The 71,688-nt window shown below is 47.4% G+C and overlaps 1 protein-coding gene and 2 pseudogenes across 1 annotated transcript; 2 read left to right on the top strand and 1 right to left on the bottom strand.

The window, feature by feature from the left end:
• The first annotated feature begins 2,179 nt into the window (after window positions 1-2,179).
• On the top strand, window positions 2,180-2,983 carry LOC132087239 (cytochrome b-like; annotated as a pseudogene).
• Window positions 2,984-17,021: 14,038 nt separating this feature from the next.
• On the bottom strand, window positions 17,022-47,600 carry LOC132087217 (serine/threonine-protein kinase PAK 3-like). Its single transcript, XM_059493229.1, has 14 exons — window positions 47,502-47,600; window positions 33,156-33,281; window positions 31,392-31,517; window positions 29,808-29,890; window positions 29,360-29,409; window positions 25,579-25,686; window positions 23,712-23,775; window positions 22,970-23,018; window positions 22,090-22,202; window positions 21,318-21,435; window positions 20,536-20,635; window positions 19,939-20,135; window positions 18,464-18,601; window positions 17,022-17,105 (listed from the first exon to the last, which is right to left on the bottom strand). Exons 1-14 carry the CDS (start codon window positions 47,598-47,600, stop codon window positions 17,022-17,024), a joined length of 1,455 nt encoding a protein of 484 aa, XP_059349212.1.
• A 10,274-nt stretch (window positions 47,601-57,874) lies between these two features.
• On the top strand, window positions 57,875-66,833 carry LOC132087216 (cytochrome b-like; annotated as a pseudogene).
• Window positions 66,834-71,688: the final 4,855 nt, after the last annotated feature.

Here is a 71,688-nt window from a genome sequence, read left to right as displayed (position 1 = left end):
TTGCTGCATTGAAAAGTTGCAAAAATTGAGTTTGCAAGTGGCAGGACCAGTAAAATTAGGAGCAGCAAGATTGAAGATAGATAAGAAAAGGAAGGCAAAAAAGGGAACGATTTCATCTGAGTAAGGATATCAGTGAGCCTTCAAACTTAGCTCATGCTATACCTGTAAGCAAGGATGCTGATTTAGAGTTAGATCAGTATATTCAAAAACTGACTCAGCCTTACAATAGACAATCTAGCAAACCAGGGAAAAGACAACGAAGAAAGGAAAAACAAAGCAAGCAGAAAGAAAAATGAGGTTTGTTCTTGTTATACTGCTCAATGCTGTAGCAAGTGAAGCAGTAGGAATAACACACTTTAGTCAAACAAGAGAAAATTTATGGGTGACACTTGCTAATCAAACTAACCAATCATCGCTTTGTCTTAGTCTTGGAGGAGTCACTAACCCATTTCGAACATGCCTGGTGGGACTTCCGCTGTGGTCTCCTGGAGAATTTTGCAGTTTGATAAACAATCAAACCTTATGTATGTCTAACATGTCAAACATCACACTGCCAGTACAACAAGGGTATACTGCAAGTCAGAGTGATGGTTATCGCCAATGCTTACTAATCCAATCACTTAACACTTCTTTGCATTCTCCTCCTGAGGAATTGGATCTTTTTGGAAGTACAAACGCCAGTATGTCTAACACGACAGCTGGCGGATGGTTTAGCTTCAAATTTTCGGATGCTCAGAATTTAAACCAACCTAAAGAAACATGGGCCACCCTAGATTGATCCCTGAATGTGAGTAAATTCTCTCCGCAGCATTACAGTCAATGTAACGGCACAAATATCACCGCACCAATGAAATTACCCATAGGAATATTTTTGATTTGTGGAGACAGGGCGTGGAATGGTATACCAGCCAAACCACAGGGTGGATCCTGTCATTTGGGGAAATTGTCATTGTTTCACCCTAACGTATCCTTGCTAATGCAGCTGAGTCTAAATTCAAACAGGAAGAGACGTAGCATACATGACTTAGACTGCAGCCAGATAGGAGATCCACAGTTTTGGGGTACATTCAAACAAGTGGTAGTTTCAACTATCTTGCCAGGAGGATCTGCCAATAAAGCTATGAATTTAGCAAAGCAATTAGGGTGCTGGGCAAAGGATGAGCTAAACAAGACATCACAAATTCTAGACATGCTAACCGCAGATGTGCAGAGTGTTAACCATGCTGTTTTGCAGAATAGAGCTGCTGTAGATTTTTTGCTCTTAGCACAAGGGCATGGATGTGAAGAGTTTGAGGGAATGTGTTGCATGAATTTGTCTGATCATTCGGTGTCCATTCCCACTAAGATAAAAGAACTGCAACAGGGACTTCACAGTCTCAAGGAAGAAGAAGGATTAGGAATTGGTGAATGGCTTAAAAGCTTAGGACTTGGGCCATGGCTGAGGAACATTGTGATCTATGCCATAGGACTTCGGGGTGTAATTTTACTGTTTTTGCTTATTTTGCCTTGTATCTTTAACTGTATTCAAAACATGGTCAGCCGTACAATAGCAAAAACCTGGCACACTAGTCTTCTTGCTCAAGAAGAAAACGGGGGAAATGTGGAGGATATTATTAATAACCAATCTAGCCTTCTCCTCTGTCGCTCACATATGCCGAGACGTACAATTCGGCTTACTCATCCGCAACCTCCACACAAACGGAGCCTCCTTCTTCTTCATCTGCATCTACCTACGCATCGGCCGAGGACTCTACTACGGCTTATACCTGTGGAGGATATTATTAATAGTTGGTTAGCTGAGAAAGGCCATGCTGACATAATGCCGCTGGTTAAGCTGAGAGAGGGAAGTCAGCAGTCAGTAAGCTGAAAGGAGAAGTCAGCAGTCGGTGACCAATGACAGGCACGGACAGGCTGCCCTTGCCGCAACATGAGGATAGGGAAGAGAGATTCTTCCTGAGAATATGTAGAAAGTATCAAAAGTATGACCATAAGAATGCAGAAGTAGGCGTAGTTGCTGATATGTAACTAACCAATCCTGAGCTCAACTTTTGCAATATGTATGAAGCTCATTATGAACTGTATTTACCCTGCTGTACTAATCAATAAAATCGGGCCTGTGATGATCTAATTGATGTCCTGGTCTCCTTCCGTCGACACATACCTAAACAAAGAAACCTGAAACATTGGAGTCATCCTCCTCCTAACCCTCATAGCAACTGCTTTTGTAGGATATGTCCTACCGTGAGGCCAAATATCATTCTTAGGAGCTGCAGTAATCACAAACCTATTCTCTGCCATCCCTTACATCGGGCAAACACTAGTCAAGTGAGCCTGAGGCGGGTTCTCTGTTGACAACCCTGCACTGACCCGATTCTTTCTCTCCACTTCCTCCTTGCCTTCGTCATCGTAGGCCTTACTCTTGTCCATCTCACCTTCCTCCACAAAACAGGCTCAAACAACCTGCTAGGCATTCCCTCAGACTGTGACAAGATCCCCTTCCACCCATACTACACCATCAAAGACATCCTAGGATTCGTACTAATGCTCTCCCTACTTGTCTCACTAGCCCTATTCTCCCTCAGCCTCCTAGGTGACCCAGAAAACTTCACCCCAGCCAACCCACTAGTCACCCCTCCTCACATCAAACCCGAGTGATCTTTCCTATTTGCTTACGCCATCCTCCGATCCATCCCAAACAAACTAGGAGGTGTAGTAGCTCTAGCTGCCTCAATCCTCATCCTGTTCCTCACCCCACTACTACATACATCAAAACTATGATCAATACCCTTCCGTCCCCTATCACAAACCCTATTCTGAACCCTAGTCGCCAATGTCCTCATCCTAACCTGAGTAGGCAGCCAGCCAGTAGAACACCCCTTCATCATCAACGGCCAACTAGCCTCATTCACATACTTCACAATCATTCTAGTTCTGTTCCCCCTTGCGGCCGCCCTAGAAAACAAGCTACTTAAACTTTAATTAACTCTAATAGTTTATAAAAACATTGGTCTTGTAAGCCAAAGATTGAAGACTAAACCCCTTCTTTAGAGTTACCCCACCACACACCTCAGGAAGAAAGGACTCAAACCCTCTGCTCCAATTCCCAAACCTGGCATTTTTCACTAAACTACTTCCTGACCCTACTGCTAAAGAGCTCGAATCGCCCCCCGAGACAACCCCTGCACAAGCTCCAACATCCTAAACAAAGTCAACAACAACCTTCACCCCCCAATCAAAAGCAATCCCACCCCCTCTGAATACAACACAGCTACCCCACTGAAATCCAACCGGACCGACAACAAATCCCCACTATTCACCATCCCCTCGTCCATCAACAACCCCAACACACCCCCTATAACAAGCTCCACCATGACAACCAACCCCATCCCAAAACCATAACCAACAACACCCCAGCTACCCCAAGCCTCCGGATAAGGATCCGCTGCCAGCGACACTGAATACACAAACACTACCAACATTCCCCCTAAATAAACCATAACAAGTACCAAAGAAACAAAAGGGACCCCCAAACTCACTAGTCATCTGCACCTTGCAACCGCTGCTACGACCAGCCCCAACACCCCATAGTAAGGAGACAGGTTAATGCAACCGCCAACCCCCCTAGAACAAAACTCAGCCCGAAAAACAGAACAGATTCTATCATAAATTCCCACTTGGCCTCTCTCTGAGATTTACGGCCTGAAAAGCAGTCGTTACAAAATTTAACTATAAGAACACCTAAATACGTCCTTCATTCCCTCCCCCATCCCCTTACCCCCCCCCCCCCCTTCCCCCCCTACCCAGCACGTTTTCTTCTTGCTTTCAGGGTATGTATAATAATGCATCGCACTCTCTGCCCCATCAGACAGTTCATGAAATGTAGGATAATCCACATTACACGTCAAGCTCTTCCACCAAAAACCCAAACGGATGGTATTCGTCCAGCCTACCTACCAGGCACATTCTTGCTTCAGGTACCATACAACCCAAGTATTTCTACCCAAGTCCAAGCCGCAAGTGTCACCCAAAGACCCAGGATCTTACCTAATGTACGCAACACCCAACCTAGAGAACGAGGAATGTCCCAGTACACCTTTGAATTCCCCTAGTCTACAGGATTCGCCCACCTCCTAGGTAATATTCTCAGCCAAAAGCCTTCAAGCACTCCCAAGCCAGACATGGTTATCTTTTGATCGCATTTCTCACGAGAACTGAGCTATCAACATCATATGTGCTTTAGTTTATTGCCGTCAAGCACATACCTCTCCTATACTTGCTCTTTTGCGCTATTGGTTGTAACTTCAGGATCATAACTTGCTTCATTCCTTCCTCCTTGCCCTTCACAGATACAAGTGGTCGGTTGAATACTCCTCCCTAACTTCATTACCTCGGCATCCCGACCTCTTGCACTTGTTTTCTTTTAGCGTCTCTTCAATAAGCCCCTCAAGTGCAGAGCAGGTGTTATCTTCCTCTTGACATGTCCATGACATGACCGCCAAGCATATGAATCCCCTAACACCCAGAATGTCATGATCTAACGGATAAGGTTGTCGCAAACTTGGCACTGATGCACTTTGACCCCATTCATGGAGGGCGCGCTACCTACCTCTAGACAACAGATAGTGTAATGGTTGCCAGACATAGTAATTATTTTATCATTCACTAGGAATTAACATTTAAATTCCGTTTTATGCATCTGTTTTTTTATCTAGACTTTTTTTTTTCAAATAACTAAGCCACATATCCCTACATTGTCCAAACTACTTACCATCAATACACTTTCAATTAACTTTCCTCTATATTCCCTACTGTCAAAAATAATAACCAGCCACCATCAACACTCCCCTAACCACCCCCAAACAAACATAATATTAATCCCAAAGCTAGCCCCTCTCCAAAAACCGAAACAAACCACAAGTCATGATGACAAACCATCAACCAGCTACCCACCAAATTTCACGTCCTTGTAGCTTATAGAAAGCATGACACTGAAGATGTCAAGATGGCTGCCACACGCACCCAAGGACAAAAGACTTAGTCCTAACCTTACTGTTAGTTTTTGCTAGGTATATACATGCAAGTATCCGCGCTCCAGTGTAGATGCCCTGAACACCTCAATCAGGGAGATAGGAGCGGGCATCAGGCTCACCACAACCGTAGCCCAAGATACCTTGCAATTGCCTCACCCCCACGGGTAATCAGCAGTAGTTAATATTATGCAATGAGTGTAAACTTGACTTAGCCATAGCATATCCAGGGTTGGTAAATCCTGGGCCAGCCACCGCAGTCATACAGGAGACCCAAATTAACTTTATAACGGCATAAAGAGTGGTCACATGCTATCCAAGTAGCAAAGGTTAAAAAGCAACTGAGTTGTCACAAGCCCAAGATGCCAAAAAGGCCTCCCCATCAAAGAAGATCTTAGAACAACGATTAATTGAACTCCACGAAAGCCAGGGCCCAAACTGGGATTAGATACCCCACTATGCCTGGCCCTAAATCTTGATGCTTACACCTACTAAAGCATCCTCCTGATGCTTTAAGCACCAACGCGTAAAACTCTAAGGACTTGGCGGTGCCCCAAAGCCACCTAGAGGAGCCTGTTCTGTAATCAATGATCCACGATATGTCTGACCATTCCTTGCCAAAACAGCCTACATACTGCTGTCACCAGCCCACCTCCCCTGAAAGCTCAACAGTGAGTTCAATAGCCCCACCACGCTAACAAGACAGGTCAAGGTATAGCCTATGGAAAGGTAGCAATGTGTTACATTTTCTATGTTAGAACATAGCGGCAAAGGGGTATGAAATAACCCCTGGAAGGTGGATTTAGCAGTAGAGTGGGACAATGGAGCCCTCTTTAAGCTGGCCCTGGGGCACCTACATACTGCCCGTCACCCTCCTCGCAGGCGCCCCCCCAATGAACTAATAAGCTACTTAGCCAAAGATGATGTAAGTTGTAACAAGGTCAGTGTACCAGAAGGTGCACTTAGGCTACCAAGACGTAGCTTCAGCAAAAGCATTGAACTTACACCTGAAAAATGTCTGCTAACACCAGATTGTCTTGATGCCAAACTCTAGCCCAATCGACATGATCTGGAATAACAAAGCTACTCCCCCGCACCCAACTAAAGCATTCACTATTCCCAGTATAGGTGATAGAAAAGACACCATTGGCGCGATAGAGACCACGTACCGTAAGGGAAAGATGAAATAATAATGAAAACTAAGCTATAAACAGCAAAGATCAACCCTTGTACCTTTTGCATCATGGTCTAGCAAGAAAAATAATACAAAATGAATTTAAGTTTGCTACCCCGAAACCCAAGTGAGCTACTTACGAGCAGCTATTATTGAGCGAACCCGTCTCTGTGGCAAAAGAGTGGGATGACTTGTCAGTAGAGGTGAAAAGCCAATTGAGCTGGGTGATAGCTAGTTGCCTGTGAAACGAATCTAAGTTGACTCTTAATTCTTCTCCAAGGAAAACCTACAAACCCTAATGAAGCGAATTAAGGGCCATTTAAAGGAGGTACAGCTCCTTTAAAAAAGAATACAATCTCTCTGAGCAGATAAATACTGGGTTTTCCAACTGCATTGTGGGCCCTCAAGCAGCCATCAACAAAGAGTGCGTTAAAGCTCTACATTACAAAAATATAAGAACCTTATGACTCCCTCCCCATTAACAGGCTAACCTATATTCAAATAGGAGAAATAATGCTAGAATGAGTAACCAGGGTCCTCCCTCTATGACACAAGCTTACATCTGTACATTATGAACAAACCACCAATATACGTCAAATCAAACAAGCACAGTATTAAGTATCTTGTTAACCTGACAGAGGAGCGTCCATTAAGAAAGATTAAAACCTGTAAAAGGAACTAGGCAAACCCATCAAGGCCCGACTGTTTACCAAAAGCATAGCCTTCAGCAAATGCAAAACAAGTTTTGAAGGTGATGCCTGTCCGGTGACTCACGTTCAACGGCCGTGGTATCCTTACCGTGCAAAGGTAGTGGAATCAATTGTCCCACAAATCGAGACTAGTATGAATGGCTAAACGAGGTCTTAACTGTCTCTTACCAGTAATCAGTGAAATTGATCTCCCTTTACAAAAGCAGGGATAAACCTGTAAGACAAGAAGACCCTGTGGAATTTCAAAACCAGCAACCACCTTAAAACACATACTCACCTACTGGCTTCACTGACACATAAGCTTCTGGTCTGCGTTTTTCGGTTGAGGCGACCTTGGAGCAAAACAAAACCTCCAAAAATTAGATCACACCTCTAGACTAAGAGCAACCCCTCAACATGCTAATAGCATCCAGACCCAATACAATTGATCGATGGACCAAGCTACCCCGGGGATAACAGCACAATGTCCTCCGAGAGTCTGTATCGACGAGGAGGTTTACGACCTCGATGTTGGATCAGGACATCGTAGTGGTGCAGCTGCTACTAAGGGTTTGTTTGTTCAACGATTAACAGTCCTACGTGATCTGAGTTCTGGCGCAATCCAGGTCGGTTTCTATCTATGATGAACTCTTCCCAGTACGAAAGGATAGGAAAAGTGAGGCCAATACCACAAGCAAGCCTTCGCCTTAAGTAATGAAAACAACTAAATTACAAAAGGCTATTACACCCCACCACGTCCAAGAAAAGGACCAGCTAGCGTGGCAGAGCTTGGAAAATGCAAAAGACTTCAGTCCTTTAACTCAGAGGTTCCGATCCTCTTCCTAGCTTAACCCAAACCACCCTCATTATTAACCTCATCATAGCCCACTCCTATGCCCTCCCAAACTTAATCGCAGTAGCCTTCCTTACACTAGCAGAGCGCAAAATCCTAAGCTACATTACAACAGTAGTCCTAGTCCAACTATTCAGCCTTTCCTGAAGGTCTGCCAGTCTGCATTTTCAAAGATGTCTTGCTTGTCCCAGCAAACTGAGGAAATGACAGACTCTGCTGCCACAGACTCTCCCATGGAGCCATCGGAAGCCCTGCAGGTTCCCCTGCAAATGCTGCCCCTGTGGCTGCAGACACCCATTTTTAAGATGAACGCCTTGACAGGAGCTTTACCAAAACAGTGGTATCCTAATGCTCTTTCTGTTTCAAAACCAGAAACTCAGTCACTAAGAAAGAGAAGGAAGACATACAAAAGCCAGGTTAGGATACACCCTAACCTAAGCAGAGGGGAAACATCTACTTACGTGTGAAATATGCTACAAAATAGGCACCATAGGTAATTCCATAGGCAGTGAAAAGCAAAGGAGCAATTCCCTCAATCATTTTAACACTGTCCTGCAAGTTTGCAGGCTGTGCTCACACACTGGAAAAAGCGAGGCTCCTGTCGGTGTGCAACAGCCCACTGACAATTTCCTCAATCAGGAGGATTCTCCTGAACTGAGCAAGTGCTAGGACTGCTCTGACACTCAGGCCTTCCATGCACCAGGGTAACCTTCTGATGTTGCTACGACAAGGTGGCAAACATGCCCTGACATCACAAAGCAAACGCTCCATGTTGGTCTGTAAATTTATGCCAAGCAATAACCAACCTTCCCTACAGGAAACACAAAATAGCCTGGGAAGTTCTCCTCTGTCACAAAGCAGCACAAATTCCCCTTGCGGGCCAAACCCTGTCTTTCAAGGGATCCAACAGGAACTCCAGGAGTGCACAAAGCACCTACAGCCTGTACCCCAACTGAGCACTCAGATGGCACCCAAGCAAAGGAAACGAGCCCAAGAAAATGGCCCAAAGCATTGCCCATCTGAGAAATTATCCTCCTTTTAACTTTTTAAAGGTTTATTAAACCTTAAGAAAAGGCTGTATAAGGAAAGATTGGAGCACTGGAAAGTCTCCATGATTAGCAGCCACATGCTCATCTACTGTGGGATCTCAGCACCTCAGGATGGAGGTGCAGAGAGGCCGAGACCACCCTTGGGGGGCTCGGGAATCCTGGAATGTTGCCAGAAGTGTCTGGTGGCAGGATTTTGACCCTACACAGGAGATGAGATCTGTATGAGGACTGGGAGAATTCACTGGGTGAATGGTGAAGGGATAAGTTAGTTAAAGTGTAGAACACAGGGTTTAGGATTTTGGTACAGGGGGGTCTAAAGAAGTAAGATGGAGGAATTGGGGCGTGTCCTGTCCTTCTTCTTCTTCTTCTTGGCCTCCATCTTCTGTGGTGGTGGTGGCACTTTGGGATTGGTCATTACTAAAAGTGCACCGGTTAATAAGAGTAGAAGGTATTGGAGTAAAATGATAAATATTGTACACGTAACTTAGGGTATAAAGATAAGTGACCGCCCGGGGGCTTGGGGAGTGTGCCCATGGCTGACTTGCTGTGCAGACCTCTGTCGGGCTGAAAGAAAATCTTTTAGATAAACAATTAATAAACACCGAGACCGAGACAAGATCAGAAGTCTCTCCTCGTTCTTTGAAGCGTCGGCTCTCCAAGGCCATCCCTGGGCCTTTCCAGGCCACCTAAACAGCAACGGCCAGAAAACCTTACAAGCGGCGTCCCTGAAATAGCTGTGGACATAAATCAGCCCAGCAAAGAGAAAAGAAGAACGCCAGGAAATTTACAAGTGGCGTTCGCTGCGTGGGCACCCCCCACCAACCCTTTCGGGGGGGGATCAGCCCTGAAGAGCTGAAGAGCTGAAGAGCCGAGAGAGCAGTTCCTGAGGAGAGAAGCTTGAGAAAAAAAAAAAAAGGAAAAGAAGAAAGAAGAAAAGAAAAGAAAAAAAAAACAGCCAGAAGAGTCTGCAAAAAAAACAGCAGTCACTGAGAATTCCATCTCTCAGCTTCTGCCGAAGGCAGTTCGTAGAGCAGCCCGGATCGGAACCAGAAGGCGCCTCTGGATTCCTTCTCCTGTGACCTGCTGGACAGAGACAGGAGCCTTCGGACAGCTCTGACGACAGATTCGGTGAGAAGGTCAAAAAATAAGAACATAATTGCACACTCTCCCAAAAAACAACGGGAAATTTTGTCCGCCTTACAAGGCGTGGCTCAAACATATACAGAAAGGATCTCAAAAGAAAGAATTAAAACAGCTGTTGTTGTGGGCAAGGCTTAATTACCCACTGGCCGAAACATGCCTGCTATTCGAAGTGGGGTTTTGGCAGGAAATTAATAGGCACTTATATTTTTTAGCAACAAAGAAGGACGAGACAGCGTTAAAGCTGCTCCCGTCGGCAAGATTGATGCCAGAAAGGCATCATCTCGGCACAGTCGAAAAGACTGGGAGAGCAACGAAAAGTTGCCGGCACCCTCAGAAGGAGGGTGGGGAGCAAAGCTCCAGGAGAAAAAAAAAAAGAAAAAATTTTAATTAGTTCTGGCCTCAAGAAGCCAGGGGAAAGGGCTCTCGAGAAAAGAGAGCAGGAAATAATATTAAAGCCCCCGGTCCCAAAACCCAGAAACCCCAAGAAGCTCCTAAAGTGTCCTAAAACTCCGGAGAATACAAGGGAGTCAGGATCGGAGGGGGGGTGCAGGGGGAAGAGAAGGGATCGGGGGGGGAGGCGTTTCCCATGGGGGGCACGGCGCGGCAGCGGCGGAGCTGGCGGGGAGCGCGGGTGAAGAGACAGAAAAGGGAGACATGAGCGCAGACGCGGCTTTTATCAGCGCGGCGCCGGGGGGTGGCGGCCGCTCCGGCCGGCCGGCAGAGTAGCGGAGACGCGCGCGGCGGGCAAAACTCGCAAAAACCCGGGAGCGAAGTCGGGTCGAATTGCGGGGCGGGCCCGGGTGCCGGCGGGGGGCGGGCTGTACACACCGGCGGGAGGAGCCAGGGACACAACGTCAGAGGGAGAGGAGACAGAGTCGGGACAGACCGAGGGGAGGAGATTCGGAGGTGGAACGAGGGGGAGAGAGTGACGTCTCGGGCGAGGAGGGGCCGTGCTCGGGATCCTATGTCCCAGCGGCTCCACACCCTCCTCAGACTTGATGCATCTGGTATAACCCTCGGAGTCCCAGTCCCTTCCCTTCAAGGGAGACGTTCTGGTGTTCAAGCTCCATTTTCAGCTGAATTAAAAGCCAAGCAGACACGGTCTCAAATGAGATCACGAACACGGCAGTCGACAGGACAGGGGCGGTAGAGCTCATGCTGTCATCCGAGCTGGGGAGGCCGGTGACAGCGCCACCTAGTGGGGGGCAAGGGTTTCGCTTGCATCTCCACAGATCGAGACGTGGGTGTCGGCACGACACGTGAAACCATTTCGAGTGCGAGAACATGAAAATGCGGATCCCAGAACAAAGATCCAAGAAAAAAAAAACAAAGAGACGAGTACTCAAACAGGGGTCGAGACTCAGATTGCCAAGACGACTCGGAAGAGAAATAAGAAGAAACTAAGGACTTTGGGGGGATTCTCTGTTAAGGTCCTGAATGAAAAGCAAAGCAATGATGTCACACAGAAGTGAAGCCATGAGTTTCATGATGCTTATACGCATCATTCTTTCATTCATTGAAATAAGCAATGGGGGTAATTTACCTATCTGTCAGCCAAAGCAAAATGTATGGTAGAATTCTTTGACATCTCTCCCATTTGGAGAGGAATTTTAAGGGTAGACTTCTTTGACATCTCTCCCATATGGAGAGGAATTTTAAGAGTAGGATTCTATGTTTTAATAATTCTCCTATTCCTCATACTTGTCATCCCATGCATATTTGCATGTTTAAAACACACTATGAATCGGATAACAAAGGAAGTCTTCCTGGTGCAAACAGAAGGGGGAGATGTGGGATCTCAGCACCTCAGGATGGAGGTGCAGAGAGGCCGAGACCACCCTTGGGGGGCTCGGGAATCCTGGAATGTTGCCAGAAGTGTCTGGTGGCAGGATTTTGACCCTACACAGGAGATGAGATCTGTATGAGGACTGGGAGAATTCACTGGGTGAATGGTGAAGGGATAAGTTAGTTAAAGTGTAGAACACAGGGTTTAGGATTTTGGTACAGGGGGGTCTAAAGAAGTAAGATGGAGGAATTGGGGCGTGTCCTGTCCTTCTTCTTCTTCTTCTTGGCCTCCATCTTCTGTGGTGGTGGTGGCACTTTGGGATTGGTCATTACTAAGAGTGCACCGGTTAATAAGAGTAGAAGGTATTGGAGTAAAATGATAAATATTGTACACGTAACTTAGGGTATAAAGATAAGTGACCGCCCGGGGGCTTGGGGAGTGTGCCCATGGCTGACTTGCTGTGCAGACCTCTGTCGGGCTGAAAGAAAATCTTTTAGATAAACAATTAATAAACACCGAGACCGAGACAAGATCAGAAGTCTCTCCTCGTTCTTTGAAGCGTCGGCTCTCCAAGGCCATCCCTGGGCCTTTCCAGGCCACCTAAACAGCAACAGCCTGAAAACCCGACAATCTACAAAAGGGATGCTCTGCTTTTCATACCCTTAACCCCTCCCAATGTTTTTTCAGTCAACTCTTTCTCTGCCGTTCAGTGGTGGAGATTACTTTCTTGCATCTTGATTGGAGGTCAGGTGTTGTTACACCCCGCCTGCTGGTCACAAACCAGCCCTCCCCAACTGCCCTGACTACCAAGGCTATTACAAGGGGGAAAAGAAAGAGGACTATGAGAGGACATATTACAATAGCAGCACTTTACATTTGAACAGAATATTTATCCACATAATATCTATCTCTTAATTGTGAGAGCCAACTATTACATTACTCACCTATAATGCACAGAAGCAAGAAAGAAGGCACTGGGTTGGCATAACAGCTGAAATCATTGCTAACAAATCTCCCCACATATTTGCACCTTTATTGGACATGGCCAGGACTCCTGTGGATGTACATCTCTGCCTTTCTTGCCCTTTGGAAGCAGTCAACCTGGCAACTTGTGGGGAAACCAAGGGCTTTGTGGGGGCTGCATTGCTCTGCACACACCCAGGCCCCCCGTGGCACAGAGCTTTGGTGCCTAAAAAGATCAACCAGAGGAAAACAGCTGGAGAAGGTTTCATTTGGACCTTTCTTCCCTGCTAACAGAAGTTGTCAAAATGAAAGTGACCAAGCAGGGCCTGATCCCTGCTGCCAGCTCAGGGTTAGAAAGGAGGCATTACTTGATTTCATTGCTGGGTGCACAGGGAGTAACTTCCCTAAGTCAAGCACACCCAGCAATCTCACCTAGTAGTTTGTATCCATGGAACTAAGACATATTCAATACTTTGCTGAAACTCACAGGCTAAACATTACCTCCAATTTATCGACATATTTCAATCACTTCTCAGAATTTATTGACATCAGAGTAGGAGTGCCCTGTAGATCCCTGCTGGTCATTGTCACAGGTTCAGGTGACCCATGCACAAAATAACCCAGGACAAAACTGGGCTTGCAAAGCCAATTCATTCCATTACTTGCAATAGCATATAATACATACTGACCTCTGGATTCCCAAAAATCAACTGGAGAAGGAGTTGGAGCTTGGTGCTCAGCAGCAGGGGCAGGTAGGCAGTGCACTTGCAGGACATCCCCTTGATCAAAACGCTATGCATCTCGTCCTTCTCAAATCTCCAGCCCAGAACTAGGTCTTGTATCTCCTGCTCAGGAGCGGAATTTCCCCAGTTACAGCATCAGCTCACACATGCCTGGCGTGTGAGATGATGGCTCAGGATGACTCCATGACTCCCTGCCACCAAGGGCTCTATTGTGCATTGCTCTCCTTTCAAAGCTTGACTGCCCACCCATTGACCAATCCATTGTTTCTCTTTCAAGGCTCAAGGTCCCAGCTCTTAAACAAGACACTTTTCTTCATTGTCTTGTCAACCTGCTCAAACATGGATCAAATATGGCAGGGCCTGGGACACAACTCCAGTTCCTGACACAGTCCTTTGGGAAATATTCCCATTCCTCAAATTCTCCTTTGGTGGTCAAGAGCCTCCTAAAAACACTTTCTTCCCCCTGAATGCATTCCAGCTACCTTCTTAGCAGGACCACTCTCCTTATTCTCAAGGCCAAGATAGCCACTTGCACACAGTAAGCACTGCAGTGGGGGAATACGTGGTTCAGCACTCCTGTTAAAGCTAAAGGAATTGAAAAGACTATGCCCTGTTTGTTGGACTTAATGCCTCTCCATCCTATTCTGGGAATCAAACACAAGTGTTTCATCAATACACCCTGCAAGTGCTCTTGCTGAGTGAAGCCACATTGCTGTGTCAATAAAGCAGCCAGGACTCAGTTTCTTCATGCAGGGAAAGCCAATTCTTTAGTCAAATAACTCATTTTTATACTGTTTTCACAGACCTCGTGTTCAACTCCAACTGGCTGGTAGTTTCCTTGCCACACAATTTATTGCTTAGAAGGTGTATTAGTGTGTACATGCTAAGACTCACACTTTCTAAGACTCACTCTTACTCAGGTGATTACATTTTTTTTCGGACAGGTTTCTTGTTTATTACAGATGCAAACAGTTTTGTCAGCACAATAGCTTGTTGTGCTAACTGCACTCATGACTATTCCCATGGGAAGTTAGCTGGCTGCATGTAGAAGATGCAACAGGACAGTTGGGAATTTACCATAGTGTGGTAAATAGGTATGATTCATGCTGATAAAAATTGAAACAAGAATCAATATTGATACAGTAATTAATATTTAGAAATATTAAAACAGTAAAAAGTTGTAATGCCAAAGAAAAAGGGAGAGGCGGGGCTCTACCTTCCCCCCCCTCCCCGCAGATGTTCAGGAACAGGAGGAAAGCAAGAGATAATGGTTGCTAAAAACTAACAAAGAAGGGACACTCTGGTTGTGTCCCAGGAAAATGCTAATTATAAGGGTTTTGGCTTACATTGTATTGGCTTGGTGGGCATGTGTAACGCAAAGCTGAATTAAAGGACAAAGAGGAAGACTACAAAATCTTCCTCAGATGACCCCCAAAGACTTGTGCGACCACCAAACCGAGTGGTGGCACATGCGTGGTAAAGATGATAATGAGGACGGAGGTAGAAGTGTGCTGAATCGAAAATGGGAGGAGATGGCATTGACAGATGGCATATAAGGAAGAATCTTCACTTGGCAAGCTCGTACGTGATTTGGCAAGGGTCCCAGAGCCCTGCACTCCACACTCCGTGGTTATCTTTTGCTTATGTGCTATTATTGGAACCAAATTCTCCCTTATTTTAATCAAATATAATATAACCAATTTTTAATTTTTTTTATTTTAAATAATAAATTAAAATTGCTACTACTTTTAATATTGTTTGGGGTTTTTTTATGATGGGATAACTGAGCAAACATAGCAATAGGAAGGCCTGATTTTATAAGGCCTTTCTTTTCTAATAACCCTACCTGTGTGCAGCACATTATGACTTTCTTTCAGAAATTAATGAAGAAAACACAAATTGCCTACTGAAACCCTTCTGCCCCCTGCCAAATCAGTTCACTCCTCAAGCACAAGCCTCAGGCAAATCCCTGATGTGCCTCTCTCCCAGGAGCTCAGAGCTGCATTGCACAGCCCTTGCTGTGCGCCAGAGAGCACAAAGCAGGCTGGCCTGGTGGGCCTGCATATTTCTGCCAAACACTCTGCATGTCACACCTTTGCTCTGGCTCAGTGCAGAACTGCAGGGTTGCAGGCGCTTCCTCCCAGAGCTGCGTGAGGCGCTGGCTCCTGCAGATGGGCCCTGCCAAGCTGTCCCTGCCTCATGCTGGTCTCGCTTCCCCTGGCACAAGTGCCGGGCCTGAAGGAGGCTGCCCTGTGCTCCAGCCTGCCGAGCAGCCCGGCTCCCTGCCCTGGTGCCCAGAGTGCTGCACACACTGCTGGCCTTTGCCAGGAGTTGCAGGGCAGCCAGCAGAAGAGGAGGAATCCTCCGCCAGCCCAGCGGCCCCTGGCTGCCCTTGGCCTTTCTCTGCTCCTGGGCACACTGCAGATGGCCAATGCCTCCAGGCTGGGCTGTGCCCAGCACGGCTGCGCTTCCCCTTGGCAGCAGCCAGCTGCCACCTGGGCTCTGAGGGCAGAGGATTCGCCTGCTCCCAGGAAGAGGCACCCAGGGCCCGGCTGCTGCCTCTTGCAGCTCCAAGGGCCTCTTTCCACCCTGTCTCGGCCGCGGCTCAGCTGGCGCTCCAGCCCGGGCAAGGCCGGGCCCGCTCTCACCTCACAGGTGCTGACAGCTCTGCACCACAGGAGACCTTCCCGAGCACCCTCTCTGATCTTTCTGCTTTCTCACTTGATCAAGGCTTTCCTCCAGCCAAAGAGATTATTGCATTTAGGGATCCAAGTCCAAGTGGCAGGAGCTCCAATGCTCTCCAGTCACAGCTGAAGGCCTGCATCTGCATAAGATGTTTGGGCTGCCCCATTCTTCCTTTGCTTTTGCCTGCAAATGCCATTGTCCTTTCTGCCTCAAATAGAAGTACCAAAGATGGCCAAAAACTGACCAGTGGGCCATATTCCAAAGGCAGTCTGGTCTGGAGAGGATGACTGAAGAAGATCCTTCCCCACTTTGACACCATACCAAAGACACCGTTTCACTTTCCTCCTTTAAGAAACAACAGACAATTCAGATGGAATTCTGGAGTTCATTCGCAGAGTGAGAAGGAAGGGGATCTTCAAGGTGAGTTGTGGTTTCAGAAACTTTATTGATTTTCAATCCTATTCTGCAGTCCTATTAGACAATCCTACTCTAACCCTAACCCTTACCTTAACCCTAATCCTTATCCTTATCCTTATCCTTATCCTTATCCTTATCCTTATCCTTATCCTTATCCTTATCCTTATCTATATGTTTATCCATATGTTTATCCTTATGTTTATCCTTATGCCTATGCTTATCCTTATGCCTATGCTTATCCTTATCCTTATCCTTATCCATATGTTTATCCTTATGTTTATCCTTATGCCTATGCTTATCCTTATCCTTATGCTTATCCTTATGCTTATCCTTATCCTTATCCTTATCCTTATCCTTATCCTTATCCTTATCCTTATCCTTATCCTTATCCTTATTCTTATCCTAATCCTTAATCTAATCCTAATCCTAGTCCTAACCTACAATCCTACTCTAAACCTGTTAAGGAATAAATAAATGGTCCTGATGTGATTGTCACATTTTTGTCTCCTTCCTCTTCACTGCAACAATCAGTGGCACCAGGCTGGACGCAGGCTCAGCATATCTTACAAATGGATGCTGCCCAAAGGGAAAAAAACCAAATCAACAAAATACAATGAACCATGACTTTCCAAGCTCAGTGCTTCACAGGATTGCTCCTGCCCCTAGAAGGATGCAGGAAGAGGAACAATGGGACCGTCTACACCTCCATCTTTATGTGCAGGATTTTGCCATCACAGGCAAACCTGGCCCAGAATCTCACTCACCCATTTATACAGGTGTCTTCATCTTGCTGAGATTTTAGCCCTGCCAGTGCTCTAGAAATGGTGCTTTCTGTCCTTGGAGTTTCTTCTTTTCAGGAAACTCCAAAGCCTCTCATTGGTCCCTCTCTTTGTAAGACAGGCACTGTGCTGATTTCCGCAGGGAGACAGAGCAGTGTCTACCTTTCCATGCCCTGCTCCTTGTGTGCTGGTCGGCACCTTCCTTCCCAGCAGGGCCAGCCCAGGGGCACTGGGCCCTGCAGTTCCCACTCTGCCACACAACCTGGCAGCAACCCTGGCACAGTTCCCGTCTGCTTGAGGGTGCCAGGCAGCAGATGGGGCTGGGACAAGTCCCTCCTGGCTGTCTCTGTTTGTGGCAGAAATCTCTAAGGGTGGGCTGGGGGGCACAAACCAGGGCCCCTCAGAGGCTCAGAGTGAACCCCCACAGCCCCTCCTGCCCACAGCCAAATCTCTGACTGCTCAGCTGGGACTGGCTTCCTTGGGTTCCTGCACCTCCATTTCATGTCTCTGTACCCTGCATTGCTCTACTTCAATTCTTTTGACATTAGGTAAAACTGAACACAGCACCAAATTAAAAAACTAAGAGCGTGACAGAAACAGAAAACAGAGCACCTCTCCTCTCAGGAAATGTAGAGAGAGGTGGAGTTATTCAGCTTTGTGAAGAACAGGCCCCAGGGAGACTTTATTGCCACTTTCCAAGACTTCAGAGTGGCTTTGAAGAACGTGGGGGACATCTTTTTTAACTAGGCCAATTACAATAGGATGTGGGTGAATATTTTTAAACAAAATGGGGATCAAGTCAGAGTAGGTCTAAGGAAGAACTTGTTTACTCGGAGCATGGTGCCACCCTGGCACAGGTTGCCCCAAGAGCTTGTAGGTGCCCCGTCCCTGCAACCATTTCAAGTCAGGTGGGAAAGGGCTCTGAGCTACCTGCTCTCTTTCAAGATGTCCCTGCTCATTGCAGGACACTTGCACCAGAAGACCTTTAGAGGGCCCTGCCAGCCCAGCCCAGTCTAGGATTCCTCACCATTTTCATTTGAAGAGCCCCAAGAGTGGAAGTGAGGAAGAAGAGGGCTCATCTGATGTCTTGGACTTGAGTGGAGGAGGAGCCCATCCCTCAGAGCCTGTTTCACCTGCAGCCCCTTCACATTTTACCTGCAGGAGCTCCTTGGCAGACCAGCGCTGCTCCTCATCTCTCTGCAGGCAGCAGCTCAGGAAGTCACGCAGCAAAGCTGAGAGGAGCTTGGGATGCTGCAGTTTTGGGGTCCCTACTTTGGCTATCAGGCGTCGAGCCTGGAGAAAAAAACCCATGAGGCTCCACCTGCTGCTTTCACATCTCTAAGGCTCTCCCAGATCCCTTTGTTTAGCCTCTGTTCCTCAGTGGCAGTTACTGCCCTGACAGAGACCCAGAGATGACTTTCCTTTCCCAACCAAAAATCCAAACCCTGATGCGGCCACAGCTTTTCCACCATCCCACAGATCTTGCCTTGGCAGCTGATTTCATTGACTGACCTAGTTAGTGGGAACTACATCAGCAAAAGCATGTTTACTTCTCTGAGGATTCATACCAGTTTTAGAGGCTTTATGGAAGAGGGACTGTGCTATACTAACTAATTTCAAGGGTTAGTTCATGAAAGGCATCTCTGCACTGCTTGTTGGTCCTTTAAGCACACGTGCCTTAGAACAAAACTCATCAAGCTTTTTGTGCTGTTCTTGAAAACAATGGGAATTGGAAGAAAAGAAAGAAAATCCATCAGGTAATCCCCAGGTAAGGAAATAAAGATTTACAAACTCATCTTCAACACAGCCACATTAAGATGCCTGCTGCGGTGTATTGGGATGGAAATGCTTGCTTGGGCACACAGGTGCCACCTGCAGCTCTGTCTCTCAGCAGTCTGAAAATTGCAGCTTCCCATTTTGCAGCAAAAGACAAAATTGTCATGGTCAGAAGAAGGAGAGGTGCCATCCCTATGGTCACCCTCTGCTCATTTGGCTACTCAAGTCAATGCATTAGTGGTAGGCCCATCTCAGAAAGTGCCAGGAAACAAACGGGAGGTTTTGGCAGGCTCTCCACATCACCAGGCTCTGGCTTGGTGACACAGAGAACGTGCCTTGGGCTGTGAAAAAACATGGTCACTAAATGCAGTACAGCAGCACTGCACAAGAAGCAGAAGAGACTCAGTGGCCTTTACACACTCATGCCCAGGTTGCAGGCATGTTTCCCAGTGAGAAGAAACTGCACACTGGGTTAGGTTCCCCTCTAAAGACTACAGTTTTAGAAACTTTGTTGGGTTTGGGTTTCCTTCCTTCATTTATGGAAAGATAACAGAAGTTCTAAGATGCTTGTTTCCTTTTTCTGGGGCCATCTCCACAGACAAAAGAACTGGAACCACTTATAAGCCAAAGGAAAGTGTTTCCTGAGAATGGAGTTTGTTTGCATGTGGTAAGGCTTGAGTTCGACCACTGATGTATCCAAATCTACAGCAGATGCTGATGTGTTGCAGGGACATTTTTAGAGGGGACCTTGGTGGAAGTAGTTCCAGCAGATGGCAATGGGATTTTGTCCAATGGCAGGCAGGGAATGGGACAGGTGAGAAAGACAGTGGGATCGGTGAGTATTTGCTGCTTACCGAGGCATGACTTTGGTCCCAGTAAGGAGGTTCTTTTTCTAACATTTCAATCCCCACAATTCCAAAAGACCATATGTCCACTTTGGGGCCATATGGTTGACCTGTCGCCACTTCAGGCGCCATCCACCAAGGAGTCCCGGCTACCAAGCACGGTCTGCTCTGCTCAGAGTTGAGCTGAGTAGAGAGGCCAAAATCAGCTGAGGAGAAAGAAAAATACTGGTTTTATTTTAATTCTGTGCAATTGGGAAAGCAAGCAAAAGAATTCCCCAGTAGAGGTTTGAAAATGTGCTGTTGAATCTCCTGACAATGGCAACTTAAAAAATCCCCTGATTTTTTACACTGCCTCCAGCAGTGGCTTTTGTTCTTTGGAAACTTTAGACTTGTAGCTCCCTCCCTCTTCCTGGACACACACAGGATAACACTACTCTTGACTTCTTGTTCCTTGTCCTATCTCTGTGCACGTGGCAACTGCGCCCTCAGCTCACAGTGGGTGTCCCTGCGCTGCCACCAGCACCATTTTTGGGGAGCTGGCTGTCACTCCAAGCAGCCCCACACCCACATCCCTGGAACGCTGCACCTGACCAAGAATCTACTGACTCAGCTTGACAGAGCCATCGGTTCTGAGAAGGATGTTGTCACTCTTCACATCTCGATGGATCACATTGTTTGAATGAAGAAAATCCAGTCCTTGCAGGCACTGAGAGAGGAAAGAGAAAGAGGAGGGCAAAAATGAGTGATGTGATTTCATCACACGAGAAAGAAACAAAGAATCTAAAAGATTCCCGCTCCAGGGGAATGGGGAGTAATGGCAGAACACAGTGCCATTGAGAGGAAGAGCTTGCTGCTCCAACACTTGCCGAGCAGGACCTTTCTGAGGAAAGGCATGTCAGCTTTGGAAAGAGCAACAGCACCTGCTCTTTTAGACTTTCCCCTGCAAACCAGCCAGGATGACTCCTGCTGCAGTGGATGTGCTCAGAAGCAAAGAGCATTTTGGCTGCACTTCTATCCTTCTTAGCTAAGGACTGAGAGAATCGAGTCTAACTTTTTTCTTTGCTGTTTGTTTCAAATCCTGCCACCAGCACCTTTGCTTTAACAGGCAAGGAATGCAGTGAGGACAGAAAAAAGTTTAGCGAGGCAAGATGGGGAACAGCAAATACAAGAGGCGGAGCGAGAGTACAACAGTAGGAGATAAGAGTACTGGCACTGAGTACAGTGAGTGCAGGGCCACTGGCAGGCCTTTCACTTGAGATGCTTTTACTTGCCCATAGCATACCAGCCACACAGAAACAAAGCTTGGCACATGAAATCACTCCTGTTCTGAGCCCCTGTTCCCAGACAATCCTGCCCAAGGCCTCAGAAGCACAGATGGGATTGCTGACCTCCCGACTGATGGCTGCAATGTGGTCTTCAGACAGGAAGGTCTTGCGGATGACATCACTCAGGGTGCCTCCATCCATGTACTCCATTACCAGCCAGAGTTCCTCACCCAGAAGGTAGCTGAAAGAAGGAAACAAGGCCGGGGAGATAAACATGCATGACTACCTTGATGTTTTGCTTCCGAGTTTCTTGTTTCCAGGTGCCTTTGTGACTAGGACAGAATCAAAGGAATAGACAATCTGCAGTCTGTGCAGTCTGGAGGAGAAAGGCACAGCAGTGAAAAAGGAGATGTCTTAGAGATGTCTTAGATGGCCAGCAGGTGAAAAATGCAGTTTAGTAACAGCCCAGGTAAAAACCTGTCAGGCATGGTGGTTCTGGAAATAAGCACCAAGTCTTCCTGGCATGCCCAGCAATGACAAAGAGGGGCAACGATCTAAGAGAAATCCACTTTAGGATGGTTCATCAGCATTTAAGAAACTTTAAAAAATCAATCCCGAAAAAATGTGGAGGCAATGTACTCTGAGGGTGTTGACTTAGTAAGATACAGCTGACCCAGGTTTCAGTAATTTTGGAATAATTTTCAAACGACAAGTGGCAGGGAAAACTCATGCAGACAAGATGCACTCTCCTCACATCCATTGGAGATGAGTAAAGAAATATGAATAAATAAAAATTAACAGGTCTACTTTCTGCCACTGACCAAAGTGGATTTTTAACCTCTCATGTTTGCTGTATGTAAATGCCCCTTGATGGGATAAGACCATGACCTCTCACCTGTCTAAATAATTCACAACACTGGGACTCCTACACTTCTTCATGATCATGATTTCATTAACAGTTAGTTCCTTCGTTCTCAGTCCTTGAAGATGTATTTTCTTTATGGCCACCTAAAATGACATTAAAAATCAGTAACTCGAGAAGTTGGTGGCACGAGACGACAACGCACATGGAGCAAGTGATTTTGCAATGACACAGCTGAGCTGTGCCAAACTGCCTTGTGATTAGGCACTGCAGTAATTAGGAACTGACATTCCAACAGCCCATTTCTCTGCTCCCTTGGGGGACAGTTACAGGACATGTGGGGCCACTGACGTTTTGCCTTGTCCACTTGGTAACAGTGGTGTCTCAGCTATCACCCACAAACCTCTGACCACACTCTCTGCTGCTTTGTTTGGGATTCAGAAGAAGTAATCCATGCCTTAATACTCTGTGCATACATCTTGGGCTATGGGCATGGCTTAGGGCTTTTAGGGACACCTTGCAGATCTCTCCCTACGTGCAGTTCCCAAGTGAAGCACTGCAGGTGGCTAAGGAACTACCAGTAGCTTTCAGATGGATTTGCTGGCAGCCAGAAATAAGAATTCAGGACTCTGAAGCTGTAGCCCCAAAGAGCAGTGAGGTGCTCTAAGGCACCACCTTTGTTTTAGCAATGGAGAGTGAGTGAGCACGTCCTTCTCTGAAAAGAGCCGCTGCCTCCGTGCCTTCCTTCTGGCAGCTGAGGAGGACAAAGTCCCAAATGTATTGTGCAGGCTGGCACCAGTCTGTGCTTCTTGAGCCTTTTCAGCACAGCTCTGCCCAGGGCTCCAGCCACAGCTCACACCAGAGGGGAAAGCCCTCATGTGCAGCAGAGTCTGTGGGGCTTGTTGACATTTACCTCTCCTCCTGTGGCATTGTTGAGTGCTCTGACCACTTGTTCAAAACCCCTAGAAACAAAACAGAAGCAGAGAAAGGAGAAGCTGTTCAGCTCCTAGAGTGAAAGCCAGCCCACACAGGAGATGTCTGCTGGAAGTGTCAAAAACCTGCGGGAGGCAGGAGGGCTCTGCCGGAAGGCAGATGATGCATTTTCCTCTCCTCCAGTGCATGGGCACTGGGCCTGTTTCTGAAGCACTGGGGTTCAACTTCTAAAGTGAGTTTAGTCATTCCTCTTGGGTTTCACTTTCTAAACTGTGTGGTTCCTATCCTGACCACAGAGTATTTCCTTCTGCAAAGCAGGGGAAAGAAATGTTCTTGGGAACTGTTATCTCACACAGCTTTGATAGAGGCTAGGTTGCTCTTTCAGGCAAGCAAGTTTCTTCTTTTCTCATTAATGGGGCAGTATGATTTGGAGACATACAAAAATGCTAAGGAAATTAACACAGAGCTGTCCCACACTTGAGACACAAGGAGATCTTCCACGTCCTGTTCCTTGATGCAGGCAAGACCTTGGCAGCACGGAGATGTCACTGACAATGCCTTCTGAGCACACTCACAAATTCTGAGCAGCACTGAGAGATGGGGTCATCTTATCCCCAGTGTGTGAACATGTTTGCAGCTGGCCTGACTTCACACTGGATAGACATTCCACCAGAAAAACACCTGGGCCATGGCTGTGCAGGAGTAACTGTGGTTGGACTCACCTGCTGCCAATGTGTTCCATTTCGGTGTATATCCTAAAGGGATTTTCCTGGTTCACCATTCTCTCTGAGGGAAACAAAATGCGGGATGGTGACTTTAAAGCAGAGATCCCAGCTTCCAGGAGATACAAAAGGCATCCCCACTGTCTGGGGCTCTGAACCCTTTGTGGTCAGCTGGGTAACAACAACCACAACCACAACAGCAACAGGACAGGCAGCCCTGCAGTGCAGATGGCTGGCACAGAGACTGATTTTGTACAGTCCTTTGAAGAGTTCTCTTGACAGGAAACAAAGCATGGGGAGATGTATTCCCAGGAGAGAAGGATATCTTCCCCACCCTTTCAGCAGTTGGCCAAAGGAATTTATTTCCATTTGTAAACCAGAGCAGCTCATGCTATAACTGATCCCAAAGGGGCTTTCAGCATCAGGAGCCTGACCTGTTTATGAGCAGGCTGAGCTCAAAGATGCCCCTCTCCCAGCTAAGGAAGGCTGCAGCCTCTGCAGTCCCTCCAGCCCTCAGGGGCAGGGCAGCTAGCACATCAAGGCTGGCAAAGCCCAAGCATGAGCACTGGCAAGCAGTGGGAAGAAGCCACAGCAAGCCTGAGCCTCTTACAAGCTGTTGCCCCCATTGAGGACACGACAGGATGGGCTTTGAGATCAGCCACACCGAGGGTGTGTGTGGGCAAAAAGTGCCCTTTTTGTCCCAACAGGTGATAGCAGACACAGAATCCACTGGGCTCTGGTCTCAGCCCCACCAGGTCTTATCTGAGAGCACAGCACTGGCAGCTGTTACAGGCAAGAAGCAGATTCATTGGGTTGTGCTGCAGAATCACAAAGGACTTGATGTGTTTTCCTGGAGACTGATCTGAGCAGGGCTTGGGCCAATGGGTAGGATTCTAACAGTCATGGGAAAGAGTGGGAATTGGGTATGGAAAAGTGCCATGGATCTGAGGAATATACCATGGCTGGGCTGGAGGCTCTCTCCTGAGAAATGCCTGTAGTACAGTTTTATCTGATCATGCCACTTGGATGCGTCTCTTGGACTCATCTTGATAAGCATAAAACTAGAAGATTAAATAAAGGTTGCTACAAAAGTATCGCTTTTTTCTTTGGGGGCACATGGAAAACATCTCTTGCTCTCTATTTGTCCTGTAACCTGTTGTCCTTCCAAAATAGTTCTTATTGACAAAAAGATAGCATTCTTGTCAAAATAAACTGCAGATGTAGTAGTGGTAACAGTAGCAGTCATAAAAATGCCATCAGTAAGACATGGGGCAGAAGGGTGCTTTCAGGATGGAGAAAAACCAACTCCACTAAAAAAGCCCCACAAACCATAAACCGAAAAAACCCAAAACACAAAAAAAACCCGCCACAGAAAAAAAAAAAAAAGGCCTCCACAAAAAATAAACAACACAAAAACATGGCCCCACTCCCAAAAAAAAAGTCCCCAACCAAAAAGACAAAACTCCAAAACCAGTCCATTTCTGTGAAGTTTTTTGCTCTGATTACTGGTTCGAAGTCAGGAGTCTAAGGAGAATTTAGGAAAGTAAAAATTCTGTTCAGTTTGGCACTAGCACACGAGACTTGTCTAGATCATTTGCAAGGTCACAGCCTTCTGTTGATCCCAGAACATCCCCTGCTTCAACCTTTAGCAGAGAGAGAAGCTCAGGCAAACCCAAGCCAGTCCAAGGTGCCCTCAGAGGCAGCAGGAACACCCAGAGCTCTCTCTCGCTGCCTCGGAGCACAGCACTTCCTCTGGGGAGTCCTAAATGGCCCTGTGACACCAAACTCAGGAGGAGCATTTGGTACGGCTCTGCTGACACCTGCCCACAACACACTGTCCCTCAGACAAGAAACACCCCAGACGTACCCAGCATCTCCAGGTGCTTCTTCTCAGTCTCCTCTTTCAGGGAGATGAAGTAACTGCCCGAGCTTGAGCTCCGAGCTTCGACAGAAAGGCTTCCTTGGGATGATGCTGCTGCGGCAGCAGGATCAGAGCCCATGATGTGCTGGACCTGGAGCACTTCTGGTGGGCACTGTTCCTGTGCCTCACTCCAAACTTGGGGCCCTTCATTGCCAGACATTGGCTGGAATTCTTTGCAGGCTGCCCGGTGAGATGTCAACACTCGCACCTCAAGTCAAACAGAACAAAGCAGTCAGACACTACAGCTTGTCCCTGTCAGCCAGGAGTCGTTGACTGTGAGGAAAGGCAAAGAAGAGATTGACAAGGGATACAGACAGCTTGTTTCAGTCCTCCATCTGGGTCACCACGTTCCACTGTACAAACACTTGAAGGAATAAGGACAGCAGGAATAGGCCAGAAGAACAGAGCAGCAGTGGAGATTGAGCACACCAGGAAATGTCCTTCAGAGTGACTGTGATACACACTAGAGCAGGATCGCACTCAGAGGCATGGCCCCACTCCCTGCTGCTCTGAGTGGAAAGGCAAGAAGGGCAGAAACCACCAGTTTGGTGACTGCAGTGACTGCATCCCACTTTCACTCATTCTAGAGCCTGAGGGAGGCGATTAAGTTTCTCTCTGACAATTTTCATTTCTTCCTCCAGCCTCTTCTCCCTTGCCCTGTTGCTAGCCTCAGAGTCCTGCAGCTCTGCCTGCACATGTCCTTTGATAGACTGTAAAGGAGAAGGGAAAGGACACTTCATGAGTGGAGTGGCTGCCACTCTTTCACTCACCTGGTTTTGTTGATGGCTCCTGTGCTGATGGAGATTCTCCTCTTGAATTCTTCCCATGTCTTCCCTGTTCTTTCTCTTCACATCCATGATGGCACTCTGAGCTTCGGGCAGCTCTGCTTGTGGCTCTGCCTTGATCTTCTGTGCACACAAATGCAGAGCAAGTGACTGGGAGCTGCCATCAAGCTCAGCTTTTTCCTCTTGCAGCCTCAAAATCACATTTATTCAGCCACTTCTTTCTGCTTCCCTCCCCACATCTGCTTCCATTGCAAACCTCCTGTCCCAGGGCTGATCTCTGCAAATTCCAAGGCCCTGTGCTTTCAGTGCCTGTGGGACTTCCTGGCCTCCCCAGTCCCAAGAGCTCTGGTTTATGCCCCTCTTCCTGCCCTTCCCTCTGTCTCCTGGCCAGTCAGGCTCACCTGGCCATTCTCCTGTGGCTCTTCCACCTGCTGCCTGATCTGCTCTTCCTGCTCTCGGGCTGGGAACAGCTCTCCCTGAGTCTGGCATGGCATCTCTGATGAAGCACTCTGCTCCTGCTCTTTCTCTAGAAGCACCTGCACAGAAAGCAAGAGAAGATGGGTTTCAACTTCCCACATGACCTTTGTGGGTCAAGACTCAAAGACTGCTGGGCTCACACGTTCCAAAAGCACTGTGCTGCTGCTCTGCTGGGTCATTCTCTGCCCGAGAGGAGGCACAGATTCCAAAGTGACCCTGGCCTTATAATCAGGGGCCATCTGGGATTGAAGCTTAAACAGCCTCTCAGGCAGCTGACAGGGAAGGTGTGGCATTTCTCAAGGGTCTGGTGAGGGCCTCCCTCTGCTTCTGCCATGTCCTGTTTGTCTTTCAGTAGTGACTGACACCCCACCATGTCCCACAGCTCCATCCTGGCTCTGCAGGTGGCATCCTGGGTGAGCTCAGCCCTTGTGAGAGACACTCCTGGAGTTCATGTTCTCTTCAGGCCTGCACCAGCATTTCTGCCTTTCTGACATCCACTCTCTTGCTAGAAAACCTGGTCATTCAGGAGATGAGGATGCATGCAAAGATCTCTGATGGAGGTCACAGAGCCTCTATGGCCACCTCAGTACATGGAGGAAGACCAAAGTCCCTCTTCTGTCAACTGAGAATTCTGACCAGCAGAAAAAGACACTCTCCTAAGGTCCCATGAACGAATGCACTTACACAGCCCTGAGGAAGCCAGTGAAGGAAACCATGTGTCATGTAATGCATGGCATGTATGACCAGAGTCACCAAACACCACCTAAACATGGAATTGTTGCACCTCTCTAGGACAGGCAGAAATTGAAAGAATTAACAGGAGACATCAGGACACAAAAAGCCTAAGGAGGAAAACAATTCTGAATGGAAAAACCATCATATCTGGAGGGGGAAACATCTCTGCCTGCTCAGAATTGGTCGAGGGAACATGTCTCTAATCCTCTCCAGAAGGGATGCTTTTGGTGATCTTTGCATCCCCAACTGCCTTGGGCCAGAGCCAGGAAGATTCAGTTATGTAAATGTTACATAGATAGATAGGTAGGAAGATAGACAGATAGATCTCACTACTATAATCTCCAGTTACTGCCCTCTCTGTTGCTGCACACATCAAACCTGGTAGCCAGTGTGCCGATCAGCAGCAATCCTGAAATTGTTCTCCTGTTCCTCACAAAAGCACATTCTTGGGGAATGTGGAGATTGTAGGTCCTTATGGAAAGGAGTCAGACCCAGAGCATTGCAGTAGGAACTGCACTCTTTGTGCATCTGTGCTCGGGCAAGTTCTCTTGGACTCAACCACACTGACAGTGCTAAAGTGGCTGGAATAGAAATGCAGCCCAGCCCCTTCCAGTTTCTGTGATCTCTGAGGAGCAGATGGAATGCAAGGACATTGACCTCGGGCTAAATTTGCAAACACGTCACACAGTGATTCTCAGGGCTGTTGAAAAACAGAGACAGTGTTAAACCCAAAGTGATCTTTAAGGCCATGCATGAAGGCTTGGAAACACAAATGCTCCATCTGCATCAAGGTAAAAAAAGGGTGCGAAATGCCTTCCAGAGCTTGATAAGGGCAGAAAAGATGGTGCAGCAGCATCCTTGCTTGCTGGAAAAAGAGAAAATGAACAGGGCTTTTCCTCCTAGGAAACCCACAAACCACAAGATGGAAGTGTCAACCACTCCAGTATCTTAAGCCCTTGGATGCAGTGATGGCAAGTTTGGCACTGAAACAGCCCTTGTGCTGAGCACTGTCATGCAGGGATTGATGGAAGTCTGCCTGGAGGTGCCTCAAGAGCCTCCCATTGTCCAGGCTGAAGCTCCCTCAGCACCTCCTCACGGGCCTTGTGCTCCACCCCCTTGCCCAGCTCCCCTGTCCTTCTGTGCACACGCTGCAGCCCCTCCATGACTCTCTGCTTCCCACGGGCCCACAGTGCACACAGCACTCCAGCTGTGGCCGCGGCGCTGCCCAGCACAGGGCCACGCTCACTGCCCTGCTCCTGCTGCCCCACTGCTGCTGACACAGGCCACCATGCCCTTGGCCTTCTTGGCCACCTGGCCACACGCTGACTCATCTGCAGCTACTCAAGGCCGGCAGCAAGCCTGCGTCCTTTAGGCCCATGCAGCTCCGCAGCCACAAAGGTGCCCATTTCACCTCAGATACAGCAGGAACAACTGCAGGTTGGCCTTCCTGTTCTGAGCAACACAAGACAGCAGTCAAAGACTTGCAGCATCACCCCCACTCTTGGCTCCAATGCACTTGCCAAAGCTTCATTCTTCACCACTAAACAGATCAGCCGAAAGTTTCCCCATCTGGTGTTTGAACCTTCCCAAAAGCCAAAACACAGCTGGGCCAACAGTGTCTCTACAAGTGAAGAATGACTCAAGAAAACTGCAGAACACTCCCACAAGCCAAAGACACCTTTCCAAAAAGGGAAAAGAAGCAAACAAAGCCTTTTGACCTCCAGCACTACCATGTGTGCCCTTGGCCATGACATCGCAGAAGCCCAGAGATGGAGCTTCCCTGAACCAAGCAGACAGAAGCACAGCTGAAGCCCCCAACTCTGCACTGCCCCAACAGGACAGGTCAAAGGCCAATTTCTCGCTGTCACTCCCTGCAGGAAATGGCTACGTCCTGCAGGACTCCGGTACTCAGCATTCTCGGCCAGACACAGCAAGTGCTGGCTGCTCAGAAACTTGCATCTCTGCCTTGCACTAAAGACAGCGCCCCCCACAACGGGCACTTACTCTCTTGAAATGATGAGCAGGCCGTGGTCTGACCATGGCTGGACAAAGGCAGTGGTCGTCTTTCTCATTATCCTTCTCTCTGGCTTCTTCTTCAATAGCAGAGAGAGCCAGGGGGAAGACGGCTCTTGCTTTCCTCACCTGTGGCAAGAGAGAATCATAAGGACACGACGTTACCTGATGCCTATAACCTTGTTTCTCCTCATACCCACCGCCACCTCTTCTAAGGAGAAATCATCAACTTTGTTAGCAATGGCATTCTAAGTCACTCCAACCAGATTAAAATGGGCACATTCAAAAAAACAGCACATGGCTATGACTTCGATATTCCTCCCTGGCTATTTGCAGGAAAATTTATCTCTACAAAAGGCAGCTTTTGGTTCTTGAAAGCTCTGAAATGGAAAAGTAGGAAAGAGCCAGCAAGGTCTTTGCAACTGCTTAGCAGATATGGAAAAGTAAAAAGGGCTCAGAATCCCTTCCAGTGCCTATAAGGACAGGAAAGTTTTTGCGGAAGCATCCCTACTTGCTGGAAAAAGAGAAAATGTATAGGGCTTCTCCTCCTAGGAAACTCACAAACCACAAGATGGAAGTGGCACCCACTCCAGAGTCTAAAGCCCTTGGATGCAGTGATGGCATGTTTGGCACTGAAACGGCCCTTGCGCTGAGCAGGGTCATGCAGGGATTGATGGAAGTCTGCCTGGAGGTGCCTCAAGAGCCTCCCATTGTCCAGGCTGAAGCTCCCTCAGCACCTCCTCACTGGCCTTGTGCTCCACCCCCTTGCCCAGCTCCCCTGTCCTTCTGTGCACACGCTGCAGCCCCTCAATGACTCTCTGCTTCCCAGGGGCCCACAGTGCACACAGCACTCCAGCTGTGGCCGCGGCGCTGCCCAGCACAGGGCCACGCTCACTGCCCTGCTCCTGCTGCCCCACTGCTGCTGACACAGGCCACCATGCCCTTGGCCTTCTTGGCCACCTGGCCACACGCTGCCTCATCTTCAGCTACTCAAGGCCACCAGCCCTGCGTCCTTTTGGGCAACGCAGCTCCCCAGACACAATGGTGCCCATTTCACTTCAGATACAGCAGGCACCATTGCAAGATGGTCTACCTCTTCCGAGAAACACAAGACAGCAGGCAAGGACTTGCAGCTTAACCCGCACTCATGGCTCCAAGGCACTTGCTAAAGCTGCGGACTACACCAAAATATGCCCCAACAGAAACTGGCCGCTTCTGCTTTTGGCCTGACAAGGCGGCGTCGCAACTCCGCACTTTGTTCCTTTTCCACATGGGACAAGAATGGCCCCCCACAGCTGCATGGACAACACAATCCTCCCTTTGCAGCTTATCAAAAGCCAAAAGACAGTGTGCCCAAATTAGACTCTACCAGTGAAGAACTGCTCAAGGAAAGTGCAGACCACTTTCACAAGCCAAACACACCTTGCCATAAAGGGAAAACAAACAAACCAAGCCCTGGCACCTCCAGCACCTCCTCCTTTGCTCTTGGCCATAGCACTGCAGAAGCCAAGACATAGAGCTTCCCTGAGCCAAGCAGCCACATGCTCTCCCAGAGGCACCAGCCCTTTGCGGCCTCAACATGACAGGTCAAAGGCCAAGTTGTGCGGTGGCTGCCTGGAGGAAATCCCTAGCTCCTGGCAGGACTCCAGCACCCAGCATCCTCAGCCTGCAACAGCAAAGTGCTGGCTGCTCCAAAACTTGCAGCTCTGCCTTGCACTAAAGACAGCACCACACACAACTGGCACTTACAGGTCTGGAATAGGGCGGTGAGAACAACGTTGGAGGGTTGTTGTCATCCACCTCATTTTGCTCCTCTTTGGCTTCTTCTCCAGGAGCAGCGGGAGCCAGGGGAGAGACGGCTCTTGCTTCTGTCATCTGTGGCAAGAGAGAAGCATGAGGGACAGCCCGGTACCTATCATGTAGAACCTCATTTCTTTTAACAGCTACCACCACATCTTCTAAGGAAAAAGTCGTAACATTTCATAGCGACAGAGGGGTTCTAAGTCACAGCCACCAAATTAAAAAGAGACAATTCAACAGCACTCTAGATGGATATGAAGTTGATTCTCCTGCCTGGCTGCTATCAGCAAGCAAGGTTATCTCAGAAAAACAGAGCTTTTAGTTCTTGAAAGCACTGAAATGGTAAACAAGGAAAGCAACAGCAATGCCTTTGCTACTGCTGCTGCAGATGTGGAAACCTAAAACTGGATCAGAATCCCATCCAGGGCAGGAAAAAGCAGAAAACGCTGTGCAGAAGCATCTTGGCTTGCTGGATAAACAGGAAAATGAACAGCCTATCTCGTGCTTGCAAACCTAGGAGCCAACAAACCACAAGATGGAAGTGTCACCCACTCCAGTGTCTAAAGCCCTTGGATGCAGTGATGGCATGTTTGGCACTGAAACAGCCCTTGTGCTGAGCACTGTCATGCAGGGATTGATGGAAGTCTGCCTGGAGGTGCCTCAAGAGCCTCCCATTGTCCAGGCTGAAGCTCCCTCAGCACCTCCTCACTGGCCTTGTGCTCCACCCCCTTGCCCAGCTCCCCTGTCCTTCTGTGCACACGCTGCAGCCCCTCCATGACTCTCTGCTTCCCAGGGGCCCACAGTGCACACAGCACTCCAGCTGTGGCCGCGGCGCTGCCCAGCACAGGGCCACGCTCACTGCCCTGCTCCTGCTGCCCCACTGCTGCTGACACAGGCCACCATGCCCTTGGCCTTCTTGGCCACCTGGCCACACGCTGCCTCATCTTCAGCTACTCAAGACCACCAGCCCTGCGTCCTTTTGGGCCACGCAGCTCCCCAGACACAATGGTGCCCATTTCACTTCAGATACAGCAGGCACCATTGCAAGATGGTCTACCTCTTCCGAGAAACACAAGACAGCAGGCAAGGACTTGCAGCTTAACCCGCACTCATGGCTCCAAGGCACTTGCTAAAGCTGCGGACTACACCAAAATATGCCCCAACAGAAACTGGCCGCTTCTGCTTTTGGCCTGACAAGGAGGCGTCGCAAATCCGCACTTTGTTCCTTTTCCACATGGGACAAGAATGGCCCCCCACAGCTGCATGGACAACACAATCCTCCCTTTGCAGCTTATCAAAAGCCAAAAGACAGTGTGCCCAAATTAGACTCTACCAGTGAAGAACTGCTCAAGGAAAGTGCAGACCACTTTCACAAGCCAAACACACCTTGCCAAAAAGGGAAAACAAACAAACCAAGCCCTGGCACCTCCAGCACCTCCTCCTTTGCTCTTGGCCATAGCACTGCAGAAGCCAAGACATAGAGCTTCCCTGAGCCAAGCAGCCACATGCTCTCCCAGAGGCACCAGCCCTTTGCGGCCTCAACATGACAGGTCAAAGGCCAAGTTGTGCGGTGGCTGCCTGGTGGAAATCCCTAGCTCCTGGCAGGACTCCAGCACCCAGCATCCTCAGCCTGCAACAGCAAAGTGCTGGCTGCTCCAAAACTTGCAGCTCTGCCTTGCACTAAAGACAGCACCACACACAACTGGCACTTACAGGTCTGGAATAGGGCGGTGAGAACAACGTTGGAGGGTTGTTGTCATCCACCTCATTTTGCTCCTCTTTGGCTTCTTCTCCAGGAGCAGCGGGAGCCAGGGGAGAGACGGCTCTTGCTTCTGTCATCTGTGGCAAGAGAGAAGCATGAGGGACAGCCCGGTACCTATCATGTAGAACCTCATTTCTTTTAACAGCTACCACCACATCTTCTAAGGAAAAAGTGTAACATTTCATAGCGACAGAGGGGTTCTAAGTCACAGCCACCAAATTAAAAAGAGACAATTCAACAGCACTCTAGATGGATATGAAGTTGATTCTCCTGCCTGGCTGCTATCAGCAAGCAAGGTTATCTCAGAAAAACAGAGCTTTTAGTTCTTGAAAGCACTGAAATGGTAAACAAGGAAAGCAACAGCAATGCCTTTGCTACTGCTGCTGCAGATGTGGAAACCTAAAACTGGATCAGAATCCCATCCAGGGCAGGAAAAATCAGAAAACGCTGTGCAGAAGCATCTTGGCTTGCTGGATGAACAGGAAAATGAACAGCCTATCTCGTGCTTGCAAACCAAGGAGCCAACAAACCACAAGATGGAAGTGTCACCCACTCCAGTGTCTAAAGCCCTTGGATGCAGTGATGGCATGTTTGGCACTGAAACAGCCCTTGTGCTGAGCACTGTCATGCAGGGATTGATAGAAGTCTGCCTGGAGGTGCCTCAAGAGCCTCCCATTGTCCAGGCTGAAGCTCCCTCAGCACCTCCTCACGGGCCTTGTGCTCCACCCCCTTGCCTAGCTCCCCTGTCCCTCTGTGCACACGCTGCAGCCCCTCAATGACTCTCTGTTTTCCAGGGGCCCACAGTGCACACAGCACTCCAGCTGTGGCCGCGGCACTGCCCAGCACAGGGCCACGCTCACTGCCCTGCTCCTGCTGCCCCACTGCTGCTGACACAGGCCACCATGCCCTTGGCCTTCTTGGCCACCTGGCCACACGCTGCCTCATCTTCAGCTACTCAAGACCACCAGCCCTGCGTCCTTTTGGGCCACGCAGCTCCCCAGACACAATGGTGCCCATTTCACTTCAGATACAGCAGGCACCATTGCAAGATGTCCTTCCTTTTCTACAACAACATCTTCTATGTAGATATCATAAAGTTTGATAAGAATAGAATTGTAAGGCACTCTGACTAATTCAAAATGGTCTAATTCAACTGTACAGGGATTTGCTCTTAAGTAAATATTCCACCCTATCTGCCGTCAGCAAGCAAGGTTCTCTCTGCAAAATTGGATTTGTAGTTCTTCCAAGCTCTGAGATGGAAATTTTAAAATATCCACTCATGCCTTTGTTATTTTTATTGTAGGCATTAATATGTATTTTCTTTCAGCCTTCCTAGCTGGCCCTCTACACTCTACTGCTACTGGCCAAGCTCACATCTTCCTCTACAATTCTTAAACACCAGGAACATGAAATGCTCCTTTCTCACTCACCTTCGGATCTTCAGCACTGCTGAATACACGCTTCAGGTGTCCTGTATTTGGAAGGGAAAATGAACCAGATGCTCTCATAAAACTGCCTGGGCTGCTGAATCCCACAGAGCAAGTCAACCCAAACAGAGATGATTTCCCGTTTCACAACATCCCTCCAGGAGACACATTTCATTCACACAGCCAGCAAGAGATCAGGACAATCTTCTTGCTTGTGCCTACACTGCAGCCAGTTTAGCCAGTAAATGAATATAACTTTGATCTAGAAAATGCAAATTGATCTTTAACACTCAATGCTCCTGTTCTACCAAACACATAAGACAGCTTCTGAAATCCTCTCTTTCAGGTACTCCTTCTTTTTTCAATCAGTGTCATGCACTAATTCTGATTAACTTTCAGGAAACAGTGTCCCAGAAAAGGTTCCCCAAAATCCCCCTGAGCTATGTCAGTTCTATTGTGGAAGAGCACAGCAGCACCTCTGAGGTTCAGGAGCAGACACTCACTGCTTTAGAGTTTGCACTTGCTTTCCAAGGGAACAACTATTTTAGCACTCAGTAAAAGGTCAAGTTAGTCAAATCCTTTCATGACAAAATTTAAAAAGAAAGAAGCTTTCTCTGAATTCTGGGAACAACTGCAGAGATTTTAAAAGGCATTCCAAGAAGGTCTGCCAGTCTACATTTTCCAAGGTGTCTTGCTTGTCCCAGCAAACTGAGGAAATGACAGACTCTGCTGCCACAGACTCTCCTGTGGAGGGAATGGAAGCCCTGCAGGTTCCCTTGCAAATGCTGCCCCTGTGGCTACAGACACTCCCTTTTTAGATGAATGCCTTGACAGGAGCTTTACCAAAGCAGTGGCACCCTAATGCTCTTTCTGTTTCAAAATCAGACACTCAGTCACTAAGTAAGAGAAGGAAGACATAGAAAACCCAGGTTAGGTTACACCATAACCTAAACGGAAGGGAAACCTCTACTTACGTGTGAAATTTGTAAAATAATAAATGGAATAAGCAATGCCATATGCAGCAAAAGCTGCAGTGGCGAGATGGTTCATTATTGGCATTTCTGCAACTTTTCTAAAAGCTAAATAAACAAGCCTCTTGTCAGTAGGCAGCTGCCTACTGACACATGCTTTGACCAGGAAGGTTCTCCTGATCTGAGCAGGCCTAGGGCTGCTCTGACACTCAGGCCTTCTGTGCACCAAGGCAACCTTCTGATGTCACTATGACGACGTGGCAACCATGCCCTGACATCACAAAGGAACAGCTCTGTGTTGGTCTGTGAGTTTATGCAAAGCAATACCCAACCTTCCCTACAGCAAACACAAAAGAGCCTGGGAAGTTCTCCTCTGTCACAAAGCAGCACAAATTCCCCTCATGGGCCAAACCCTGTCTTTCAAGGGATCCAAGAGGAACTCTTGGAGTGCCCCAAGCACGTACAGTCTGTACCCCAACTGAGCACTCAGATGGCACCCAAACAAAGGAAATCAGACCAAGACAATGGCCCACAGCATTGCAAGTGTGAGAAATGACTCTCACTTTTAACATTTTAAAGGTATATTAAACATTAACAAAGGAATGAATAAGGAATGATTGCAGCATTGAGAGCCTCCATGACTAGCAGACATGTGCTCATCTACAAAGAGGATGCTCTGCCTTTTATACCCTTAGCCCCTCCAAAAGTTTTGTCAGTCAACTTTTTCTCTGCTGTCCATTGGTGGAGATTACTTTCTTGCACCTTGACTGCAGGACAGATGTTGTTTCCCCCTGCCTGCTGGTCACAAGCCAGCCCTCCCCAAATGCCCTGACTACCAAGGCTATTACAAAGGGGAGGAGAAAGAGGACTATGGGAGAATATATAACAATATCATCACTACACATTTGAACATCCACATAACATCTGCTTCTTAATTGTCAGAGCCAACCATTGCATTACTTGTCTAGAACACACAGAACCAGGAGAGAAGGCACTGTTGGCATCACAACTGAAATCCTTCCTAACAAATCTCTCCAAATATTTGCACCTTTCTTGGACATGCCCAGAGCTCTGGTGCATGTACATCTCTGCCTTTCTTGCCCTTTGGCAGCAGTCGAACCGGCAGCATCTGCCCGCCAGCAGCAGCTGCTCCAAGCTGGGAACGCTGCTGGCGGTGCTGATTTCCAGAGGCTTCTGTGTGCCAGGGGAAGCCAAGGCAGGAGCGGGTTGAACGGTGCTGGCGCTGCTGCTGCTCTGTGCCAGAGAGCCCCGGCTGGGCAGGGCACGGTGCCCACTGTGCTGCGGGCTCCTTCTCCTGCCACAGCTGGGCACACCTGGCAGCAAGGCATGACAACTGGTGGGCAAGCCAAGGGGTTTCTGGGGCTGCTCTGCTCTGCACACACCCAGGACACCTGCAGCACAGAATTTTAACCCTCAAACAGGTGAACCAAAGGGAAACAGCTGGAAAAGATTTAATTTGGACCATTCTTACCTGCTCAACAGAAGTCTTCAAAATGAATGTTACCAAGCAGGGCCTGATCCCTGCTGCCAGCTCAGGGTTAGAAGAGAGGCAATACTTGATCTCAGCACTGGGTGTGTGGGGAATCACTTCCCTGATACGTGCACATCCAGCAATCTCACTTACTTGTTTGTACCCATGTACCCTTTTGACTTATTGATACTTAAAGCACTTCTCAGAATTTCCTGACATGAGTATAGGAGTGTCCTGTAGGTCCCTGCTGGCCTTTGTCACAGGTTCAGGAGGAGCCCCATGCACAAAAGAGCCCAGGACAAAACAGGGCTTGCAAAGCAAATTCATTCTATTAGTTGCAATAGCAAATAATACACAGCAACCCCTGGATTCCTAAAAATCTGCGGAGCAGGAGAAGGAGGTGGAGCATGGTGCTCGGCTGCAGGGGAAGGTAGGCAGTGCACTTTCAGGACATCCCCTGGATGAAAATGGTGTGCATCTCATCCTTCTCACCCTTCCAGCTCAGAACCGGGCCCTATATCTCCTGCTCAGGAGTGGAATTTCCCAGTTACGTCATTGGCTCACACATGGCTGGCGAGATGAGGCCAATGAATCAAGGATTTAAAAGAACTGGAAGAGTTAAAATTTCAGCAAGATTTAGTTAGGGGGAAGGAGTATAGCAAGAAGAGTAGAAATAATAAGGGATAGTTAATGTTTTGCAGGTAAGGTAGTTAAGGCTAGGGTAATATATCCCTTGCCTGTCTTTACTATGTTTAAAGAAGCAGGATGGGATGCGGATTTCTTTGTGACAAAGAAGAGGACCAGAGCCTGCACCTGGGCCCCGAAACTTCAGCTATAGCCAAGAAGTGCAAAAGCCTGCCAACAGGTCATAAGGAAAGAGGTCAAATTGAGGAAGACGTCTTGGCCTTCATCAGAAGGACACCATTCCCCACTTTAAAACCCACCAACCCATTTGAAGTGAAAGACTGCAGAAATGTGAAGGAACTTTGGACTCAATTATAATACATTTTAATACAAAGGAGGGTAGGCAGTGTTACCTAATGAATATGTGTTGGGTTTTTTGGGAATTATATGAATGTGTAAGATATTTTAGATAAGTAGAGAGCCAGTGATTCTTCACACATGTCTTTAGGAGACAACTCCTCCTGTGCCTGGTGCTGTAATAAACACACCACCTTCTAACTTCAGCTGTGGTGAGTTCTATTCCACACCTCATTTGGTGACCGCGCCAGGAACGCTTCTCTGCTCCAGCGAGAACAGCCGCGCTGTGGACGTCTCTGGGCACTGCCAGGACATTCCTTTCCTGGAGGCACCTCCGCTCTTGGCTGTCCCTCATGGAGGACAGACAAGACTGCTGGGACTGTGGAGAAAGGGAATGTTTAACTCTGTATAAAGTAACCCGTACGGCGAACGCAGGGGAAGGGCTGTTCCTAAGTCACACAGAGATGTCCTGCGCACAACGTACGCCTGTACAGTTTGGGTTTGGGTCTGGCCGCCAGCAGAAAGGATTTGCTGTGTCAATAAGGACCTGCTAGCAATTCTGGGGGTGAATTGAGCAAATCCTGTTTTATTGCTGCAATTTTTCCTGTGTGTTGTAATTGTGGTTGTGTTTTCAGTGTGTGAATGTTTGAGGAAGATGATGTGGGTGGATGCTGTTGTGATTTATGGTGTGTGTTGTGTTGAGAAAAGCGAGCACTCTGTCCCCTCATAAAGAGATACTCCTTTCCCGGTGAGCTTGTGTGTATGGACTTTGTAGTTGCAGGGGTTGGTACTCCCTGTGACACCGGGTGCCTGGGTATACAGGGGGGTTGAGTGGTTTTTCTCCCTCATTGTGAGCATTTGGGACTGAATGGTTGTATTTGGGGAGATTTTAGGATTTTGTTTGCAACAAGTGCAGCAATTTATGCAGAAAACTACAGTGTGGTGATTTACGTATGTTGACCTATGGTAGTTCCTTTCTACCACCCCCCCTCCTCCAGGGTTAAAAATCTCCTGCCACCAGGTGGACGCTCTCTTTCCTCTCCTGGACATCCTCTTTCCTCTCCTAGATGCTCCCTTTCTCCCCTTTCTCTCCTGGAGTTGTTCTCCATTAAAGCAGTGGGACTTTGGTCCCGAGAAGAAAGACCGCCTCTCGTCTTTTGCTTTTGTCCTTGTCAGTGTCACTGGAGTCCAGAGCTCGCCAAACTGATCCCCCACGAGGCAAAAACTGACAAATGGCCCCACATGCAGAGCTCAAAAATTGGCAACATTTCTGATGGACTGGAGTGTTTGCCACACTTTTGGAATTCCCTATTCCCACACAGGTCAGGCAATTGTTGAAAGGACGCACCACACTCTAAAACCCTTTCTAGGTCAACAAAAGGGGGATCCAAGCAACACCTCTGATAAGGTGTTGAGCATAGCTTTAGATGTCTTTATGCTTTGAATAGCTCATTTGCAGGACATAATCCTCCAATTTTTAGGCACTTTTCAAACAGCACACAGGCAAAATTGTAAGAAAATTTTGATCAGAAACCTTGAGTTAGGACAAATTGAAGGACCATTTGCACTAATCACTTGGGGCAAAGGGTATGCTTGTATTTATTTGCACAGGTGCCAGACCTAAGTGGGTCCCTGCGAAGGACATGAAACCGTCTCATACACAAGAGCGCACCGACAATTCCACCAGCAGGGAACTGAGCACGCAGACGTGAGCCGCACCGAGAAACTATGGTTCATGCCAGACCTTCCCTGTTCAACCTGTGAAAGCTACAAATCTTGAGTCTGATTGTTGATTCTTGGACTGTGAAAATTGTTTGTATCATAGAGCTCTTTCAGCAAAAGCATGGTGCCCATTTTGTTCAAAAGAATTCTAAGATATCCACATTTGTAGAAATTGGAGTTCAGAGGGACAGTTTAGTGCCCTATAGTTGGCCAGTCCCTGAACAAGTGCTAAAAGATTTGCTTGAGAACTGAAAGAGATGGGGAAGCTTTTGCCAAAAAGCAGCTGCACAGGAACATGGAGCTTGATCAAATGATATACTGGCATTTGTTGGTTTTGCTTGCTTGCTTTTGCAGTGCATATATGCCTGTAGATCAACCAAAAATGAATGTTTACCTTGCTTTAGCCAAGTCACCAGGCTCAGACACCATATGTTTGACCAATTTGAGCCCAGACAAACCCTTTGTGACCTGTTTGGTCGGTGTGCCAGTGCCAGCCAAGGAATGGCCAATACCCAATCGTGACAAATATTGGTGTGAGGCTGCCAACGAGACCAATCCCATAAGCAGCTGGCATCATTGAGCCCCTGATCTTCTTAGAGCACCTTCTGAACCTCAAGAATTGGAATTCTTGGTTCATTTCTAATGGAATTCTGTGCTGCCTTTCAGTACCAGGGAGATCCACAGTTAAATGTTACTCCCCATCATCCTGTGGACAGATACTCAAGTTTGTGGTGCAATTGTACTACCCCAGTGTCCCCTAAGGGTGAAACTGCTGACAAGCAGATGACCTAGATGAGTCCCCACAACAATTAGTAACAGAATATTGGCTCATTTGTGGAGGTAGAGCCTGAATTCCTCAAAAATTAAAGGTGGCCCATGTAGCATCAGACAACTCACTGTGAAAGCACCTATCGTTAAAAAAGCCATCAAGAGAAAACACAGAGAAAAAAGATTTGTCCATCATTACAAAGAAAAGTGTTATAGCAATTTCAGACCCTAGGGCCCTGCAAAATGAGTTACATCAAATTTATTTCTGCATCCACTTGCCTCGGGTGAGGCACTGAAACCATTATAGCGATTGGGGTGTTGGCTGAAGAAAGAAGACAGTGCTACTTGCATTGCAATTAGTGACATGATGAATGATGTTAGTGTTGTCAGACATGCAACCTTACGGAACAGAGCAGCACTTGATTTTCTTTTACTGGCACAAGGACATGGTTGTGAGGAATTTGAAGGACTGCGTTGCATGAACCTGTCTGATCACTCTGAATCCATCCTCAAAAGCATACAAAAGCTGAAAGATTTGACAGCTCCAATTAAAGAAGATGGTGGGTCATGGTTAGATGATTTGTTCCAAGGATGGAGCTTTGCATCTTGGCTAAGGGGACCTTGTAGCATAGGTCTCTATGGATTGGGTGTTTTGGTAGTGGTACTAGTAGTAATACCTTGCATACATTGGTGTGTGTGACAAATGATGGGCAAAACTATCAAAGAAGTTCCTCTCACACAAGAGAGAGAGGTAGGAAATGGTTTCACAGGGAGTTCTTGAAATCTCACACAGATGGTGAAGGAAGGTATAGACATGGAGGAAGGTTTTGAATAAGACCTTGGAACAGACGAGACTTTTTTGGAACAATGACTTGTAATTGTTATCAGACATGACTTTTGCCCTTTGAACTGACTGGACTTTCACAGCATTAAAATTGCTGTGTTGGAATATAGCAAGGCTTAATGCGAGCAAAAAGGATGCTTGAAGCAAGTAATAAGCAGGTATACTATAGTAAAGCTATGAAATGCAAGGTAGTTAATAAACTACACGGATACAAAGGTTTCTTTTTAGTTGTACCGTGAGGGGGAATTGTGGGAATCCTTCAAATCAGAGAGTTTTGGCAAAGCTGCAAAAGGCAGACCTCAGAAACAGCAGACCTGCAATTAGAGCTAAGCAGCAGCCATAAGATTTGTCAGCAGAAAAGTTATAGAAGAAGTAGAAAAGTAAGGACAAAAAGAACAATGGTCTGTGTATTAATGCTTGGTTAGGACAACTCCCTAACCTTCAAAAAAGTATCTCTAGCAAGATATTAGGAACTTCTCAGCTTAATACTGGAGCTCAGTGCATTGTGTTTTAAAGCTTACAAGCAGGTATTTTATTCAAAAGAAGCAAGCACTGTTTTAACAAAAGGTACGTGTGCGTATAGTGGTTGGATAGAACTACTGTCAATATGCTTCTGCTTTGTGTGATTGGTCAAACAACTTTTCAAGGAAGCTGTACCATTAAGTTCTTTGCCTGCTGCCACAGATGTGAGCTGCTGGTATCTTCCCATAGTCATACCCAAGTCATGAGACTGATGCTGGAAAACAAACAGCTCAAGGCGCGCTCCTCAGCAGTCCCGTCCCGTTCGTGATTCGTACAGAGACCCCCAGCCGGCAATAGTATATAGATGTTAAATTACATCTATGAGAAATTAATAGGTATTATTTCATTCATTTTGATATTTTTTCATTTCATATAGATTTATATATTTTCATTTCATATAGATTTGGTTTCTTCCTCCAGCTTGGGAGAGTGAAGAATTACAACAGTGCAAAACCTTCTGCCCGCACAGCAATCAGCCCCTGGGCATGTGCATGCACACCCACCCACTGTGCTTGCTCTTCTCAGCATCTCGGGGCTGCTGTTTGCACAGAATTGGGATGAATTTAACTCAACAGAGGCACGACTGGGGTGTCCAGCTTGTCATGAACACTCATGGGGCAACAAACAACACAGAGCTCTCAAATCACATGATCACAGGTAATTTCATTCCTGCTGGGAACTGAGGAAGTCTCAAAAGAACCAAAGACACAGACAACGGGGTGGAAAACATTGGCATCATGGTACTGCTGGTATCCTCATGGAGGAAAATCTCTTGGATTTCTTAAGGTGGGAGCTTTCCAAAAACTAGGAAAATTGCCCAGCACTGGCTGCCCAATTGTGAATGGTTTTCTTGACTTGGCAAAGCTGGGGTGTTAACAATGGACTCCGTCCTTGGTTCAAATCTCCTGCCCTCACCTGCAGGCAAAAGCACCACCAGCAGCAGCAGAAGCTACTTCAGTCAATTTTCTCAAAAAGCTCTGGTAAAGTTGGGAGAGGAAAAGAAAACACATCAGACACTGTGGATTATTGACAAGACTCTGAGGAACAGTTCCAAAGCAAAGGGCAGCAGCTTCTCTCTGGGCCACTCCTTGTGCTCCAAGGCAGCCGGGCTGCCCTGGCTGCCCAGGACCCTGCGCCCCACGGGCTCTGCAGAGCTGCACAGCGGGGAGGCAGCTTCGGGCACCTCAGGCCCTGGGCAGGAGTGGCTGCTTGCTCTGCAGGGCTGCCTCTGGGCAAAAGCAGGGTGCTGGTCTTCTGCTCTTGACCCTAGCCTGGCCTTGAAGGGCTAATCCTGTTCCCTGTCTCAAATGTGCTAAAGACAGACTTGTTTGTTTCCAGCTCTGCACAGCTTTGATTTGCACCACAAAATACCGAAGGACTAAGGCCTGAACCACAGACCCTGACTGAAGCCTCAACAACAGGACCTGAGCCAAAGCTGCCCTCTAGATGATCTTTCCAACCCAATGTTCTATGTATCTGCTCCTTAACCAAGTATTACTGTCAAAAATATTGTTGCAGCCATTCACTGGTGAAATACGTCTGCATCTTTCTGCATGAGGAAAACGGACACGGCCACACCTGGCCTTGGTTGCTTCTCGAGCCCTGGGCAGGCTCGAGGAGCAAGAGGAGAATGAAACCAGCTGTGCCCCCAGCAGAAGCTCTGGCACATTGCTCGTCCAGCACTATCAGAGCCGGGCTACTCTCACAGTGCACTTGGGAGCCTCATGGCCAGCAAAGGTGGAGGCACCACAGGATTTCCCGGTTCCCGGCCGTGGCTCTGCAGGGCTTGGCTGGGACAGCTTCCCCCAGCTGATGTGCAGCACTGGATGAAGGGAAAAGCATTGGGGTACCTGGCGATGTATCTTCCTTAATAACCAGAGACACCCTTTTGTAATAATGCTGAGGTTCATTGCTTAGCTTATCCTTTTCTGAATCTTTTTTGCACTTTTGCATTACAGTAAATTACACTGTTCCTTCAGCTGGTGTCTATGTCTGCATCTCTGACCCTCCCCACCATCAAAACAAACACACAGCCAGTTTAGCAGGAGACCTGCCTCTCTGCCAGCCCATCTCTTGGTAAACACCCCTGGTGGCCATCTCCACAAATGAAATTCCCACTTTGCAACTTCCTTTTCTGCAGGCAGGTGAGAAAAGGAGCCACTCCTAATTCTGGACACCTCTAAAAACCAGCTGCTTTCAGCAGTCACAACCCTGAAATATCAACCTCCTTCCTTAAGCTGCCACAGGGAGCTCCCACCAAGAGGCCTTTTGTCCAACGATACCCACAGAAGAGCTCGAGAAGGGAGCAGTTCGAAACACAACTGCTTCAGAGTTTAAACCTGCCTTTATCAAATGAGCACACACCAACCTGTCCCAAAGGGAAAGCAGGCAGGAACGAGAAGCTCCTCTCCCACAACAGCAAACTCTGTGCTTTCTTTCTGTTCCGGCTGGAGAGTGGAGGCCACGGGCTACACCTCACTTTGGGAAGGAGCCCTGGGAATTGGGCTTATCTGGGAGGGCAGAAAAAGGAATTCTCCAAAAAGTAGAAAGAGATTCTCTGGAAGGAATAGATGATGACAATATTTCTGCAGAAAAGTGAAAAAAAGGATAATTGAAGCATTTCAAGAAGTGCCCAGACTGAAATTGGTTTGCCAATATGACAACCCCAAAGTCTCTGTGGTGTGTCAAGAAACTCTGGAATGAACTGCAAGGCTTGGATAAACATCATTGGTGTCCGTCCCCCAGAGCACAAGCAGCTCCCCAACACGACTTCAAGACTAACGGACAAAGTTTCCCCCTTCAGCTCTCCACAGCAGCTCTAGGGAGTCTCTCTCCATTGCAAGATCTCCTTTGTCAGTCTACAGTGACAGGAGTTGGCTGCAGGAGGCATTTGCATTGGAGATCTCCCCAGATGGGGGGAAGAAAAGGAAAAGGTGATTCCTGAGGAAAGAAAATAGCAACGCTGTTTGGGAAGACACCAGTGTGAGTTCACTACAACTCTAGGCCAGAAATGCTTTGAGGAAAGCAACATCCATCCACAGGGCAGCACTTTGACTTTGATATCCATGCTGACAAAATTGCTGCCCCTTCCTGCTGCTCTAGCTGACTCCAAATCACGAGAAATGCGCCAACTCTGCCAGGAGGACATGCTGAGATAAAACCAGCTAGTCCGCTAAAAAGGAGTCCACATTAATGTTTTCCAAGTCCCGCTTTTCATCCTTTCCCCAGCCAAGCCAGAGCAATGTCCTTCCTCTCTGTCCCCGATGGTTACCCAGGCATGGGATGCAGCGTGGGGACAGAGCCTGTCACTGCTCCCAGTGCCCTGCCCTGCCCTTCCCTGCTGGCCTTGCCCTTCCCTGTCCTGCTGGAACCTGCTGTGCTGTGCCGTGCCGAGCCGAGCCCGGCCAGCGGTCACACATTTCAGGAATGACCCTCCCCTGTGCCAGCCGTCAGCGTAATGAACGTACCACTTTCTAACTTTGACTAGTTAGAGAGTCTTTGTCCATGATTTTCAGTTTTAACAATTCAGGGAGCTTTTGTTTTCCCTGACAGGAGTACAGTTGCCGCCAAGGGAAGCACACCCAAAGACCAATAGTGACCCAGCCTTCCCTTTGCTTCCCTTTTCCTTCCCTCACTGCTACACAGCTCTCATACCAGGACCTCAGTGCTGCCTCACCTGAGCATTTAGAGCTGCCTCCACGCCATTCCAGGCTAAGTGCAGGTGCTCAGGATTCGGAGGTTTTCCTAGCTTCTTGGGAGAAGGTGTTTGCTTCATCTGGACTTCTTGGCGTTTCACCAGAGGAGCCGAGAACAGGCAAATTTCATCTCCACTGTGAGCTCTTCATTCTGCTTGTTCCCATGGAGCTTAAATGCCAACCTGAGCTCATCGTTCCTCTGGTACCCATAGACCATCACAACCCTTCCATGGCCTTGAGAGAGAGGAGCAGCTGCACATCTTCAGAGCAGCAGTTGCCAGCCCGCAGCCCATTAGGGAGGGAAAGAGCTTCTACCCTTGCTTTCCAAGCAGCTCCTGGTTAATGACCCTTTTCAAGAGTTTTCCTGCAGTGCTCTATCATGGGTAGATCTAAAGTGAGAAGCAGGTAGAAAGTGTCAAGTCATCTAGGAAGGGGGACCTTGAAAACAGAAAGATTCTCTGCCTCATTTTCCTGTCCTCGCTGCAGATTTGGAGGGTGTTCTGGGCATTTTGTAGACTGACTCTCTGTAAGGGTACAAGGGCACTGTGAAAGATATTGCCTAACAAGTGGCCAGTGTTAGGTGCACTCTCCTCTTTCTTTGAATGAAGCCAAACTGGGACTCTGACAGGACACTGCAGATGTTTAAGACTGCCTGTCCTGCAAATCAAGCCATGCCATTGAAATGAGCTCCGTGTGCCCCACAACAGCTGCAGCTGAAGAATATGGCCTCACCCTCAAGGCTGTTTCTAGAATAAACTCAAAGTACAAGTTTAGCATGCATGTCTACAGATCTGGGCTCTTCCTGGGTGAATCCATTTTCTGTGGTCTTTTGTGATGAGAAACCAAATGTAGCCAAATCCCAAAGCTGCTGGGAAGATGCAAAAAACTGTGATTATAGGGTCTTTGTGTGTGTCTGTGTCTCTGTGTGTGTCTATATCAGATTTCCAGTCCATGCTTTAATCTATGTACATGTCAATTTGGATAAATATTTTTAAGAGGAAGAACTCACTCCTTCAATCCCCTTGGAAGTCTGAACACATTTCTGGAACGGAGGTTGCTGTGAGCTTCCTGTGATGTTTGATCCAAGGCAGCACTAGAGCTCTGTGTCCCAAAGACACATTGTGGAGCCTGACCAATGTGTTTGGATTCTTGCAGCCAGGCCAGACACTTCAGCCCCCAGCACTCCAGCTGCCAGTGCAGGTTCTGCAGCATGGACAGCCACAGCTGGCTGTGGAATACTCCTGGGAAAGAGGAATTGCCACCGCCGGATCTGGACATGGTGCTTGAGACACTGGAGATGTTTTCTCCCTCTGCTTGGGCAACTGCATTGGACTGGGAAGAAAGGGGCTGGACTGAGAACTTGTGAATGCTGTTGCATGGCTGAGAAGGAAAGGCTTCTGGAGTTCAGCTGTGAATGGACGAGGCAGGTTTTGCCTGGTAAAGCATGACTTCCTAAAGAAGAGGGAATGAAAATGTCATCCTGGACTAAGGATGAAAAGGTGTGAGCTTGTGTTGGCCAGGTTTGGGTGCTCCTTTTCATGGGAAGAACCCCTGATGCAGGAGCATTTGTGGTGAGGAATTGGAAGCTTTGTAGGTTCTAAGAGGCTTTGTTTGATGGGAAAGAAGAGAAGAGTGTTTGGAGAAGTGGCACTGAAGGCCAAGTGTCCCATGCGGGGAGGGGCATGCCAGAGGTGCCTCTGTTGCAGCTGCAGCAGATGTGGGCTGTGCCTCTTTTGGGTGGGAAGGCCAAGGCAAAGCAAGGGCTGGGCTGCAGCTGCTGCTGCTGTGTGAGCCCTGCCGTGTGTGTAGGCGCTCCCAGAGCCGTGGCTGGGGCTGGGCTGCAGCTGCAGCTTTCTTGTCCTCTCAGTAAGCTACTGCCTGCAGTCCAGTTTCCATCTGGGAAATCCTCAGCTGGGCAAACTGGCCAGTCTTGCTGTCCATGTTGCAGAGCTCATTCCTGTTGCTCTTGGGCATCTCTGTGGGAAGAGATGTGTGTTCCCATGCTGTCCCTCCCAAGCTGCAGCCTGGACGAGACTGCTGTGCTCAGGGCTGTGGAGGAAGGAGCACATCCCTGTGCCAGGAGCTGGCAGGACTCCTCCTTAGCAGCCATTCCACGTGTTCAGTGTCAGCCCCATGTTCAACTGTCAGCTCTGACAGCTTTTGGACTGTGTTTGAGAAGTCAATTTTTCTGACTGTTGAATGGCTTTGGGGCCCCGAGTTGTTGTTAGGAAGAAGGGATTAAGTGTCTGAGCCATGGAGTTGGTGGACCAGGTGTTTTTTGTAGGTGGTGAGAAGGGTTTCTTCATTTCTGTTTCTCTTTCAAGGGGAGTATTAATGTTGCCCCTGAGTCTTTAGGAGGGGAGCCTGTGGACAGAGCTGCAGCAGAGGGAGCTTTGCCTAGCACGGAGAGCTGCAGCAACAATTCCCAGGAGCCCAAGGAGCTTGGTAAGGACAGAGGCCCCACTGGTTTAGAGAGGGGTGAGATGGCTGCTCTGAGCCTGCCTCTGGCAGGAAGGGAGATGAGAAGGGTTGAGTTCCTGTCTGCAGGCTTGGTGCTTCCTGCTGCCTTGAGTTCAAATCCTGCACGGGCACAACCTGCCTGAGCCCTGCCCTCCACGCTTCTCCAGAGGCTCTGACACTGAGTCCTGTGCTGGGGCAAGAGAGCAGGGAATAAACCTGACCTTGTGGCAGTTGTGTCACCAAGCCAGGTGTCCCAGTTTTGTGCTGATGTCCGTGGATAAGTTTGCTGCAGGATGTCAGTGCTCTGGAGGCAACGCTGAGTGACTCTTGAAGCAAGAGAGGAAAAGCCCAGAAAAAGGTCAGTGTAGAAATCTGAGCTTTTTGTCTCCAAGCATTAAATCAATGTAATGCCACTCTGCTGTTAGCTGTAGTGAGATACATTAAAAATACAAGCAGGAGAAGCTCTGAGGCCAAGGAAATCATTAGTCACAAATCCAGGAGCTCAAGGAAAAACTGAAATTACCCCTTTAAATTAGTGAGAACTAAAGTAGAGAGAGAGCACTTTGGGTCTGCATCCTTGAGCAAAGCTGGTGCTGCCTGCAGTCCTGTTAGGGAGCTCTTTCCTTCGCAGCTGTGAAAAACAGAACTCACTTCTTAGAATTTTTAAAAGTTTAATACTAATAGGATAAGAAAAGACAATATTTGCAGCACTGTGGTGCTCGGGGCTAACACCCAAACAACACCTGGTGTGTAGCCACAGTGTTATTTTTATGGTGTTACGTTGCTGAGATGCAAGCGTATTCATGTGTTTCATGAATTATTCAAGCATTCTTGGGAATTTTCCGATGTTTTGGCAACTCCTTTGTTTGACTTCTGCACACTCAGGTTTACTGCATGACATCCTGTTTGTCAGGTCAACATATTTTACTTCTTCTTGATTCTCTTTCCTGCTGTTTCACATCCTCTGATAAGGCATTAGTATGTTCTCCCTAAATTTCACATGGTATTCTCTAATTGTCCTCTGGTGCTCTGGTTTGTGTCAGGGTTATTTTATCACTTGGACAGGTTGGTCAGTGGACAGCCTTACACTGTTTTTAGTTACACACAAGCCTTTTTTCCCCTTATGTTTTGCTACGCTCTGTAACACAATCCATTCATCACACAATTGTTTCCATAAGTGATCCATAGATGATATATTCATTACACTAATGTTTCTATGAGCAACACAGTGCAAGCTTAAGCTGATGGATTCTGTTCTATTACAAGCAGCTAAAAGAGTTCTAACTGATGTTATTTCTAAATACTTATAATCACTAACAACGTCCATAAGCTAATACCTAAATTCCAAATCAATATTACCTGGTCATTTGTCACAGAGCTGTTCATCCCAGAGCTAGTGGTTGTTTTGGAGGAGCTGTGGCTCACTGCAGAGGGCAGGTTGCAGATGGTAGGGAACGGTGCTAGTTCATAACTCAGCTCCCAGCACCTTCAGCTTCAGCCATTTCAGGGATGACTGAGATCTCTCTGTCAGCACAGAGAAAGAACCAGGCTGGGCTTCTTTGTGGCAGCTGGCACTGTCTGTGTTTCAAGCTCTCATGGGGGCCCTCTGCACTGCGAGGGCTTTCAGTGTATTGGGATACTTCAAAACTTCAGAAGTTATAAACTCTTGGAAGGAGTCTGGCTCTTTGAAAAGCAGGCTTCAAATTGCCAAGTGAGATTTTGCCTTTCGGCCCATCTTTTACAGACTTTGATAGAAGGACAGTTACTTCCAAAAGGACAAATGATGCACAAAGGCCAATATTGACCCAGTGTTCCCTTTGCTTCCCAGACTTCCAGCTGATCTGCCTTGCCAGGAGGGCTGCCCTGCATGGGAAGAAGGACCAGAGGGAGAGCCCTGTTAGCATGAGACAACTGGAATCCCTTCGTGTACACATAGATTTATAGATTTCCACAATTCTAATTCTATATCCATATAGTTGTATTTATAGATTTACAGAGGTGTGTTTATATGTGCATATATATACATCTATATAGTAAAACTGATCTATGTTGTTATAGATGGGATAGAATTAGTTACATTTCTAGATTTTGAGATTTACATTTATACATTAATGGAGTTACATTTAGAGGTCTACATTTAGATGCCTACATTTAGATACCTAAATTTAGATGCTTAGATATAGATCTAGAAATATGCATAGCTATTTAGTTAGAGGTATGTGGAAGTTTAGATGCATAGATCGAGCTGTGTAAGCCTAGGCTGCATTTTTACCTCTCTCCCCCCTCGGCTGCCATTTCACCTCTTGCTTTTCCCCCGGTGCCCCCTGTGTCCCCTGTCCCTGTGCTGGGTCTGAGCTGGTGGCCGGGCCGGGTGGAGCAGCACTTCCAGCCCCGGCTGTCCCTGGAGCGGTGGGAGCTGCAGCTGGCCACAGGCACTGTCCCCTGAGGAACTGCTGAAGGACGGTGAGACTGAGGGGGCTGAGGGGGCTGAGGGGGCGGTGGCGTCGAAGGGACGGTGACCCTGAGCTGCTGCTGGGGCTGAGGGCTGTGGGGCAGCCGAGGGCCATGGTGGCACTGAGGTTACACGGAAGTGGCACAGGCTGATGGGGTGGCGGGTCTCAGGTGACGGGATGGCTCAGAAGGGACTGAGGGGGGTGAGAGGACTGTGAGGGGCTGAAGAAACTGAAAGGGGCTGGGGCTTCACCCAGAGCACGGCGGGGCTGAGCGGGTGGACGGGGCCAGCAGGGAGCGCAGAGGGCTCTGGGACTGCAGCTCTGCCAAGCCTTGGAAGCAATTCCAGAGCCTCCACTTTTGCCACAGCTGCAGAGGACAGCCAGAGACTGACGGGAGGCAGCAGGGAGGAGCTGAAGGCCAGCAGCAAGAGCAGTGAACGGGGAGCTGCTGCTGCCAGCCTGCAGAGAGCCCGGCTGAGGCCACAGGCCCGGGGAGGCAGGCTGGGACTGAGGCTGCCGTGGGCTGTGGCCGTGGGCACTGCCCGGCGGGGCAGCAGCGGGCCCTGCCCGTTCTGGGACTCCTCAGCGCAACTGCCCCGGCTGGCACACGGGCTGTCCTTGGGCAAGGCAGCTGTGCCAGCAGGGATCGGGAGCTGTGCCGGCTCTGCCGGGCTGCCGGGGCTGCGGGACAGTCCCGCCGCGGCTGCGCTCACCACAGTCTGGGCCGCTCGTCTGCTTTCTCTTTCCGACCCTCTTGGGGAGGCTCTGACATTTCCTCTTCCCTGATGGAAGTGCAGCTGCTGCCAAGAGAAACGTCCCCTTACTCACTCAGTGTTCCCTTTGCTTGCCGGATGCCCCATCTGCTGTCGCTGTCCAGGAGAGCTGCTCTGTACGGGAGGAGGAGCCCGAGGGAGAGGCTTTGAAGATGGGGCAGCTGGGATCCCTCTGCTTGGAGCTCTGTTTAAAGATACACGGACTTGCATGTGAACAGGCATAATTATATGGACTTGTGCATATGTAGCCTGCTATTTGTACAAGCCTATTTCCATACATATTATATTATAATATAGTTATTAATATATATTATATTTATGAATGTTATATGTATATATATGGACGCATATACATACATAGAGGTTTGCAGTTACATATTTGTGTGTATATGTATCTAGTTCTTTATGTATGTTTTAATATCTGTGTTTAGATTTCCATAAGTATACAGTTGTATAAGTATCTATTTGTATTGATGTAGTTTTTGGTATATCTCTTTTTAAATAGGTATACTGGTATTTGTATTGGCATATATGTCTGGTTTTGTAGTTTTAGCTGTATATTGATCTATTTCTATATCTGCTATATTTACATATATATCCAGATGTATAGCTGTATATTTCTATTGATGCAGTTGTACAGGTTTTTAGATTGGTAGTTGTTGATGGAAGGAGACCCAGACACCAATTGGTTCATCACAGGTCCGATTTATTGATCGATACAGCGGGTTAAATACAGTTCATAATAAGCTTCATACATATTGCAAAAGCTGAGCTCAGGATTGGTTAGTTACATATCATCAACTACGCCTACTTCTGCATCTTTGTAGTTATTCTTTTGGTACTTTCTGCATATTTTCAGCAAGAATTTCTCTTCCCTATCCTCATGTTGCGGCAAGGGCATCATGTCCTTGCCTGTCATTGGTCACCGACTGCTGACTTCCCTTTCAAGCTTAACCAGCGGCATTATGTTGGCATGGCCTTGCTCAGCTAAGCAACTGTTAACAAAACTCTCCACAGGTAGTGCTGTGTGTCTCTTTATAAATAGGGGTTTTTTTGTATCTGAATCTTGAATGTAATATGTAACATTTAATCAATATTCACATGTGTATATTGTGGTGGTTATATATGTATATAGTTCTATTTAAATTTGTTTGGGGTTGTATAGTGGAGGAATTCTATTTATCGAGTTCTTGGTATTACGTGGAGATACTGATAGTTTTGTATCTCTATATGGGCTGTACACTTGTAATATGCAATAAATTCAGTTGATAATTTCCATTGATCTTTTTGTGTGTAGTAGAGGTTTGCAGAGTAGTTTTTATTAAAAGAAGTTTATATTTGTATGTTTCTAAATAGTATGGTGAAACAATCAAAAAAATTACTTTTTTAAAATTTAACAAAGATCTCTATAGTTATATGCTGTCAGTGCTGGTGTAGCAATTTATAACAAATGCCATTTGTCAAGTGAGATGAATGTGTTGTAATTTGTGCTAGTCAAAGCCATGGGCAGATGTAAATGCAGGAGGATTTTGGCCATGCAAATCTCCAGCCATGCCCAGCACATGCCCCACTTGCACACAGGCTGGGCAAAGGAAGTGCAGATTTGGGCTGGCAGCATAGCCCTACGTTAGCTCAGTACTTGCTGGTAAGGCCTGCTGGCGGAGAAAAAGATCATACGTAACTGCAAACCTCTACGTGCCCCTGTGGACGTGCCCGCAGACAGGATGGAAGAGGGGCTGGGGCTGCCCCCGCTGGCAAAGCTCTGTCCCCTGGGCACCTGGGGGCTGTCCCTGCCTGGGCCGTGCAGGGCTGGGCCGTGTTCTCCGGCCTCTCCCGCAGCCCCTCAGCTCTGGCTGCACTCGCTCTTTGCCAGATGCGGGCAAGGATGGGACACAAGAGCAGGACCCCACTCGCGGCCGCTTCCACAGAGCAGCGCAGGTACCTGCAGACATCCCCACCTGGGCTGGGCCTGCTGGCACTGCTCGGCCCAGCGCCACGCTTGAAGCAGGCCACAGAATGTCCCTCTCTTCCCGCCCTTCCTTCTGTTGCAGATACTGCGGAGGTTCCTGGGCCTTGGGCGCAGAAACACCAGCGCCGCAACAACCGAGGGTACGGCTGAGCTGTGGGCAGAGGCTGATGTCACCTCAGCCTCCCCTGAGCATGCAGCAGACTCTGTCAGGGCAGTGGCTGAGGGAAGACTGGAGGCTGTCACGGCCCTGCAGGCTGTGCACTTGACCAAGCAAAGTAGCAGTGCCCTGTTGGTTGTGTTCAGGCACCTGCCAAGTGAGTGCAGGGACAGGCTGCACCCGGAGCTCAGAGGCCTCATGGTGCTCAGCAAGGAGCACTCGCTGGTGAGAAGGGGCAGTGGCTGAAGACACGCTGACAGCGTGGGGCTGGCCAACACAGACCTTTGGCCTTGGCTGGCCTTTGGCAGCAGAGGCAGCTGCTCCCAGCTCTCCTGCCTCCCCCTTCAGCTGCCCGAGTGCCCCAAACAGCTGTTGGTGCTGCGGCTGTCCTCAGCCTCACAGCATGGCCTGCCCTTGCACACAGGGTGGAGGAATACGCGGCCTCTGTCAACACCTGCTGGAGCAGCTGGCACATGCAGATGTAGCAACGGTCGCCATCATCCTCCCTGTGCTCACACACATGCTCCACATGGAAGACCTCAAGATACCCAGCGCCACCGCCCTGAAGCTGGCTGAGCACCTCCTGCCATATCTGGAGAATGTAAGGCTCTGTACCCCCAGCCATGGGCACTGGACGCTGCCCAGAAATGTTGTGCCTGTGCACATTTGGGCCTCTGCCCCGATGGGCCTGGAGTAGTTGGTGCTGAGGTCTTTTCCTTTCCTCCAGGAGGACAGCCAGGTGCAGCTGCTCTCCATTCGGCTCTTCCTAGCCAGAAAGGGATGTTTTAGGTGAGCTTTGCACCTCCAACTGCCTCGGACCAGAGCCAGGAAGATTCAATTATGCAAATGTTACATAGATAGATAGATAGAGAGAGAGAGAGAGAGAGATTGACAGATTTCATTACTGAAATCTCTCTTTACTGTCCCCTCTGTGTTGCTACAGACATCAGAACTTGGTAGCCAGTGCCCTGCTCAATTACAATCCTGAGACTGCTCTCCTGTTGCTTCAAAAAAGCACACGCCTGGGGAATCTGGAGCGTGTAGGTCCTTACGGAAAGGGATCAGACCCAGAGCATTGCACTGGGAATTGCACTCTTTGTGCATCTGTGCTCGGGCAAGTTCTTCTCTTGGACTCAACCACGCCGGTGGTGCTAAAGTGGCTGGAATGAGAAATGCAGCCCAGCTCCCTCCAGCTCCTGTGATCTCTGAGGAGCAGCTGGAATGCAAGGGCATTGACCGGCTGCTCAATTCCCAAGCAACACACACTGATTCCCTGGGCTGCAAAAAGGCACGGTCACTACTAAGCTCAAAGTGATGTGTGAGGCCATGCCGGAACCACAACAGCTCCTTCTGCACCAAGGTCCCTGCACAGAATGATGTGTTCTCATGCAAAACTACTGCATTCTCCAGAAGTGATACATTGGAAATTAAAATTCTAGCAGACTCAGTCCCAGTGCTATAAAAGGGCAGAAAAAAATGATGAAAACAACTTTAGTTGGGAGAAAAAGAAAATGAAAAAGCCTCTTCCTCCAAGCAAACAAACAAACAAAAAAAAACAACTAAGGAAAAAAGGGGGAGAAGTTGCTTCCAAAAGCAGCTCAAATATTTGGATGCACTGGGGAGATGCTGAAGGTCCCTCATGAGGCTCCTCATGTCCAAGCAGAAGCTTCTTCAGTGCCTCCTCACTGGCCTTGTGCTCCACCCCCTTGCCCACCTCCCCTGTCCTTCTGTGCACACGCTGCAGCCCCTCCATGACTCTCTGCTTCCCAGGGGCCCACAAGTGCACACAGCACTCCAGCTGTGGCTGCGGCGCTGGCCAGCACAGGGCCACGCTCACTGGCCTGCTCCTGCTGCCCCACTGCTGCTGACACAGGCCACCATGCCCTTGGCCTTCTTGACCACCTGGCCACACGCTGCCTTATCTTCAGCTGCTCAAGACCGGCAGCAACCCTGGCTTGTTTTGGCCTATGCAGCTCCCCAGCCACAAAATTGCCCATTTCACTTCAGATACAGCAGGCACCATTTCAAGATGGCCTTCCTTTTCTGAGCAACATAAGACAGCAGTCAAAGACTTGCAGCTTCACCCCCACTCTGGGCTCCAAGGCACTTGCCAAAGTTGCAGACTTCAGTGCAAAATGGATCAGCAGAAACTTTCCCCGTCTGCTGTTTGCAGCTTCTCAAAAGCCAAAAGTCAATTGAGTCAGCAGTGACTCTACAAGTGAAGAACGACTCAAGAAAACTGCAGAACGCTTCCACAAGCCAAAGACACCTTTCCAAAAAGGGAAAAGAAACCAACAAAGCCTTTTGACCTCCAGCACTACCACGTGTGCCCTTGGCCATGACCCCACACAAGTCCAGAGATGGAGCTTCCCTGAACCAAGCAGCCAGAAGCACAGCCGGAGCCCCCAGCTCTGCACTGCCCCAACAGGACAGGTCAAAGGCCAAGTTCTGCGGTCACTGCCTAGAGGAAATCCCTAGCTCCTGGCAGGACTCCAGCACCCAGCATCCTCAGCCTGCAACAGCAAAGTACTGGCTGCTCCAAAACTTGCAGCTCTGCCTTGCACTAAAGACAGCACCACACACAACTGGCACTTACAGGTCTGGAATAGGGCGGTGAGAACAACGTTGGAGGGTTGTTGTCATCCACCTCATTTTGCTCCTCTTTGGCTTCTTGTGCAATAACAGAGAGAGTCAGGGGAAAAACGGCTCTTGCTCTTCTTATCTTGTCTCTACTTATGTGAAAAAAGAGTCAAATAGTAGATTGAAAAGGAAACACCATATACAGCAAAAAGCGCAGGAGCAAGATGGTGAATCATTATAGCACTGCTCTGCAAGTTTGCAGGCTGTGCTGCAACACCAGAAAAAACAAGGCGTTTGAAAGTGTGCAAGTGCCCACCGAAAAATGACTCATACACGAGGTTCCTCCTGCACTGGGCAAGGCCTAGGGCTGCTCTGACACTCAGGCCTTCCATGCACCAAGGCAACCTTCTGATGTCACTATGACGAGGTGGCAACCATGCCCCGACAAGACAAAGCAAACGCTCTGTATTGGTCTGTGAATTTATACCAAGCAATAACCAATCTTCCCTACAGCAAATGCAAAAGAGCCTGGGAAGTTCTCCTCTGTCACAAAGCAGCACAAATTCTCCTTGTGGGCCGAAGCCTGTTGTTCATGGGATCCAAGAGGAACTCCAAGAATGACCTCCAGCTGTGGCCGTGGCGCTGCCCAGCACAGGGCCACACTCACTGCCCTGCTCCTGCTGCCCCACTGCTGCTGACTCAGGCCACCATGCCCTTGGCCTTCTCGGCCACCTGGCCACACGCTGTCTCATCTTCAGCTACTCAAGGCCACCACCCCTGGCTCCTTTTGGCCCACGCAGCTCTCCAGGCAAAAAGTTGCCTGTTTGACTTCAAATACAGCATCCACCTTTTCAAGATGGCCTTCTTGTTCCACAACTGCATCTTCTAAGGAGATGTCACTAAATTGACAGGAATAGAATTCTCAGTCTCTCTGACTAAATAGAACTGGGCTAATTTTACTCTCTGGCATGTTGCTCTTAGTTCAGTGTTCTCCTCTGGCTGCTGTCAGCAAGTGACATTTTCTCTGCAAAACTGAGTTTGTAGTTCTTCAGGACTCTGAGAGGGAAACTAGAAACTATCCACTTATGCCTTTGTTACCTTTGTTGAAGGCATCAAAATGGATTTTCTTTCGGTCTCCCTAGCCGGTCCTCTACTGCTACTGGCCAAGGTGACAGCTAGCTCTAGAATTCTTAAACACCAGGAACATGAAATGTCCCTTTCTCACTCAGCTCAGAATCAGCACCGCTGAATACACGCCTGAGGTGACCTGTAGTGGGCACGGGAAATGAGTCAGATGCTGTGAGAAAACTGCCTGGGCTGCTGAATCCCACAGAACAAGTAAACCCAAACAAGCTGATTTCCTGTTTGCCAACTTCCCTCCAGGAGACACGTTTCATTCACACAGCCAGCAAGAGATCAGGACAATGTTCTTTGTTGTGCCTACAATTTGGCCTGTTTTGCCAGTAAATGACTAAAAACATAACCAAGAAAATGCAGGTTCTTTAACACTCAATGCTACTGTTCTACCAAAACCATAAAAACGCTTCTAAAATCCTCTCCTTCAGGTACTTTTTAAAAAAAATCAGTTGCATGCACCAATTCTTCTAAACTTGCTGGAAACTGTTGCCCAGAAAATCTTCCCCAAAATCCCTCTGAGCTCTGGCATTTCTGTTGTGAAACAGCACAGCAGCATCTCCATGGTTCTTGAGCAGACACTCACTGCTTTGGAGTTTGCATTTCATTGCAATGGGAAGATCACTATTTTAGCACTCAGTCAAGGGTCAAGGTAGACAGTCAGATTATTTCAGGAGAAACTGTAGAAGGAAAGAATCTTCCCTGAATTCTGGGAACAACTACCTACTATTCTTCCTAATCACCATACTCATCCTAATCATTGCCAACAACCTATTTGTCCTGTTGATTTCCTGAGAAGGAGTTGGAATCATAACCTTCCTACTAATCAGCTGATGACACGGCCGAGCAGAGGCCGACACCGCCGCCCTCCAAGCCGTACTTTACAACTGAATCAGAGACATCAGACTTATCCTTTGCATAGCACAACTAGGCTCCACCACAAATACCTGAGAAATCCAACAACTTCCTACCCCATCCCAATCTCCTACACTACCCCTACTAGGTCTCATCCTAGCTGCAACCAGAAAATCCGCTCAATTCGGCCTCCAGCCATGACTCCCAGCTGCAATAGAAGGGCCAACGCCCGTATCCGCCCTACTCCACTCCAGCACAATAGTAGTTGCCGGAATTTTCCTACTTATCCGAACCCACCCTCTATTCAATAATAACCAAACCACCCAAATCCTGTGCCTCTGCCTAGGAGCTTTATCCTCACTATTTGGAGCCATGTGTGCCCTCACCCAAAACGACATTAAAAAAATCATTGCCTTCTCCACTTCAAGCCAACTAGGACTAATAATAGTCACAATTGAACTAAACCTACCCGAACTAGCCTTCCTCCACATCTCAACTCACACATTCTTCAAAGCCATGCTCTTCCTATGCTCAGGCTCCATCATTCACAGCTTAAATGGAGAACAGGACATGTGAAAAATAGGAGGACTCCAAAAAATACTCTCCACAACCACTGCATGCCTTACCATCGGCAACCTCGCCCTAATAGGAACATCGTTCCTAGCACGATTCTACTCAAAAGACCAAATAATTGAAAGCCTAAACACATCCTACTCAAACACTTGAGCCCTACTCCTAACCCTTCTAGCCACATCATTCACCACGGTACACACAATCCGCATAACCGTACTAGTACAGACCGGCTTTGTTTGAATTCCGCCCTTGACCCCAGTAAGTGAAAACAACCCCGCAGTAACTTCCCCTGTCACTCGCCTTGTGCTGGGAAGCATCCTGGCAGGATTCCTCATCACCTCATTCATCATCCCCACAAAAACCCCTCCAATAACCATGCCACCCTCTATTAAAATAACCTCCCTAATTGTAACAGCCCTAGGCATTGCTTTAGTTCTAGAAATTTCAAAAATAGACCAAACACTCATCCTCACAAAACAAGCTCCCTTCTAAAACTTCTCAACATCCCTAGGATACTTTAACCCCCTAACCCACTGCCTAAGTATAACCAACTTCCTCAAAGGAGGAGAAAACATCGCATCCCACCTAACTGACCTCTCCTGATACAAAATACTAGGTCCAGAGGGGCTAGCCAGCCTGCAACTAATAGCAACCAAAACTGCCACCACCCTCCACTCAGGCCTAATCAAAGCTTACTTAGGATCATTCGCCTTATCCATTCTCATCATCCTCATATCCACATACAGAAATAACCAATGGCCCTCAACCTTTGTAAAAACCATCAAATCCTCAAAATCATCAACAACACCCTAATCGACCTCCCAGCACGATCAAACATCTCAATGTGATGAAACTTTGGGTATCTAGTAGGCGTTTGCTTAATTACTCAAATCGTCACAGGTCTTCTGCTAGCTGTGTACTACACAGCAGATACCAATCTAGCCTTCTCCTCTGTCGCTCACATATGCCGAGACGTACAATTCGGCTGACTCATCCGCAACCTCCACACAAACGGAGCCTCCTTCTTCTTCATCTGCATCTACCTACGCATCGGCCGAGGACTCTACTACGGCTTATACCTGTGGAGGATATTATTAATAGTTGGTTAGCTGAGAAAGGCCATGCTGACATAATGCTGCTGGTTAAGCTGAGAGAGGGAAGTCAGCAGTCAGTAAGCTGAAAGGAGAAGTCAGCAGTCGGTGTCCAATGACAGGCAAGGACAGACTGCCCTTGCCGCAACATGAGGATAGGGAAGAGAGATTCTTCCTGAGAATATGTAGAAAGTATCAAAAGTATAACCATAAGAATGCAGAAGTAGGCGTAGTTGCTGATATGTAACTAACCAATCCTGAGCTCAACTTTTGCAATATGTATGAAGCTCATTATGAACTGTATTTACCCTGCTGTACTAATCAATAAAATCGGGCCTGTGATGATCTAATTGATGTCCTGGTCTCCTTCCGTCGACACATACCTAAACAAAGAAACCTGAAACATTGGAGTCATCCTCCTCCTAACCCTCATAGCAACTGCTTTTGTAGGATATGTCCTACCGTGAGGCCAAATATCATTCTTAGGAGCTGCAGTAATCACAAACCTATTCTCTGCCATCCCTTACATCGGGCAAACACTAGTCAAGTGAGCCTGAGGCGGGTTCTCTGTTGACAACCCTGCACTGACCCGATTCTTTCTCTCCACTTCCTCCTTGCCTTCGTCATCGTAGGCCTTACTCTCGTCCATCTCACCTGGTTTACACCCTTTATCCTCCGATTAATATTACAAAAGGACAACGCATCACACAATTGGTACCACTATCACAAATGACATCGGGAATACAATCATTTACTGGGCAAACACGGGATGAAAAAGGTTTTGGCTCTACTGGCGTTACACTTTTGACTGTGGATTTACAAAACAGATCAAAGCAAAAGGTTTTAATTACTTATGGGCATCAAAGCATAACCCTTTATGGATTTTTGGATACAGGAGCAGATACCAGCATCATTTCTCCAGAAGCGTGGCCACAACATTGGCCTCTATTTCCATCATCAAACATGCTCACAGGAGTAGGAGGATTTACATTGGCAAGCAGATCGCCGCTTTTGTCTGTGTGCATTGAGAATCGACAAGTATCTGCTGTGTTTTCAATTGTTCAATTGCCTCCTACAGTTTCGTGTTTAATTGGAAGGAACATTTTAACACAATTGGGAGTGGTGTTAACTAATCAGCACCCTTTGGGGTAATTGCCATTGCTTGGACTTTCCCCATTCCACTCACCTGGAAAACGGATACACCGGTGATGGTTAAGCAATGGCCATTAAAAGGGGAGAGTCTTATGCATGCCCATGAATTGGTAAAGGAACAATATACAAAGGGACACCTACGACTATCCACGAGCCCTTGGAATACACCTATTTCTGTAATCAAAAAGAAATCAGGGAAATATCGTTTGATACATGATTTGAGGGCTGTAAATGACCAGATGGAACCAATGGGGGCCTTACAGCCTGGTCTTCCAAATCCAGCTATGATTCCAGAACACTGGCCACTTTTAATTATTGACCTAAAGAATTGTTTTTTCACTATTGGGCTGCATCCTGATGATATGAAGAGATTTGCTTTTACTTTACTGGCAATATATCATGGAGAACCAGACAAAAGATTTGAATGGATGGCATTACCACAGGGCATGCGCAATTCGCCCACGTTTGTCAGCTTTATGTTGATGCTGCATTACAGCCACTACGTCGCAAATGGCCAGCAACTATAATATATCATTATATGGACGATATTTTGTTTGCACAGCAACAACCATTTTCCTCTTTGCAGATTGACAGCATTAGAGATACTCTTGCAGCATATTCGCTTGTTATTGCTACAGAGAAAATTCAGACCACAAAGCCATGGAAATATTTGGGATGGACTTTAACTGATCAAATAGTAATACCTCAAAAACTGGAATTACAATTAGATATTAAGACTCTGCATGATGCACAGAAGTTGCTGGGAGACTTACAGTGGTTGAAGCCCATTGTGGGAATACCAAATCATTTGTTAGAATCCTTACGGCCTTTGTTAAAGGGCGTTGACCCCACTACTCCTGTATACCTGACAAAGGAGCACCATCTTGCCTTGCAGCAAATTAGTAACTGTGTACAACAAGGGTATGTGTCTCGTCGACAACTCGATCACCCCATTGACCTTACCATCTGGAATAGCCCTTGCCATTTGCTTGGTGCTCTCTCTCAACAACAAAAGAAAATGGGGGAGATACGGGTGTTGGAATGGTTGTCACCACCACTACAGCATAAGAAAACAATATTTTCAAAAATCGAACAATTGGCTGCGTTAATCAAAAAGGGGCGTCTCAGAATTACTGAAGTGGATGGTCGAGAACCCGCTACCATTAGATTGCCTATGGAAAAAGAAACCCTGGACTGGTACTTGATTAATTCAAAGGATCTACAGGAAGCATTATTGACATCATCTGCTAAAGCAGAGACCAGCAAATTAGTGCCCAGAGTTTTGCAATGGATGACAGAATGGAACTGGATTACCCGACCATTGAGAGAAGAACACCCCATAGAAGGAGCTATTACAGCTTTTACAGATGCAGGAAAGATATCAAGGCGTGCTGCTGTCACCTGGCAAGAAAAAGGACAATGGAAGCATCAGCTCCTCACAGCAGACCCTGCAGATAGCTCACAAACCTTGGAATTGTTAGCAGTAGTATGGGCAGTATCCAACTTACAGGAGCCTTTAAATGTGGTCACAGACTCTATGTATGTCACAGAAGTAGTCAGACAAATAGAGGAAGCATCAATTAAGGAAGTGAATAATAAACGATTGTATGAGTTACTGGTACAATTAAGAAAAGCTTTACGGGAGAGAAAAGCAGCGTATTCTGTGATTCATATTAGGAGTCATAAATGGTCTGAAGGTTTAGGAGAAGGGAATGAACGTGCAGATAAATTGGTTACCCTACCCATTGATAATTCTTGTCCTATTGATAAGCATACATTGGCCAGAGAAGCACATAGTAGGTATCATCAAAATGCAAGAGGATTAGCAAAACACTTTGAGCTGAGTTTGTCAGAAGCTAAGGCCATTGTTAGAGCATGTCCAACATGTAGTTATCATAATGGTGGAATAGGTCTAGGCATCAGGGTTAATCCTCGAGGTTTAGAAATAAATGAGAAATGGCAAATGGATGTTACACACATAGCTAGATTTGGTAAAGTCAAGCATGTGCACGTCACTATAGATACATATAGTCATTACATATGGGCTACGGCTCAGGCAGGAGAGAAAGCTATACACATTACCAGACACCTGTTAAGTTGCGTCGCGGTTATGGGAGTACCAAAGAGTATCAAAATGGATAATGGTCCAGCTTATGTAAGTGCTAGAGTCCTAGTAAGTGCTAGAAATTTTTGAATCAGTGGTCTGTTAAGCATGTGACAGGTATTCCATACTCCCTTACTGGACAGGCAATAGTGGAAAGAGCAAACGGCACCCTTAAGCAGTATATTGAAAAACATCAAGATTTGAGAGATCCACAAGCATGTTTGGCTAAGGTTCTGTATGTGATTAACCATTTATGTATTTTTGGGGAAGACGATACCCCCCCCTGCAATTAAACATCACCCAAGGTCAGGTCAGGAAACTACTAAGGAAACAGAGGTCTGGGTTAAGTATAAGAACCCGAGTACAGGATTATGGGAAAAACCTGCAAAAGTATTATATTGGGGTCGGGGGTATCTTTGTGTTTCCTCACCTACAGGGCCTTTGTGGGTGCCTGCTAAGTGGACTAAACCTGTTTTTGATGCAGCCTCTGGTGGATCGCCTTACGGAGGAGGACAAGGAGCGACTGGGGAAGAAACTGCTTCTAGTCCTACAACCACTACTGTTACAATTGAAGGGGTACTCGAAAGCGGTGGACAGAGCACTGACACATCACTACCGGACAGCCCAGGAGCTGATTGGTTTTATTGACTCATTATCAACCTTTCGTTTAACAAATCCAGCGAAAGAACATTGCCTTGACTGTCACAATCCACATTGTGCTGCTTGGATAGCCCTACGTTGTGGGGGTTGTGATAGAACTTTTTGGATAGAACAATCATTATTGTGGGATTTGTGGTGTCACACTTGTGAGCACGAGTACACGTGGGGTAAAAGCTGGCAAGATGAATTAAGGAGACAAACAGGGCAAAATGCATATATAGCTTTAAATCTTTATGAGTCTCCTGAACAGAAAATTCTTGCTTATTATCGATGGGAGGTACAATGTATTGTGAATAGAATTAAGGTTCAAAGTAAATCACGCATAGTTTCTATAAGGTGTAGGAAATTAGTACCTTTAACACAGCATTCAATTGTAGGACCCTTCAAGAGGAATCCTGATAGAGCACTAGATTGCTGCATTGAAAAGTTGCAAAAATTGAGTTTGCAAGTGGCAGGACCAGTAAAATTAGGAGCAGCAAGATTGAAGATAGATAAGAAAAGGAAGGCAAAAAAGGGAACGATTTCATCTGAGTAAGGATATCAGTGAGCCTTCAAACTTACCTCATGCTATACCTGTAAGCAAGGATGCTGATTTAGAGTTAGATCAGTATATTCAAAAACTGACTCAGCCTTACAATAGACAATCTAGCAAACCAGGGAAAAGACAACGAAGAAAGGAAAAACAAAGCAAGCAGAAAGAAAAATGAGGTTTGTTCTTGTTATACTGCTCAATGCTGTAGCAAGTGAAGCAGTAGGAATAACACACTTTAGTCAAACAAGAGAAAATTTATGGGTGACACTTGCTAATCAAACTAACCAATCATCGCTTTGTCTTAGTCTTGGAGGAGTCACTAACCCATTTCGAACATGCCTGGTGGGACTTCCGCTGTGGTCTCCTGGAGAATTTTGCAGTTTGATAAACAATCAAACCTTATGTATGTCTAACATGTCAAACATCACACTGCCAGTACAACAAGGGTATACTGCAAGTCAGAGTGATGGTTATCGCCAATGCTTACTAATCCAATCACTTAACACTTCTTTGCATTCTCCTCCTGAGGAATTGGATCTTTTTGGAAGTACAAACGCCAGTATGTCTAACACGACAGCTGGCGGATGGTTTAGCTTCAAATTTTCGGATGCTCAGAATTTAAACCAACCTAAAGAAACATGGGCCACCCTAGATTGATCCCTGAATGTGAGTAAATTCTCTCCGCAGCATTACAGTCAATGTAACGGCACAAATATCACCGCACCAATGAAATTACCCACAGGAATATTTTTGATTTGTGGAGACAGGGCGTGGAATGGTATACCAGCCAAACCACAGGGTGGACCCTGTTATTTGGGGAAATTGTCATTGTTTCACCCTAACGTATCCTTGCTAATGCAGCTGAGTCAAAATTCAAACAGGAAGAGACGTAGCATACATGACTTAGACTGCAGCCAGATAGGAGATCCACAGTTTTGGGGTACATTCAAACAAGTGGTAGTTTCAACTATCTTGCCAGGAGGATCTGCCAATAAAGCTATGAATTTAGCAAAGCAATTAGGGTGCTGGGCAAAGGATGAGCTAAACAAGACATCACAAATTCTAGACATGCTAACCGCAGATGTGCAGAGTGTTAACCATGCTGTTTTGCAGAATAGAGCTGCTGTAGATTTTTTGCTCTTAGCACAAGGGCATGGATGTGAAGAGTTTGAGGGAATGTGTTGCATGAATTTGTCTGATCATTCGGTGTCCATTCCCACTAAGATAAAAGAACTGCAACAGGGACTTCACAGTCTCAAGGAAGAAGAAGGATTAGGAATTGGTGAATGGCTTAAAAGCTTAGGACTTGGGCCATGGCTGAGGAACCTTGTGATCTATGCCATAGGACTACTGGGTGTAGTTTTACTGTTTTTGCTTATTTTGCCTTGTATCTTTAACTGTATTCAAAACATGGTCAGCCGCACAATAGCAAAAACCTGGCAAACTAATCTCCTTCCTCAAGAAGAAAACGGGGGAAATGTGGAGGATATTATTAATAGTTGGTTAGCTGAGAAAGACCACGCTGACATAATGCCGCTGGTTAAGCTGAGAGAGGGAAGTCAGCAGTCAGTAAGCTGAAAGGAGAAGTCAGCAGTCGGTGTCCAATGACAGGCAAGGACAGACTGCCCTTGCCGCAACATGAGGATAGGGAAGAGAGATTCTTCCTGAGAATATGTAGAAAGTATCAAAAGTATAACCATAAGAATGCAGAAGTAGGCGTAGTTGCTGATATGTAACTAACCAATCCTGAGCTCAACTTTTGCAATATGTATGAAGCTCATTATGAACTGTATTTACCCTGCTGTACTAATCAATAAAATCGGGCCTGTGATGATCTAATTGATGTCCTGGTCTCCTTCCGTCGACACATACCTAAATAAAGAAACCTGAAACATTGGAGTCATCCTCCTCCTAACCCTCATAGCAACCGCCTTCATAGGATACATCCTACCATGAGGCCAACTATCATTCTGAGGAGCGACAGTAATCACAAACCTATTCTCTGCCATCCCTTACATTGGGCAAACACTAGTCAAGTGAGCCTGAGGCGGGTTCTCTGTTGACAACCCTGCACTGTCCCGATTCTTTGCTCTCCACTTCCTCCTTCCCTTTGTCATCATAGGCTTTACTCTCGTCCATCTCACCTTCCTCCATGAAACAGGCTCAAACAACCTGCTAGGCATTCCCTCAGACTGTGACAAAATCCCCTTCCACACATACTACACCATCAAAGACATCCTAGGATTCGTACCAATGCTCTCCCTACTCCTCTCACTAGCCCTTTTTTCCCCCAGCCTCCTAGGTGACCCAGAAAACTTCACCCCAGCCAACCCGCTAGTCACCCCTCCTCACATCAAACCCGAGTGATCTTTCCTATTTGCTTATGCCATCCTCCGATCCATCCCAAACAAACTAGGAGGCGTAGTAGCTCTAGCTGCCTCAATCCTCATCCTGTTCCTCACCCCACTACTACATACATCAAACGAGCAATACCCTTCTGCCCCCTATCACAAATCCTATTCTGAACCCTAGTCGTCAATGTCCTCATCCTAACCTGAGTAGGCAGCCAGCCAGTAGAACACCCCTTCATCATCATCGGCCAACTAGCCTCATTCACGTACTTCACAATCATTCTAGTTCTATTCCCCCTGATTGAGGAAGTTGCCAGTGGGCTGCTGCACACTTACAGGAGCCTTGCTTTTTCCACTGTGTGAGCACAGCCTGCAAACTTGCAGGGCAGTGTTAAAATGATTGAGTGAATTGCTCCTGTGCTTTTTGCTGCCTATGGCATTACTTATGGTGCCTATTTTAATGACATGTTTCACAAGGAAGTAGATGTTTCCTCTGTACTTAGGTTAGGGTGTATCCTAACCTGGCTTTTGTACATCTTCCTGCTCTTTCTCAGTGCCTGAGTTTCTGATTTTGAAACAGAAAGAGCATTAGGATGCCACTGGTTTGGTAAAGCTCCTGTCAAGGCATTCAGCTAAAAAGGGGGTGTCTGTAGCCACAGGGGCAACTAGATATATACATGTAAGTATCCGCACTCCAGTGTAGATGCCCTGGACACCCCAATCAGGCAGATAGGAGCGGGCTCAGACACTTGGCTTCCCTGCACCAAGGCAAGGTTCTGATGACACTACGACAAGGTGGCAACCTTTAAGTTTTTAAAGGTTTATTAAACCTTAAGAAAAGACTGTATAAGGAAAGATTGCAGCACTGGGAAGTCTCCATGATTAACAGCCACATGCTCATCTACAAAAGGGATGCTCTGCTTTTTATACCCTTAGCCCCTGTTGTGGTGTGCTGTATTGTCCCATTTTTGGCCTTCCAGGTCACTTTCCCAGGTGTGCCTATGCTCTCTCCCTTCCCCCTTGCCCCCATGCTGAGTAAGTCCTGTCAATCAGGCTTAACGTTCCAGCAAAGCATCATGTGGTTGGTCAAGTTCAAAGGATGCCCCTATGCCCAGAGGTCATTGGCCTGTCTGGGTGTCATCTTCCCCTGAGACCGTGCCCCTCTCACCTGGTTGGGTGCTCACCTGTACCTCCCCTCCCCCTGTCCCTGAGCTTAAAAAGGTGATCAGACCATGCCGTCGGTGATTCTGTTGGAGCAGTTGCTCACGTTCAGACCTCTGTAACCATGGAATAAACCTCTGGACATTAAACCCTCCAGCGGAATCCTCTCCTTTTTCTCTTCACCATCGCCTGAAGCTATTCCTCCTGAGGTGAACGGGGTTCCAACAAGCCTGGACTTGTTCAGTGCCCAGCTGCAACCACCAGCTAGCCAAGGTATCTCTGGGGTGACACGCCGCAGTTGCTGCCTTTGGCCCAGCAGCGAGGGTCAGACTGGCCCAGGCACAATCTAACTGGTAATATTGGGAGCCTTTTTTCCAATAAGCCCCTCCCAATGTTTCGTCAGTCAACTCCTTCTCTGCTGTCCAGTGGTGGAGATTACTTTCTTGCATCTTGATTGGAGGTCAGGTGTTTTTACACCCTGCCTGCTGGTCACAAGCCAGCCCTCCCCAAATGCCCTGACTACCAAGACTATTACAAAGGGGATAAGAAAGAGGACAATGAGAGGACATATTACAATAACAGCACTTAACATTTGAACAGAATATCTATCTACATAATATCTATCTCTTAATTGTGAGAGCCAACTATTACATTACTCACTTATAATGCACAGAAGCAGGAGAGAAGGCACTATTGGCATAACAGCTGAAATCATTGCTAACAAATCTCCCCACATATTTGCACCTTTATTGGACATGGCCAGGACTCCTGTGGATGTACATCTCTGCCTTTCTTGCCCTTTGGAAGCAGTCAACCTGGAAACTTGTGGGGAAACCAAGGGCTTTGTGGGGGCTGCATTGCTCTGCACAGACCCAGGCCACCCGTGGCACAGAGCTTTGGTGCCTAAAAAGATCAACCAGCAGAAAACAGCTGGAGAAGGTTTCATTTGGACCTTTCTTACCTGCTAACAGAAGTTGTCAAAATGAAAGTGACCAAGCAGGGCCTGATCCCTGCTGCCAGCTGAGGGTTAGAAAGGAGGCATTACTTGATTTCAGTGCTGGGTGCAAAGGGAATCACTTCCCTAAGCCCTGCACACCCTGCACTCTCACCTACCGGTTTGTATCCATGGAACTAAGACATATTCAGTACTTTGCTGAAACTCAAGGGCTAAACATTACCTCAAATTTATTGACATATTTCAATCACTTCTCAGAATTTATTGACATCAGAGTAGGAGTGTCCTGTAGATCCCTGCTGGTCATTGTCACAGGTTCAGGTGACCCATGCAGAAAATAACCCAGGACAAAACTGGGCGTGCAAAGCAAATTCATTCTATTAGTTGCAGTAGCATATAATACATACTGACCTCTGGATTCCCAAAAATCCACTGAACAGGAGAAGGATTTGGAGTGGGGTGCTTGGCAGCAGGGGCAGGTAGGCAGTGCATTTCCAGGACATCCCCTGGATCAAAATGCTGTGCATCCCATCCTTCTCAACCCTCCAGCCCAGAACTAGGCCTTGTATCTCCTGCTCGGGAGTGGAATTTTACAGCAGGAGTTAGAGCAGCAGCTCTCACATGCCTGGCGTGTGAGATGAAGCCATGATGGCTCAGGATGACTCCATGACTCCCTGCCACCAAGGGCTCTGTTGTGCATTGTTCTCCTTTCAAAGCTTGACTGCCCACCCATTGACCAATCCATTGTTTCTCTTTCAAGGCTCAAGGTCCCACCTGTTAAACAAGACACTTCTTTTCATTGTCTTGTCAACCTGCTCAAACATGGTTTAAATATGGCAGGGTCTGGGACACGACTCCAGTTCCTGACACAGTCATTTGGGAAATATTCCCATTCCTCAAACTCTCCTTTGGTGGTCAAGAGCCTCCTAAAACACTTTCTTCCCTTTGAATGCATTCCAGCTACCTTCTTAGCAGGAACACTCTCCTAATTTTCAAGGCCAAGATAGCCACTTGCACACAGTAAGCACTGCAGTGGGGGAATACATGGTTCAGCACTCCTGTTAAAGCTAACCGCCAACCTCCGTAGAACAAAACACAGCCTTATAAACAAAACAGATATTATCATAAATTCCCACTTGGCCTCTCTCCGAGATTTACAGCCTGACATGCTGTCATTACTGAATTTATCTACAGGAACACTTAAATACATCCTTCATTTCCCAACCCCCAATCCCCTTACCCCCCCCCCCTCCCCCCAGCCTGTTTTCTTCTTGCTTTCAGGGTATGTATAATAATGCATCGCACTCTCTGCCCCATCAGACAGCTCATGAAATGTAGGATAATCCACATTACACGTCAAGCTCTTCCACCAAAAATCCAAACATTATCTCCCAAATGGATGGTATTCGGCCAACCTACCTACCAGGCACATTCTTGCTTCAGGTACCATACAACCCAAGTATTTCTACCCAAGGCCAAGCTGCAAGCATCACCCAAAGACCCAGGATCTTACCTAATGTACACAACACCCAACCTAGAGAATGAGGAATATCCCAATACACCTTTGAGTTCCCCTAGTCTACAGGATTTGCCCACCTCCTAGGTGATATTCTCAGCCAACAGCCTTCAAGCACTGCCAAGCCAGAAGACATGGTTATCTATTGATTGTGCTTCTCACGAGAATCAAGCTACTCAACGTCATATGTGCTTTAGGTTACCGCCCTCAAGCGCATACCTCTCCTATACTTGCTCTTTTGCACTATTGGTTGTAACTTCAGGATCATAACTTGCTTCATTCCTTAGTTTGGACAATGTAGGGATATGTGGCTTAGTTATTTGATTAAAAAAAAAAATAAAAAAAATAGATGCGTAAAATGGAATTTAAATGTTAATTCCTAGTGAATGATAAAATAATTACTATGTCTGGCAACCATTACACTATCTGTTGTCTAGAGGTAGGTAGCGCGCCCTCCATGAATGGGGTCAAAGTGCATCAGTGCCAAGTTTGCGACAACCTTATCCGTTAGATCATGACATTCTGGGTGTTAGGGGATTCATATGCTCGGCGGTCATGTGATGGACATGTCAAGAGGAAGATAACACCTGCTCTGCACTTGAGGGGCTTATTGAAGAGACGCTAAAAGAAAACAAGTGTAAGAGGTCGGTATGCCGAGGTAATGAATAATAACCTAAAGCACATATGATGTTGAGTAGCTCAGTTCTCGTGAGAAGTGCGATCAATAGATAACCATGTCTGGCTTGGGAGTGCTTAAAGGCTGTTGGCTGAGAATATTACCTAGGAGGTGGGCAAATCCTGTAGACTAGGGGAACTCAAAGGTGTACTGGGACATTCCTCGTTCTCTAGGTTGGGTGTTGCGTACATTAGGTAAGATCCTGGGTCTTTGGGTGAGGCTTGCAGCTTGGCCTTGGGTAGAAATACTTGGGTTGTATGGTACCTGAAGCAAGAATGTGCCTGGTAGGTAGGTTGGCCGAATACCATCCATTTGGGAGATAATGTTTGGGTTTTTGGTGGAAGAGCTTGACGTGTAATGTGGATTATCCTACATTTCATGAGCTGTCTGATGGGGCAGAGAGTGCGATGCATTATTATACATACCCTGAAAGCAAGAAGAAAACAGGCTGGGGGGAGGGGAGGGGGTAAGGGGATTGGGGGTTGGGAAATGAAGGATGTATTTAAGTGTTCCTGTAGATAAATTCAGTAATGACAGCATGTCAGGCTGTAAATCTTGGAGAGAGGCCAAGTGGGAATTTATGATAAAATCTGTTTTGTTTATAAGGCTGTGTTTTGTTCTAGGGGGGTTGACGGTTGCATCTAACGTGTCTCCTTACTATGGGGTATTTGGCCTGGTTGTAGCAGCGGTTGCGGGGTGACGCTGACTAGTGAGTTTGGGGGTCCCTTTTGTTTCTTTGGTACTGGTTATGGTTTATTTAGGGGGAATGTTGGTTGTGTTTGTGTATTCAGTGTTGTTGGCAGCGGATCCTTATCTGGAGGCTTCGGGTAGTTGGGGTGTTCTTGGTCATGGTTTTGGGATGGGGTTGGTTGTCATGGTGGGGCTTGTTATAGGGGGTGTGTTGGGGTTG

This window comes from Ammospiza nelsoni, unplaced genomic scaffold (assembly GCF_027579445.1).
Source record: "Ammospiza nelsoni isolate bAmmNel1 unplaced genomic scaffold, bAmmNel1.pri scaffold_55, whole genome shotgun sequence".
Lineage (NCBI taxonomy): Eukaryota > Metazoa > Chordata > Aves > Passeriformes > Passerellidae > Ammospiza > Ammospiza nelsoni.
Note: the sequence above shows the minus strand (reverse complement) of the source record. Positions and strands in the feature narration are given on the sequence as shown.

Excerpts from the sequence above, each read along its gene's own strand:
- LOC132087217 (XM_059493229.1), bottom strand. The coding sequence starts at position 47,600 with ATGCCCAAGAGCAACAGGAATGAGCTCTGCAACATGGACAGCAAGACT. Across the intron at positions 29,891-31,391 it reads CACCGCCCTATTCCAGACCT|AATGCCATTGCTAACAAAGT; the intron begins GTAAGTGCCAGT and ends GGAGTGACTTAG. Across the intron at positions 22,203-22,969 it reads ACAATGCCACAGGAGGAGAG|GTGGCCATAAAGAAAATACA; the intron begins GTAAATGTCAAC and ends ATGTCATTTTAG.